Source organism: Bidens hawaiensis, unplaced genomic scaffold, assembly GCF_021521415.1.
Source record: "Bidens hawaiensis isolate Kalapana, Puna unplaced genomic scaffold, B.hawaiensis_p1.1 tig00032030_1, whole genome shotgun sequence".
NCBI lineage: Eukaryota > Viridiplantae > Streptophyta > Magnoliopsida > Asterales > Asteraceae > Bidens > Bidens hawaiensis.
This window is the reverse complement of record NW_027495415.1, coordinates 65,096-132,058: the sequence shown is the minus strand read 5'-3', so window position 1 is coordinate 132,058 and position 66,963 is coordinate 65,096. Positions and strand designations below refer to the sequence as shown.

The window sequence follows — 66,963 nt, the reverse complement described above, 5'->3', positions numbered from 1 at the left end:
AAACTGGGCTGACCATAAGGCCGTCGCGCCACACGACGGACCTGGCCACCCTGGCCGCGTGGCACTCCGGCAGGTGGGGGGGGGGGGGCTTGGCCGGCCTAGCCGGTCCGGTTCTCTCCTGGTTTGGTTCGGTTCGTTTCCTGATGCGTCGGTTCTCCGGTTCGGCTTGTTTTTGCTCGTTTTTCGCCATCTTTTCACCGGAATTAAAACCCGAAACCTACATTATTCAAATAAGTTAGTAGTGTAAAAATCCTAATAAAAATCGAACATAAACGATTAAAATATTAATTAAAATATACAAGGGATTAATATATATTTAGCCTTATATCAAATATCCACACACTTATCTCTTTTTCGTCCCTGAAAAAGTCTCATTGCAATGGGATCGGAATCGGAGAAATACAGTCTAACAAACATATAGATTATCTTAAAGCTTAGATAAACGTAAAAACCGCGATTGCCAATATTGTTGTCCACTTAAACCCAACCACCAGCCTATCAAGCCCCCACGCACATTAAGCATTTAAGTTCATGTGATATCAAAAACCTATGGGTCTCACGCCTTTGGAGTTAAGATCCACCTACACCATCTCAAGCATAGTAAAGACAATTAAAAATAATCAAGTTGAAGCAAACTGGTTCAACATATCACCGTAAGATAACAACCCCTTAATGGTAAGAAGAAAATGCACTTAGATGGAATTAATGGATGATAGGTCAAGTGAGGTCGTACGAGCATGCCCTAAATATTATTGGACTTTGTTCTATATATTCCTAAAAAAATATTTATTGACTAAAAACCTCGAGCCCCAATAGTGTATCCTCAGAGTCGCATCCCCTTGGTAACACGTAAACTCTCAATCTCGTCTAGTATGTGCCCTTTGGCCTCTTTTTCTATTTTTAAGAATGCTTCTTTGGCATTTTTCATTACTTTGCTCTTCTCATTTTTTTTCTTTTCAGATCAACTTTTTGGAATATTTATATTTAATTTTTTTTTTATTTTTTTTATTGTGCACTTAGGCATCTTTTACCTAAAAATATATAACTAAATTCTAAGCTCGTACAAAAATTGGACATTTGCGGGCGCCACCACTCTTTATTTATTTTCAAAAAACAGAGTGGCGTGCTAATTTTAAAGTGCATTAAATTCTCACCATTTTAGGGTAATCAGCTTATGGTAATACTCCCTATACCTTATCGAATTTCAGCTTCACTGTCCCCCCTTAGAATGAGAACCCACAAAATCTATGATTAATTAGATTTATTAAGAATATGCAATGGAAAACCTTTCAAGACTAGTTGGGCCTACCGACACATCCCAAGTTTAGTACGTCTTCTTTAATATTATCTCATATTATTAATAGTTTGAAAAACCGATTCCTGATAAATATCCTCATCTCCCATTTAAGTGCAAAAAGAAACAAAATCAAGGGACATTTTTCATTTTTTTTAGATAAGTTTTAACTACGACTCAAGTGTCCTATCCCCATACTTAAATGTTGTATTGTCCTCAATGAAGGATAAGGACGAAAAGATAAAATAAATCGGAATACAAAAAAGTAATAAGCTAAAAAATAAAAGCAAAAATAAAAAACAAACAAGCAAGATAAATAATGGAAAATACTTAGCTGGTAATATGCGAATGACGATATGATGCCAAAGTCTTTTTCCAAAGCTGTCCTCCATCTCCGAACGTGCTCCACAACCAGTATCAAAATTTTCTCTCGTACACGAGCGGAAATGGCGACAACACAAACAATATCTAAAACTCATCTTATCAACCTCGATAGATATTAACCATTCAAAGTATGGAACCGGACCAACCAAAAACAACATATAATATAAATAATAGTAGCAAATAGATAAATAAAAGTATACGGCTCCTGCTGCTCCATCCCGACACTTAAATTTTGCATTAAACTTCCATGGGGGTCAATTTTCTATCTCAAAACCTGCAAAACTTAAAAACGAAAACAAAGAAGAACTACAAAAATCTACGTTTGTGACGCGACAAGACTCAAAAATGGAATAATTATACAAACTCAACACTTGAGTTTTCACTCAAGACACTCTCCTATGTGATCTAATCAGCTGCCCAAGTGGAGCTTCCTCCACCTCGGTCAAACTCCATGGTCCTCCAAGAAACTGCATCACGATACGACCATTCATCTTCAATCATATTCCTCTTATCTCTAACTCCTCTAAACTCCACAAACTTCCGCTTTCCCACCGCTTCTCTCTCTCTATCAAACTCCATCGACTCTCGAGAACTCGTGACCTCTATCTCCTCCTCCAAACAAACTCTGACAGAACGGGGGTGCTCAAGACGTGGATCCATGTCGGGAATAACAGACTCAATTGCATAAACGGGATGACATGGATCAATGAGACCGTCTTGACCACTCAGGTGTCTCATGGATTTAGCAATATAAGTGACACTATTGTCGCCGGCTCTAAGGGTGATCTTACCATCAAATTCATCAACAAGTGCCCTAGAAGTACGCAAAAATGGATGACCTAAAATAATAGGAACTCTCTCATCGGCCTCCATATCTAAAACCACAAAATCTACGGGGAAGACTAAACCATCGACTTTCACTAGCAAGTTTTCTATGATTCCCCTAGGGTACTTCACCGAACGGTCAGCTAAAGACAAGGTCATGCGGGTGGGTGTAAGTTCTCCTACGCCTAACTTCTCAAACAATGAATATGGCATTAAGTTTATGCTAGCTCCTAGATCCGCTAATGCTTGACACGAGGTATCCCTACCAAACAAACATGGAACAATAAAAACACCGAGATCGGGTAACTTTTCGGGTACCTTATTGAGAACTACTGCTGAACACTTTCCGTTTAGTGGAACGGTCGAAAGCTCCTCCAGACTTTCCTTTCGCTTAAGAATATCTTTCAAGAACTTGGCATATTTCGGCATATGCTGGAGGACCTCGATAAACAGAAGATTAATCCTAAGCTGCCTAAACATATCTAGGAAGTTCCCGTATTCTCTATGAAATTTCTGATTCTTAGCACGGGCTGGATACGGAAAACGAGAATGATCTATAAGCGGTGAAGGCCTAACATCTCTCGGTTTCTTTTCCTCGCTTCCTATAGCTATGGGCTCACTGGTAGGTGCGGTACTTGCTGGGCTAACCTAGGTTGCACCCTCCCAGGAGTTTCCATCACTATCTCCTCATCCACTAAGTCATCACTCTCCTCTGCCTCAATCTCTCTTTCCGGACCTAAAACCCTACCACTACGAGTAGAAATGGCATTTATTTGAGAGGACGGATTCTGCTGAGTAGAGCCTGAAAACTGACCTGGGGTCTCTCATCGTCGGGCTATATCACCTACGGTTCTCTGAAGATCTAAGAGTACGGACTGATGATTCCTTAAAAGCAAATCATGATCGGCAATTTTTTTCTGAGTGTCCTGGTCTCTAACTAGGATTAGCTTCATCATCTCCTCTAACCTACCAATACCACTACTCAAGTCCTGCCCATTACTCCCACTTTGACTACTTTGATCCCCACTAAACAACTGATCTGGCCCCTGATTAAGATTTGAATTTGATTGGAAATTAGGGGGTGTACTGGAAGAACGCCAATTAGAGTTATAATTATTATTCTTATAGTTGTTCCAGTTTGAATTATTATTACCATTAAATGCATTAGGAACCCTACTCTGCCCTCCTATGAACTCTACCTGCTCTTGACTCATCAACGGACAATCTGAAGTCCCATGCCTTCCTCTACACAACTCGCACTTATCTATCTTAGCCTTAAGGTTTTTTATCTCACTGGCTAGACTCTCTAAGGCAGCAGCCACACTAGTATCCAGATTAACATGGTGCACAGCTCAGACGGATGAGGGTGTACTAGTGACGGGATTTGAATTCCCGCTACGTGGCTTTTTAGCAAACTCGGACTGGGTAAAACTTTCAAACAACTCATTACATTCTACTACATTTTTCTTATCTATTAAGTTACCTCCAGCAGCAGTGTCGAAACGAGCCTATGTCTCATATGTCAGCCCATTGTAAAACTTCTCGACCAGGGCCCACGGAGTAAGACCATGCTGTGAACAACGAGCCAGTAAACCTTGAAACGCTCCCAAGCTTGATAGTACGGCTCGTCCGGCTCCATATGGAAAGAATGATTTTGATCACGAAGACGAGATGCTTTGGCAGGCGAGAAATATTTCTTCAAGAAAACGGTACGCAACGCCTCCTAAGTAGTGAATGCTCCAGCAGGTTGTGAATCGAGCCAAGGTGGGCGGCACGACTCTTAAGTGAAAATAGGAATAAATGAGGAAAATGGCATCTTCATTGGCACCTTGCAAATTAAACGTCCTAAGCGCACGGGTGAGACGGTTGATGTGCGCTGGTGCATCCTCATCGTCACGGCCATGGAATAGATTACTCTGGATGAGATTGGTTATGACATAAGAAGGAATTTGCCAAGAATTGGGGTTATCGATTACGGGGGTGATGATGGGCGAGTGGTCTCCGGTGAAACCCTCGAAAGCTTGTTGGTAAACGGTTCGGTTGTTGGCCATTTGAATATCGGGAATGATTCAGGGGCTCGACGGCGGTAAACTGTGTGGTGATGACTTCGGTGAAGAATCTATGGTGATCGGTGAACTGACTTCTGATTTTAACGGATGCGGTCCTTGCGAACGAAGATGTGGCATAAACCTGAAAAGCGCACAAGACCAAATCAATAGACTCTATTCAAAAATAAAACTAAAAATAAATAAAATAAACTAAACTTAAAATTCAACTAAAATTAATTAGACTCCTATGACTCAAAATACAAAACAAGACAAAACAAAACAAAACAAGTAGCACGTATGTAGCAAGTAAGTCTAATCAAGCTAATAACACAATCGTCAAGAGTCCCCGGCAACGGCACCAAAAACTTGATGTGCTGAAAGTAGTTATATAAAAACACGCTAATCTAGACACTAAGTAATAAATTCTAGACTTTTAAACTTAACTAAACTACTAACCGGCAAGTAAACCGGTCGACTCTAGTACAGCTAAGTAAGTCCGGATATCTAACCCACGAGACTCTTTAAATTACGTTTACTAGCTAATTAGACTCGACTACAAAACATGACTTATTATTTATATTTGTTTAAGGGGGTTTTTATTTAAAATACTAAATTAATACTATAATTAAAACTAATTAATGAAACAAGTAAACTAAACGAAAACAAAGGTTGTTATGAAAATAAGATGATGATGAGAAAACTACCTAGGCTAGACTCCCCTAAATTTCGGTAATGAATTAACTCAGGAAAATATTTAGTTATGGAATGGGATCGTAAAATAGACACTTAAAAGAAAAACCAAATAGGACCCCTGACCCTTCTCAAGAGAAAACCTATGGATTTCAAACAAGTTTTAACGCACACCAGTATTAAAAATCAAGTTCGCTTACGGTCACCCAATTGTTTATAATTTAGTTCCTTTATATGAAATCCTACCTTACAGCACGGAAATCAAAGGCAGTTTAATATATCGAATGATTCAATAGACAATAATTAAATAACCAAACCTAGACGACTCCTTACGAAGAACTAAATCTAGCAAGATCAAAAAATAAAGATCTATCGATAACCTAGCACCTTACAGCTATTTAGGTTAGCAGCACACGTAGGTTTATTTAATTAATAATTATTATTCCTATGATCTTATTCGAAATCAATCATAAAATAATCATAAACACAAAGTAGATGACCTAATAGCAATCTATCATAATGACAAACAATAATCAAGGCAACTATGGAATAATAACAATTAATCAAACAATCCAATATATCCATACGCATCAATTTAATATAAGTAAACCTTTTACTAAATCATAAAAACCATAACGTAAATAAATCCGAAATCAAAACACGTCAAAGTAGGTCCGTCATAAGCCTAGGCAGTCTATAACGTTTAGCCTAGCATCTCAAAAACAAACAAAACAATAATAGACAAAATCATAGCAACAATAAATAAGAACGGAAGAATAAAGGCGATAAAACCCGGAGTCTTCATTCTTGAATATTAAGCACTTCGCCGGCTGATTCCTCGACTCCAAAGCTGCTGGAAACTCGCCTCGGAACTCTCCAAATTCGTCTGGGCTTCAAGGTATGATTAATGGTGAGTTTAGGGGTCTTTATATAGGCAACAGGGGTCCAAAAATAGGTTAAGTCGGTTAACAAACGAAGATTCTGGAAACTGGGCTGACCATAAGGCCGCCGCGCCGCGCGAAGGGCCTGGCCGCGCGGCGCTCTAGCAGGTGGGGGGGGGGGGGGGGCTTGGCCGGCCTAGCCGGTCCGGTTCTCTCCTGGTTCGGTCCGGTTCGTTTCCTGATGCGTCGGTTCTCCGGTTCGGCTAGTTTTTGCTCGTTTTTCGCCCTCTTTTCACCGGAATTAAAACCCGAAACCTACATTATTCAAATAAGTTAGTAGTATACAAATCCTAATAAAAAACGAACATAAACGATTAAAATATTAATTAAAATATCAAAGGGATTAATATATATTTAGCCTTATATCACAAACCCTGCACCCCTCTGATTCACTGGTCCATCTTCCTCTTCATCCAAACCATCATCAAAATTATTAACCGGTTCGAACTCATCATTATGTTTGATCCTCCAATCTGACCCATTATTACCATCTTGTCCCTGGTCTGAATCATTCCATTCCCATTCACCCTCTTCATCCTCGGTGTGAACACTTATATAATCTTCATCTGGGTGCACCGGAATTCTACGTTGATGGTTCGGTTTGGTGATTGTTTCGGTTTCTGGATTGGCGAGGTGAGTTGTTCGGGTTCGGAAGTTGACTGGTATTGATGGGTGGATTTGGGTTATTTTCGGGCTGGTCTTGGTTGTTATTGTTTAGGTGAAAATGTTGTCGTTAGGTAGTGGGTTCTAATTTTGGTTCTGGTTCTCGTTTTGCTTTTGGTCTAGCCTTCCATTTCTGACCCGCTGTGCTGAGCTTGGTCCTGCTAGGCTATTTTCTCGATTTCTGGCTCGAAGATAAGCGGAGACTGTCTTCCTGAGTGGTGAGCGTGCATAAACCTGTTACCTGCATAATTAACACACCCCGTGTGAAATGGGAAAAATAAAAACTAAAATAAACTAAAACTAAAAATAAAATATAACAAAGAAATCTAATCACACAAAAACACTAAGCGCACTAACTCCTCGGTAACGACGCCATTTTGTTAACCATCGTTCGAGTCATGCAAAAACCTAATTAACCTAAGCAGCTAGGGTAACCAGGTATCGTATCCACAAGGAGTATGTGGGCAGTGTAACATGCAATCAATTCCTAAATTATGAAGTAACTATTAGAGTGTTGACACACCAGCAAAGATTTGGTTTAAATTCAAATAAGCAACTTAAGATTCAAGCAGTTAACAAAGACAAACCACACCTCAGTTTAAAGCATGCAGTCAAAATTGTAATATCATGTTCATTTAATACATTAATTGTAAATGATCAAATTAGGTTGACTAACTAGTTAAACTGTATGCTTCATAGCTAACAATGGCAAAGTTCTTTAGGGACCCGGGGTGGCCCCGGTCATTGCCATTTTTCCATTAGTATGTTAAATTTCTCGATTTTTCCCGAAAATTTTATAAGTATTAAGCGCGGTCACCCCGATTTATTTTTCCAAAATGCTACCGGTCACTACTGATTTTTTTATATAATACCTCATCGTTTAATTTTTTTATAAACACTCGCAATTTTTATATACAAAAGTTATAAAATAGTAGTTGAATAGTAAAAACCTTTGTTTTTATAAAACTCAAAATTGAGGAGGCTCCTTTTAAAAATAAAAACTTGTTTAAACAAAACATAAAAAAAGAGCGAAAATTGATTAGGGGGCGGGAAATTACTCTTTTACAATATCAATTGCAGAATTTTAATTTTGAAATGCCAAAGAATACCAATCTAAGTGGTTTTTCAAGTATTTATGATTTATCCAAAAGTCTTGTGGAAACTTAGAAATGTGAGACGCACAATTTGGTTGATAAAGTGGTTCGGCTAATCTTGACACTTCCAGTTTCTACTGCAACAATAGAGAGGAGGTTTTCAGCAAAGAAAATATTCAAGAATCGACTTCGCAATAAGATGCCAGATGAGTATCTCGCGAATAGCTTGGTGGTTTACATAGAAAAAGAAATTGCTGAAACATTTGATTCGGAATCTACAATTGAGGAATTCAAAGATCTGAAACGTCGTCAAGCTGCTTTGTAATTCTTATTCTAACTTCCTCTCGGCTCTCGCATTATTATGAATATTTTAGGTCTCCGTTGGTTAAAAAATTATCTAGTTTTTTTAATTGTAAAAACAATCGTTTGAATGAATGAAAAAAAATAGATATATAGATGTCATGTTGTATCTGACCTGAACCGAACCACCGACACGAACCGAATCGTCAACCCAAAAATTTTTGGGTCCGTGACTTCGGTCACCGCCATGACGAAGCCCAAGCTTCGCCACTGATAGCTAACACATGGCACTTATTATCAAATAGTCCCTGCCAGTGTCACTCAACTAAGGGCAATTGTATGCTTCATCATATTCAAACTAATCAAACAACCCTATAAGCAAGTATTACATAACTGGCAAACTAATTCTTCTGATCGAAATAAACCTAAACCGACTGAATGCACAATAATGCCAAACATCAATACTCATATATTAATCATAAACAATTACAAATGGTTTGTTCTTAACACATGAGAAAACTGTAAAACAATACTCTACATCCCGGGTATGATTCGAGAAGATCAACTGCGCCTAGACATTGAAAGATCTTCAATTATGATTATATAAGCCACACGTATGATCTCTGGATGATTCAGAAGGACGGAAATGGTCTCTTTATCTCTCAAAACTGCTATGGAATGTAGAGAATATCTCTAGGGTCGTCAAACTGATATAATATATAAAACCCTAAATTTCTCGATTTTGCTAGCCATCGCGTATCGCGATGGAGCCCTCCCAGGTCCATCGCGTAGCGCGATGGACCAAAAGTCAACATATCAGTAAACTAAGTCCATCGCATATCACGATGGACTATCTTCCACCCCGTCGTATAGTGCGAGGGTCTTCTCACGAGCCAACTTTGATTTCCTGTCTCGTTTTGCGTGCTGGTCATCCTGGATCTTCATTTCATGTTCATACGGGCCAAAATAGCTACATTGATCACCTGTAACCTGAAAAAATATGCACACATATGAAGTATCGAAGCTCATGCATTAAACAATTAAAACTAATAAATTAACATGCTAAATATGTACAAAATAACCAACCATCATGGTATTACGGGGATAAGACGGGTGAAGCGGTGATCTTGTTGGGTTCTGGAGATAAAATTAAGTTTATTCGGGTTTTGGATTCGATGTGGTTGGTCAACCTATCTAAGTCTAATAACGACGTTTTATTCAAAAATCAGGTCAAATGGGCTAACAATAAAGACAACGAGCTCGCTATGCGATTCCAATGGGTCATACGTACGTGTTATGCATTTGGAATTCATAGTTGTGCTGACTGGACGACCACAAGATTCAAGATGTAAATACATACAAAGCTCGAGACAAGGGGGGTTTGTTGATACATCATTTGTCATCTCGCTCTTTGTTTATAGTTTTGGTATTTATATAAGTTTAGGGGCTAGTTCTGCAATTAATGTAAGTTCATTCGCTAGGAAATGTTAGTGAATGAACAAGTTTTGTTTAGCTCATTCTTTAGGGATGTTAGCGAATGAGATGTTAAAGTATAAGGCCATTTGCTAGGGGAATGTCTAGCGAATGTGACTCATTCGCTAAGCATGTTTAGTGAATGAGTCTGTCTCTATATATAGTCCTGTAAACTTATTCTAATTAACGATCTGATTATTTTATGAACCTCTGAGTCTTTACTCTGTCAATTTATCCTCTCAAAATACACACAAACACACATTGAGCCCTAATAACTCGTTGATTGATCATGTCAAATGCTAGATCCTGATAATGGATTAAATCATGAACATTTCGTGGTTCCTCAGTTAAACCCCCAAAATAAATTCTCGTTTAAACTTTTTCCGAATATACATATATATACATGTAATTTTATATATTTATATAAATCTATATATTTCTTGTTTTAACCTATTACATTATTATAAATAAATAAATAAGCTAAATAATTTTTCCTCGTCTAAACAAACCAATCATCAAGGCGAGTTCTCGTTTAATATATAAATGTATATATTATAGTAAAAGTAGCGTTTATTGATTTTAAATCTATATGTAGTAATACTAATTAAATTGTTTACATTTTTAACTCACGTTATAATATTTTGATTACATATAACTAATTAACGCTTGATCAATCCCAAATCCATCATAAACCCTTGTTATCGAGTCTTGTTCGTTTTTATGATTAGTTATTTATTTAGTTGTTCCGTTATAATTAGGATTTATAATTGAGACTCTTGGTGAAACTAACTAGTCCACCTTGACCGTTTTCGCCTTCACGCTACCGTCCACCTTATTTAAGGTGAGTAATCACATCTCCTTTTTCTCTATTTTGTTTTGGGGGCATTATACATACTAGAAACTATTATTATTACATTATTTCACTCAAATACAATTCCATTATTTGTGTGGTTGTAATGTTGCTCGATTAATTGTTGATTGCTATATGATTTATGTTTAATAATGCTTTTATGATTAGTTGGTATTCTTATCCTCATCCTCAAAGTATGATCATACGTCGTTCGAATAGACATGCCCAAATCTAGTGGCATGTTCAAAAAGACACACTTATTGGTTGCGAATCTATCTAAGTAAGCATGTCTGAAATATAGTGGCATGTTGAAAAGGCACATCTATTTGTTTATGTTAATTGATGTTATTCACTAACGCAATGAATTGTTTTATTCCTCATTATTATTATTATTATTATTATACAAGACCGTGGTTACTCGCTCAACATGTGCTGTTGACAAATTATATTTACACATAATGCAGGTTGATATATCAAGTGAATTGAAGTGGAGACTTAGTTTGGACTTTAGGATAATAATTAAATATAGAAGAATACATATTTAATGAATGAATAAATAAATTTAGATATTAATACTTGTCACACCCCGACCAAAAGGCGGAACATGCCGAGGTGTAACGATTGTCCATAAGCACATGACACTAATTAAAGTGACAGTATTTAATAAACTCATTTCATTTCACAACATCGAAAATGTCACATAACAATTATCCATAAAATAACCATAAACAAGATATCACAAAATATGGCAAATTTGATATTGTTCATTTTTTACTAATATCCTAAGGTCTTTGATGTCGTTTTCTTCACAATCATAAATGAACCAAGATGCAAACCTGCAACATTTCATAAAATAAAGTTTGTCAACACAAAGGTTGGTGAGCAATTCATAAGTTTAATCATATTAGTATATAATAAAGATAGCCACAAAACTTGCATACGAAACGATAAATAAAAGTGGTAATTTGGATAAATAGATATCGCTAAACACATTAGCGACACCTAGCTATAAGGGGATGCCAAATAGTCTAGGATTTTATAGTTATCGTTAATTGCATTACGTTAACGACACCTTGCTATAAGGGGATGCCAAATAGTCTAGGATTTTATAGTTCCACCAACCAAAAGCGATAAACACATAGGCATATAAGCATAGAACACCAAATCGAGCAATTATTTAGGTAAAGTATACAACTACGTTTGTGGTTTAAGATTCAAATATAAAGCATTTTGTTGAACAAGTATGAAATGTCACCCCCAAAATAAAAGATGGAAAATAGGGTATGAAGTACTCACCTTCAAGTAGTAAACTTGAAAGATGATAATTTGAATATTTGTCGAAACGACGAGTTTAACGCACAATGCCTAAAAAGAAAAGAAGTCTTGAATTTAGAAAGGTTGTCTTGAAGGTCTTTAAACAAAATAAATGTTGAGAAATGTAAATAATTAAAGTTCAAGGTTTTAAAATGTAACTATTTAAGAATTTATAATAATAACCCATTAAAAATGTAAGTTTGCTCGAAATCGGGTTAAAGTATCTAACCTTAATATTTACTCAACCTATGTTAAGTAATAAGGTGGATAAAATGCAAGAATGCAAATCCCTTTGGAATAAAGATACTAAAACGGGTTTTTTTTATCGAGTGTTCGGGTTGTCGGTTCGGGTCTTGATAATTGGTCAAACCCAAAGTCAACTTTTCAAAATATTGAATGTTATGAGATAACTCAATAAAATTTAAAAAGACTTAATCAAGTATGTAGTTCCATTGTTTTAGAACTAACAAAGCACGTTAAGCGAGTGTTCGGTTTTGTCGGTCCAAACTTTGTTATGAGATCAAGTTGGATCCAACATTTCCAAGTACTTAAGAAAATATTTAAAAATCAATTTGTAACTATTTTTAAAGAAATATACAAGTCTTGATGACTAAAAAAAACACACTTGTGTGTCTTAAGCGAGTAAGAATCGGTTTGGTTTTCACATGTCCAAACACTAAAGAACTTGTATAATAATGTACAAATAAAAAAAAATACTTTAAGTTTTACAACCAAAAGTTAACAATAAAGTCTTTAAACAAAAGTTCGGTTTTCGGTTCGGATCGTGTTTCGGGTTAAGACCGAGGTAAGATTCTACAAACCCATAACCATAGAATTTGTAAAAATGATTTTAGAAACTTAGATCTAATAATAAGTATGTTTAAACAATTATTTAACAAAACTAGTAACAAAGTTCGGTTTACGGTCTTGAGCTATTTACGATTAAACCGAAGCATAGACTCTTAAAAACCCATAACCATGGAACTTGTAAACATGACCAACTAAAATAAGCAAGATTAATATGTATGAACAAGTTATATAGATGTATATATATCAAGGACACGAAGTCCTCCATGAAGTCTTGCCTTATGAGGTCCGAAACCTCACCGACCGGAATCGGAGAAGTAACTACCAAAGGTAAACAAGGGGTGTATATTATATATATGTTTCACAACCATAAACAAGTATTAATAAGGCTACATAAACTAATTAAGATGAAAGACTAAAAACCTTCAAGAACACTTAAGAAGATAACCTTAAATCTTTGATATTTGAGAGAGTTTCTTTTTTTTTTTGGAGTTGTAGCAAGGGAAAATGAAGAGGAAAGGTGGTGTATATATAGGGTAATGTTGGTGGTCAAATATGGGTGTGAGACACAAGAGTTTTCATGCAAAATGGATCAAGACAAAAACACAAAACAACAAAAAATTAAAAAAATAAATAAATAAATAAAAATAAAAATAAAGGTAGAATGTTTTCAAGACCCAACAAGTGTGAAACAATATTGTAACATAAATCCATCATTTTGATTATAACAAAGCTTCGGTTTACAAATCGGGTCGGTTTACATAATAAACAAATACAAAAACGAATACAAACAAGACCCGAAATTGACGAATGTCACAATACTTATTGACAATTTAGTGTGATTGAGCTATGATACAAATATTATCGCGTCCCGGTGTGTTCTGTCGTTAGGTTGGGGTAGGGATGAGCAAAAATCGGTATGGTACCGAGGTACCGGTACCGATTTGGTACCGTCGGTACCGAATCGGTACCAAGGTTTTGAATTTTCGGGACCAGAACGGTACCGGTATTTCCTGAATTTTACCTTAAATACCGGTACCGAACCGAGCATTTCGGTACCGGTACCAAAAATTTGTGATTTTCGGGATCCGGATTTTCGGTACCAGTACAGTACCGAGCTCATCCCTAGGTTGGGATGTGACAAACAGGTTGCTAACCGCTTACTACCCGGTCCATAAAAAACCAGTTTATACCTTATTATACCCGTCAATATATAGCCAATTATACATTTTGACCCATAAACCGGTTACAAAACTAGTTTTTAGATTATTTTTTTTTTTAATTTTTTAAGTTGGTTTTTTTTTTTTGGTTAACCGGTTCGGTTATAACCGAAATCAGGCATACCGATTAGGGCTTTTTGGTTGAAAACCGGGTGGTGCCTGACCCGATTAACCGGTCTAATCAGTTAATTAACCATTGGCCACTAACCGGTTAGCCGGTTTGTGCAAGCCTACTAGGTTGGGTTGAAAACTAGTTCGCTGGTCCAAAAGCAGTTTTCTTTACATGTCTAGTGCCACTCCCTTGTGACTTGTGTTGTGTGTGTGGACTATGGACTAAATCAGGCAAATGGGCCTGACATGCTTAAAAGCAAGCCCTCTTGTAAGCCCATGCAACCCTATCCCAAATGCATAGATGGTATTTAACATGTCAGTCAACATATGTTATTTAACTACAAACTTAGGGACCAACTTGCAACTAGCCAATAGTGAGACTTCAGTTATATTAGTTTGGCTGGTTGTGTGCATGAGGATGTTATTGTTGTTCATATTACAATTTACACACACTCCACATCCACACATCATCAGATTTCCTTCTCCATCTCCTCCCCATATTATTATTATTATCATACTCTAATTCCAATATTTGATATCATTATGGCCACCCCCATGATGATTCAGTCAGCCGGAGTGATGAGTGGCAATCTGTCCTCTTCTTCCACTGCTTCCCAGATCTTCCGCCGGAATATTCTTCTAAAGAACACCAACGCCTCCAGTGTTCACCGGAAAACACCCCATTTCATCATTGCTGATGGAGAAACAAGAAGAACAAGAAGAAGAAGAAGAAGAAGACAGACTCCTAACGTTGTCTGTCCCAAAGCTGTTTCTGATTCTAGCTATTCTCAGACATGTCTTGATCCTGATGCCAGCAAGGTACTATACTATGCATCTAGTCTCACCCCTCTCTATATGTATACTATATTCATACATATACATATTAGATATGAAAACTGGTGGTTGTATATTGTTACACTTTTAGCAAATTCCACACCGGGTTCTAGGGGTCTGCCAAATAAAAACCGACTGTTTGGTTCTATGTTTTTGTAAAATCCGAAATTTGGTTTTGGTTTTGCATGCAGTTAAAACCAAAAAACCGAACAGAATTTATGCCTTATGGATTATTATTTTTAGTTTAGAATATTAGATATAAGAATTTATTATAAAAAGTGTAACCCAAATATTTTAACCCCAATGTATAATAGTCAATTAGTTATTAATTAACAAAAAGTTTTGTCAGAGTTTTAGATCCAAGTTCATTATTTTGGGTCAAATTTTTTCATCCAAAAAATTTTAATCCAAAATGGTAAAGAGAAAGAAAAACGAAACTGAAATGATCACAAACCAAAAACCGAAACCGGTTTTCAGTTTCTTTTGGTTTGCTTGAGCCAAGAGGGCATAAACCGACCCATGCACAACTTAATATGGAATACCATGCCTCAAATATAAGCAACGCGTTTTGGATGCAATGGCTGTGAATGAGAGAACGGATAAATGACCTCCTGGGAAGTCTCCACTTGGGCAACCAAAAGCAATCAATTAGCTCTTTATAGACAACGGTGACAAATCACAATATTAGCTGGTCTGAGTTTTGATGTTACATATATATATATATATATATATATATATATATATATATGTGTGTGATCTTGATTGTTGGTGTGAATGTGTAGAGTGTTCTTGGAATCATTCTTGGTGGTGGAGCAGGGACCAGATTATATCCTCTAACAAAGAAAAGAGCTAAACCTGCTGTTCCTTTGGGAGCTAATTACAGATTAATAGACATACCTGTCAGCAACTGTTTAAACAGCAATGTAAACAAGATATATGTTCTGACCCAATTCAATTCCGCATCACTTAACCGCCATTTATCGCGTGCATACGCAAGCAACATGGGCGGCTACAAGAATGAAGGTTTTGTTGAAGTTCTTGCAGCCCAACAAAGTCCCGAGAATCCCGACTGGTTCCAGGTAATTATTATTATTATTAACAATGATCGAACCGAGTGAGTAAGTGAGTTGGTTTGATTTATGCGTGTTTGTGAATGATGACTAGGGTACAGCTGATGCTGTAAGGCAGTATCTATGGTTGCTTGAAGAACAAAATGTGCTGGAATTTTTAGTTCTTGCTGGTGATCATTTGTACCGGATGGATTATGAGAAGTTTATCCAAGCACATAGGGAAAGTGATGCTGATATAACTGTGGCTGCGTTACCCATGGATGAGAAACGGGCCACTGCATTTGGTTTGATGAAAATTGACGAGGAAGGCAGGATAATCGAGTTTTCAGAAAAGCCGAAGGGGGACAAATTACAAGCAATGAAGGTATGAAGATAGTCAAATTTTATTAGAATGGTGGGCCCGTGAGTTTTCTTTAACGGGTTCTTATATATTTTTTGAGTTATCAAAGTTAATATTTAAAATATCTGCTTTAGGTTGATACTACCATTCTCGGGTTGGATGATAAGCGAGCAAAAGAACTGCCGTTTATTGCGAGTATGGGCATATATGTTTTCAGTAAGAATGTAATGTTGGATTTGCTCAGAGAGAAGTTTCCAAAGGCGAATGATTTTGGAAGTGAAGTAATTCCAGGCGCAACATCTATCGGCTCGCGGGTAAGTTAAGATCGTGTATGGTTTATTAGAATTTAGGGGTGTGCATTTCTAACATGACGCGAACCTTTTAAGGAATTTGAACAGATCAGGTCAGTTTACGCAGATCATACGCCTAAATGTTAAGCCGATTGTTTCGTTCATTGTATAGGTGCAAGCTTACCTTTATGATGGTTATTGGGAAGACATCGGTACCATTGAGGCTTTCTATCATGCAAATTTGGGGATCACCAAGAAGCCAGTTCCAGATTTCAGGTCAACTTGTCACTTTTTGTGTCTTACCAAAAACTTGTTAACTTTGCAGCATAACAAATTATAAACGTGTCATTCATCGCTTTGCAGTTTCTATGATCGGTCTGCTCCAATATATACACAACCGCGATACTTACCACCTTCAAAGATGTTGAATGCTGATGTCACAAACAGTGTCATTGGTGAGGGTTGTGTAATCAAGGTACTTAATATATCTTGAGTCTTACACACTTACTAGAATGTTTTGAAGGTTTATGATTTACGGTCTAGGGTGTAGATTTGTTCTGATCCGGTTGAATTATTTTTGCACTGTAGAATTGTAAGATTCATCATTCGGTAATTGGTCTCCGGTCGTGCATATCCGAGGGTGCGATTATTGAGGACACTTTGCTTATGGGAGCTGACTACTATGAGGTAGCTAACTTTTTATAGAAATATATATTGCTGTTTAACTTTTTATACTTTTTTGATGTAAATGAATGATGAGTTTTGTTTATGTGGAGCAGACTGATGCAGACAGAAGATTATTGGCGGCAAAGGGCGGTGTAGCTATTGGTATTGGAAAGAATACACACATCAAGAGAGCGATTATCGACAAAAATGCTCGAATTGGAGACAATGTGAAGGTAAATAATCAGTTAACATAGCTAATAAACACCATCATTATAATGCAGAACTGATATTCTATATTGTTGAACTTTCAGATTGTAAACATCGATGATGTTGAAGAAACAGCGCGAGAGACTGACGGTTACTTCATTAAGAGCGGTATCGTGACAGTGATCAAAGATGCCTTGATTCCAAGTGGCAGGATAATCTGAGACTGTCATGTCGTTTATCAAAGATGCCTTGATTCCAAGTGGCAGGATAATCTGAGACTATCATGTCGTTTACTCGTCGTTAGGTCTGTTATATTCGTTCGTGATGCTTCTTTCTTACACGTTATTTATTAAGATCCGGGTTTGAACCCGATTGTACAAAGGATTAAGCTCTCATGGGCTTCAGTTTTTTTTATTGAGCGTTTTCAGCCATTGATAGTATATACAAAATGCACACATCAAACACCAACTTGCATACCATGAATCTACTGCTCCTTTACAACAAAATCAACATAATGTGTGGCTAGAATCTAGATTATCTTTTAAGAGGAGACTAACCATCAACACTATGAACAATCAAAGAATATATACCGACTTATTAACCAGAGTTACTTCTTCTCTGTCTACTCAAGGACTCATATTGCAATCCCGCATATACGCCTGATCATAATCCACATACTTGTTCCAGTACCCTCTAAACTTAGGTATCCCTATCTCCAGCCATGGCTTCAAATTTCCGTTGTAGTGAATCACTGCTGCTCTTTCAATATCCCTCTGGCCCACACTCGGGTTGTACCCAAGCCCAAGCACATGCCATGACTTATTTAACGGGTATACACGATTCCAGAATGTTATCAAACCCGGTGGCAATGTCCCCAGCTTCCAAAGTTGCCTATCATGATTCTGCATCCAGAAACATAACAAATGATCACGAAACCCTAGATTGAAGTATTTTAGAAATTGATTATAATCATAAATGCGGTACTTACCAAATTTTGCCACGAGTGATAAACTTCTGTAATGTTTTGTCTCTTCCATTCTTCCAAATCAAATACATTCATTCCATACGCCCAACCACACGCGCGCGGGTCAAAGTTTTTAGCAATCAATTGATTTGAAAAATTGAGGTAACGGTCAAACCGATGGAAGTTTTCCCCACACGTCTCAACCGCACCATTCACCTTACCTTTCAGATCAATAGACCAAAGACCACTTAAATCCTTCTGAACCACTATATCATCATCCAAGAACACCACTTTTCTCAGCTTTGGAAATACTTCCGGAAGGTAAAATCGAAGATGATTCATCATTGACAGATACTTCGGGTTACGGAACTTCAGATTTGAATCAGACTCGGCCCCTTTATGAGTTTTGAAATAATAATCAATCATGTTCTGAGAAGCTAACTGTTTAAGAACCGGGCTGTAACTTGCATTCAGCCATGTGAATTCATCAATGTTCTGAACTTGTATCGTAGCCTTCCCGGGCGGGTTTGCAAGAAACCACATCCTCATTGCAGCATAATTCAGCTTGTCGGTTACAATGTGGAACACGTGTTTTGAAGGATGCTGCCATGTTTACACGTTAACAATCACAACTTATAAAATACAATCATAAGTTTATAAAAAAAAACCATAATCACTCACCTTGGAGTTTGTAACAGTTGAATTGACAACCACAGCTGTAGCTAACACGTTATCAGAAAACAACGCATAGTGAAACAGATTTGGGTCATCAAGATTTTCTTGATTTGGGAAGTGTTGTGATGAAGAATTTAACGAATAATATTCGGTTGTAAGGCGTAAATGAAGACAATGGAGGCCCTTGGGGATAGTTTTGGCAGTTAAGTGAGTTAAAAACAAGGCTTGTTTTTGATGCACACGTGCTTGTTCTTCTGTTGAGTGAATAATCGCACGCAGTTTCTTTACAACCGCTGTGCAATCATCCTGTAATTGTTTTCCTTTTGCCAGCGTTTGATCCATCGCCTTCAACTTGTCATAGGCACTGAATTTATAGCAACATAACTAAAGCATAAATAAAATATAACAGTTTATTTGTGGCGGAAATTAATAAAAATAAGGCATACTTTTTTGGTAAATCTGCATCCTTGTTTGCATCACCAAGCGCTCTTTGGACTTCTTTCATATGTAACCGAAGTTCCCTATTAAATTGAGTATTTGTTCTTGTTGCTGAAAGGGAAAGGTAAACTCTTGCCCTAATTAACTGATCCTTGAGATACCGAACACGATTATCTACTAAAACTTGTTCATTCGGTTTATCACTTTTCGTTTTCACGGGCTCCTTTTTAACAGCTTTATGAGCCTCGGGTTTAATTTCCTAAAAAAACAGACATTAACACAAGTTAACTCCACATGCGAAGAAAATCGTGAATTATTATAAATTATTATAATCTACATTAATGGAAACCAAATCTTGGTATTAAGATGCTGACATAAAGGTACTTTCAAATCAACCACAAATAGTTTTACTAAACATAATTATAATTTGATAACGAACATGCGAGCATGATCATAACAGTGTCAAACAGATCCAAGTCAATAAATTTTTATTAAATATATACAGCTAATGCAACAATTGACAGGTCACAAGAAGAGTCATGAATATGACAGCACAACAATATTTAAAAGAAAAAACTAAAAAACTTACAGGCTTAGTGGACAGCTCATCCACCTTCAACTTCTTCACATTCTCCTTGTTTTCAACTGATTCCACTCTGTTATCATCTTGAGTAACTTGCTTGATAGGGTTGTCTTCAACTTCAAGTCCCTTAGATTCTGATCAAATTTTACAGTCAAAATCGCCATATAAATTAGGGTTAATAATGATAATAATAATAAGGTTAAGAAAATGAACCTCCATTAAGCTGTCTGGTAATCCTGGAGCTTTCATTATCAGCAAGTTGAATCAAATTTTCCACATGAATATCACCTAATGGTTCTTTTAGGGTTACAGATGACTCCTAAAAATAATAATAATAATAATAATAATAATGAAAAAAAATAAAATAAATAATTGAATATATTCAATTAATAAATCAACATCTAGTAGTGACCTGAGGAAGCAAATTTAGGGGTCTAACATCTCGATTAACCGACTGCAGCCAAAAAAAACCCAAATTAAACAAATAAATGAAATCAATTGAAATAAAATAGAATGATTACAAGTGTGGAAGGGTCCTGGATGAATTCATAAGAAGCTGCAACAAGAATTAAATAAATTAGGTCAAATTCAGCAGATATAAAAGTAAGGTAAGATCTGGAAGTGGAAGTAATTACAGAAGGTAGTGAGCTTGTCAGTGTAGAGAACAATGGGGGCGACAACTGTGAGGAAGAGTAGCACCAGAACGGGCTTTCGCAGCCATAGCTTTATCTTCATTTTCTCAATAATAACAACGAAATTGAATTGAGTTTGATGGTAAATGCTATTCTATTATTATTATTATTAGATCGGCATGCTCGTGAGTTTGAATTTGAAGTAGAAAATAAAAGAGCAGGTGGAGGAGATTGAAAGATTTGGGGGAGAGAGAAGATGACGACGACGACACGAAGCACAAATTGTCGGCGATTGCCTTTGTTTCTTTGTATGACGGCTGGGTAAATACTCAATATTAACGCAATGAAAGAATAATGACTACGCGTTTAATTCAAGTAAGGTACATATAATTGAAGCTAGGCTAGGCTAGCCATGTCTTGTCTTCAAACGAAAGTTGTAGTTTATATTTATTTGTATTATTATTATAAAAGCATCTATCAAGAGTTAGTGGCTTCTCGAAAAGTAAAATAATTTAATGTATGTAATACGTATGTTGTGACTATTCACAATATATAAATAAATAATAGTGAACTTTTTATGGCATGATATATTATAAAACAATCAATAGGAAACAATCACAAGTGTAAACGAAAAGCTTCATCAAATTGGCGTATAGGGTGCAGGAGTGATGAGTCTTCGAGGGCTCAAAGAAGTTTTAGCGGATATTACCTCTTTCTTTTACTTTTTCTTTTTTAAAATTTATTTCTCTTGGTCTTTTCCTTCTAAAACAAAATATCAAGGTATTGTTTGAGATATGCATGAATGGTAAACGAAATGAAATGGACTATTGTTAAAAGCAGGAAAAAGAAAAGGTGTTAGGTTGATCAATTAAAAAATCACTTATTAAACAAGGAACCATATTTTCTTTAAAAACATCAAACTTATTAATCTACACACCCCTCTTTTCTCTCATTCAATTCCTTTTTTCACCCCCACCATCACCGTCATCCATGTGGTCGCCGCCACCACCATCGTCATTACCATTTTTTACTTTGCTTAATTTTTCTAATTTTGAGGCAGGAAATAGCCTTAACTCATGTAGTTGTGTCGAATGGTGTTTGGTAGTGAACTAGTGGTGTTACTCTATATTAAGAAAATGGAAAAACTAACCATTTACATGCTTAAGATTCTAATTAAGAAAATCATAAAGAAAGGTAAAAAACTTAATTGGTTGTGATTGGTTTTCATGTTTTTCTAACAAGCTAGTAGTTTTTATTTGATACCTCTATCATAACATCTCCAATGGTAAGTTTTTGTGTGATTTGAATCCTAGGTGGAAGAGAGAGAGAGAGAGAGAGAGAGAGAGAGAGAGAGTGAAAAGAGTTTGGAATTTCAATGGTTTTTAAATGAGATGTGAGAGGGTGAAGAATAGAGAATGTAAGTGGGTGATTAGGATGTTTGTATTTTAAACTTTCAAACCACCATTAGAGTTTGGAGATGCTATCATACATATAGTGACGAGTCACTTAGAGATCTCCAAGAGGTTTACACAACTTCTGGTCAAGAACATAATAAAATGACGCCGTCTTAGCCTAACTTCTGGTCAAGACTCCAGAAGAATAAAAAAAAGGTCTCAATTCATGGCATGATTTTATGCTACCCGCTTTATAAAATAAATAATTATTACGGAGTCCTTTTCATCATTTCTCAATATTAATCCTAAGTTTTTCAAAACACTAGTAACACAAGGGAACACTAATTTAAAAAAGTTAAACATGATAGTTTACAGTTAAGGTGTGTACAAGCCATAAAAAGGATTACATAAATATAAACTAAAGATAATGCAGCTAATTTACATAACAATAAACTAAAGATACTTCAGCTAATTTACATAACTATAAACTAACGATAATGCGGCAATATTGCGTACAATAAACAATAAAGTCTCATTCGATCCATCCCCGAGCTCATTACTCCTCTTTATCGCTTGTTAATGATTTACCTGAAAGTTTACACCACGACACATTAAACAAAATATGTGAAAGCATAGGCCGTGCCGACTCAGAATTTTGCAAAACATTTTCACAATTTACACGCAATACAATTTATAATGTATTATGCATATAGATTTGTTACTTAATCCAACAAACCATTAAAATTTGCATCTGCATAACAAACTGAAACTTGAGCCATAGAAACACATTTAATCTTAAAACAGGCAATTTGAGTGTATGCTAACTTAAAAAAAATAAATAAATAAACTCAAATGTATGCACATTAACAACTATTGGTATTCACCGGGTCATCTTTATATACCAAAAAGTAAATTTAAGCTTAAATTTGATCAATTCAACTCTACCTCATCTGTTTGGTTAAAAATAATCAAAACTGAGTTTAAACATGAATTGTTTTCAGCATATTATCATCATTATATGAATTATAAATCCTCATCACAGCATGCCAGAAAATGGGGATGTTACACGGGTTACACATGCTTGGTTTTGGTACATTATCTAGTACAGAATCATAAACAAAGAAAATGCGAATTATAATCCATCTGTAAATGTCACACTTTCTTGAAATCATAATTGGAAAGTTCAAGGCATGTTCGACTAATAATGCCACCAATATAACATTTAAAACATAAGCAAAAGTATGCTTCCTATATATAACACAACATAATAATCAAAAACTAACCTTGTTGCAGTTTAGATCCTTCATAAGAAAACAGCCTCACTGCATTTTTGTAGCTTACCTCAGCAACTTCTTCTTTAGACAAATCAAGCAAAGATGCAACATAAGACAGCACAAAGTGAATATTAGCCGGATGATTAATCATCTTTTTCGGGTCACCATTATTTTTATCCTCTTCCACCAAAAAAATCGATTCTGGCCCGTTCACTTTTGGGTACTGCATCTGGAGCATCCGTCTCCAATAATATCCTATTGAAAGGCATCGCTTTCAGCATCTTCTTCACCTTCGTTTCCTCCATTCCCATAAGATGCCCCGAGAACGAAAAATACGCTCCAAGTTTAACAAACTCAGGAACCATCTCTGCAGACCCTATATACGAGTGCAAGATTACACCCTCAGGAAACGGGCCAACAGATTTCATAATATCAATAAGTTCACCAAACGCGCATACACAGTGAACCGAAGCGGGCCGTTTAAGTTCTCTAGCGAGTTGAAGCTGCACACTAAATATTTGATCTTGATCTGCAAATTTGGTTTTCTTTCCATATGAGGCTTTGTCTAACCCAATCTCGCCTATTGCAGCTGAAGAGTTTGCGTCAAAGATTTCGCATAAGGTTGTTAGCCAGTTGGTGGTTCGGTCTGTGATGAACCACGGGTGGAGCCCAAACGATGGGATTATGCACGGGTAGGTGTCACTCATCTGCTTCACTATATGCCAGTCAGTTTCAGAGATACCATTGACTGCAAAATGATGTATGTTGTGTTCTAGAGCGGTTTCGATGAGCTTCGGGACTTTGTTGAAGATTCTCGGGTCTTGTAGGTGACAGTGAGCATCAAAGAGTTTAATCATGGCTCACTTTCTTGATGGTTGAGTGAGTATTTCCTGTCATATAAGCGTTTTGTTATAGCAACTAGTGTACAAAACGTATTGCGTTAACGCACATTTGGTAGGTATTGGTTACATTCGTAACGTTACCAGGATTTAATCCAAAACATTAATCTGTAAACGCTTAAAACAGTTTAGAACTAGTATAGCTTATGCTAAAAAGATTAACATCTTAAAAAAACAAACTAGTATAGCATGTTTCATTTAAGTTTAGGTTTAGAACTTTTAAGCTGCTTTTTCTACACTAAACTGAAAGCAAGCAGAATCAATCCAATCCGAAAAGGTTATAATCCTGTTTCTCAATTCCAAAATTATATCTTCCCCAAATTGAAAACAAAAAATGATGAATTAGAATTCAGGTCGAAACAAGCTCCAACTCGATTTCTAACATGATCCATCGGTTAAAGTATATATATACAAAAACACAATTGTGATACCTGTAAATCAAAAGTCAAAACGATCAGATGAATAGCTTACCGACACGCATAATCGAATAGAAAAATGAACGCCAATAGGATGTCTTAATCGTTCATATTATCTATCATACAAGGTTTTAAAGGATGTCTTAACCTTAGCTTAGGTAATTTGGTTTAAAAATCATATATAAATACAACTACAAACTCAAAAAATACCATATTAAAGAAAATAAATACAACTTATGATGGTTAAAACGACACGAAGTCAATTCGTATTAGTTAACTTTGTTACGGTATTGACGCCAAACCCAAAAGTTGAATTAGTAAATGCTCATAATACTAGCATAGTTTGTGATACATGTAAATAACATATTTAAAATAACGTTTATTTGACAGGTAAAACCCAAGCGTTACAACAACGAGTTGACGCTAATCCAGTAGGTCACGTTTGTTATTATACCGAAAATAGAACAAAAAATTTTACATATCAAATATTGGATAGTGTGACGCATGTTGATATCGCCACGTGACCCAACAAAGGCTTTGAGAAACCAAACATCAATATTTATCTTATATACAACAATATGTACGATTTTAATGGACAAATTGGGTTGTTAAGCTATTTGACCATATGCTTTTAGGCATATTTTGACAGCCGGAATGGACAATATATTTGGTTGCCTTTCTAGTTTACTGGTCTGAATAGTTTGATCGGTTGAAATGGATTTAAAAACCAAATGACGCCCTACACTATATAAAACTAAAATTGCAAACAAAATGTGAAAATACTTTATGTTTTGGTCTTAACATACATTTTTAATAAAATATTAAGACTTAAATAAATTAATAAAATATTAACATACATGCTAAATGGTTAGCTTGACTTACGATTATGTCTGGCAATTTTGACCTACTAGCTTAAAAACGGGTTAATATGGATCATTTCTCAAAAAAAATAGGTTGATATGTGTGGCTATTTCTCATCGAACGAGTTAGAGTGTGTTGATTGAGACAATTTTTTATAATAAAAGGGGTTAGAATGAGTTGGTTTTACTTTTTCAAACTGGTTAGAATGGGTTAATATAGGATGCACAATGTGTCACCGGCATGCCTGTAACTCGACATCGTTAGATGCACAACCTAGTTTCCGTACGCATATAGCGCAACATCGAACACGTAACGGCATCGGTACACGCTTAACGCATCATCAGATGTGTAACCGTTGACGGTACACACGTAGCTAGGCACCTGTTGGTACGCGCGTAACGTGGCATCGAACGCGGAAGCGGTGTCGGTACTTGCATAACACGATATCAGACGTTTGTCAAGTATCGGCACGCACATAGACCAACTTGGTGTCAAGACACACGTGACCCAACCCAACCCAACCCAGTCTTGGTACGCGTGTAACGTGGCATCGGCGAACCAAACCAAAAGAACCCTTTTATAGATCAAGCCGTTCTAACCCGTAACCTGAATCGCTCGGCCTGACCCGACCCGTTTGTGTGTCCTACTTACGAGGCACTAAACCGTTACAAGTTACTTTAAAAACCATGAGGCCAAACAGCTAGCAGATTTCCTGTCCCACTGACAACAAATTCATTCTTCCCCCATTGGAATACTTTGATTCATTCCATTTAATGGTCTAAACCCAGATTTAGAATAACTGGTATTCGGATTTCAATCATATAATTTGGAAGATGATGAGGATAATATTCAAGATCAGAATGCCAACCATTCTGTTACTGTTTCTCACCATTGCCCCATTTCTTCTTTTCACTTGCATAATCACCACCCCATCTTGTAACTCACCTCTTTGTCATCATCTGAAATTCATGATGTCACCATCAAAATCTTATCATTCTCATCTTCTTCTGCATGCACTCACAGATGATAAAGGTTTCTTTCATTACTCGGCTTTTCTTTTCTTTAATTTATTCATCATATCTTTTACGTGACGATTTCAATTATGATTTCAGAATCAAAGAGAGTTGACACCATAGCTATGTTTCAACATGATGATCCCATTAACCTGGCATCAGCTGTAAGTTGTTTTTACATCAGAATAACAGAACCGACGCAACCGAAATGTGAAATTGTTTTCTGTTGATACTATCAAATATGACATGTCTAAATTGTTTTAATGTATGATCTTTTAGGATACCAAACAAGAGGTTCATACAGTTGGTCAACGCAAACTTGCAAAAGCCAAAAGTGAGAAACCGGACGAACACTTTCTGACAGATAATCGTGTTCAGTATCTCAAGGATCAGCTGATTAGGGGACGACTTTACCTCTCCCTTTCGGGAACAAGATCCAACTCTCTTTTCATCAAAGAACTTGGAGCACGCATGAATAAAATCCAAAAGGCACTCGGTGATGCAACTAAGGATGATGATTTACCCAAAAAGTAAGGCTTAACTTTAACTTCTACAATAAATAACGCGTTATATTTTGGTATTTACTATTAAGTTATGTTTATATAAATTCAGTGCCTATGACAAGATGAAGGCGATGGATCAAACACTGGCAAAAGGAAAGCAAATACAGGATGATTGCACTGCGGTTGTAAGGAAACTCCGGGCTCTTATTCACACAACTGAAGAACAACTACGCGTCCACCAAAAACAAGCCTTGTTTTTAACACAGTTAACTGCCAAAACCGTTTCGAAGGGCCTGCATTGTCTTCCTTTATGCCTCTCAACCGAATATTATTCGTTAAATTTCTCTGCACAACAATTTCCAAATCAAGAAAATATTGATGACCCGAACCTGTTCCATTATGCATTGTTTTCTGATAACGTGTTAGCTACAGCAGTTGTCGTCAATTCAACTGTTACAAATGCCAATGTGAGTGATTATGTTTTTTTTTTTTCAAAATTTATGATAGTAATGTTAGAAGTTGTGATTGTTAATGTGTAAGCGTGGCAGGATCCATCAAAACATGTGTTCCACATTGTAACCGACAAGCTGAATTATGCTGCAATGAGGATGTGGTTCCTTGTAAACCCGCCCGGGGTGGCTACAATACAAGTTCAAAACATTGATGAATTCACATGGCTGAATGCAAGTTACAGCCCGGTTCTTAAACAGTTGGCATCTCAGGACACGATTGATTCACATATGAAGTTTCAGAACCCGAAGTATCTGTCAGTGCTGAATCGTCTTCGGTTTTACCTTCCGGAAGTATTTCCGAAGCTGAGAAAAGTGGTGTTCTTGGATGATGATATAGTTGTTCAGAAGGATTTAAGTGGTCTTTGGTCTATTGATCTGAAAGGTAAGGTGAATGGTGCGGTTGAGATGTGTGAAAATTTCCATCGATTTGACCGATACCTCAACTTTTCAAATCCGGTCATAGCTAAAAACTTTGACCCGCATGCGTGTGGATGGGCTTATGGAATGAATGTATTTGATTTGGAAGAATGGAAGAAACAAAACGTTACAGAAGTTTACCACTCATGGCAGAATTTGGTAACTTCCTCATTAATGATAATCAATCAATATCTATTATACCTAAAATGTTAACGGTCTTGTGATCGTTTGTTATATGTTGCAGAAACAGGACAGACAGCTTTGGAAGCTGGGGACGTTGCCAGCTGGTTTGATAACATTCTGGAAACGGGTGTACCCGTTAGATAAGTCATGGCATGTGCTTGGGCTCGGGTACAACCCAAGTGTGAGACAGAAGGAGATTGAAAATGCAGCAGTGGTTCACTACAGTGGGAACTTGAAACCGTGGCTGGAGATAGGTATACCCAGGTTTAGAGGGTACTGGAATAAATATGTGGACTATGATCAGGCGTATTTGCGGGATTGCAATATGAGTCCTTGAGTTGACAGAGAAGAAGATGTAAACCGGGCCAATAAGTGTGATATATTCTTTTATTGTTCACAGTGTTGATGGTTGGTTGTTTATGCATCAGCTTTTCTAAAAGACAAGCAAGCCATTTGCCAACACTATAGAAGATCAAGTTACACAACCATTTGCCAACACTAAAAGGAATTTTGTTACATCAGTCTATTAAAATTGATTTGAGATATAGATATCAGGATGGGAAAAATGATGTGTATTATTGATTTCTAATACAATATATGTCCATTATGGGTTTGTTATCAATCATCATGTTATTCAACTTGACAAGTGCTCTCACAACATTCATGGGTTTCATGAACAAAGGTTGGCGACCCATGAATCTTGATCAATATTGGGCTTGTGCTAATGCAAAACACACTATTCTTGAATGGTTTTTATTGAATGTGCCCCGGCCCTTGTCATATCATCTCTTAATTTGAATGCATTCAACATACATAAGAAGGTACGACGATTAGCCACATTAATTAAAATGATTGGAGAATTGGAAGTTAGAGCTGTTAAAATAAAATTTTTAGAAATGAAGAGTACGTTCAAAATAAAAAATTGATTAATGGCTTTAATTTGATTTTCTAAATTTTAACATATGTTTGAACTTTTCAAAACACTATTAAAAAGGTTGAGGCCAATGATCTTTTGCTTAGTTTGGCTCAGACGGCAAATGCTAGCTTTCTAGTTGGGTTGATTATGAGGCAAGGGGATGTATCAGGTTTGAACCATGTATGTGACAAATTATATGAGAATCTCTTGGGGTCTAGGCTTGATTCCAACAAAGAGGGTACACAATTGTTCTAGGTTCCAAACTCGAATAAGTTGGATTGTATACCGATGATAAGCATGTCTCGACCACCAATTGCACTAGAAATGTTAAAAAAACTAGAGTTTTACCCGGCGCGTTGCGCCGGGCAGGTAAAATCTAGTCGTTGTTAGTTCTAAGCGTTGACAGGCGTTGTTAGTTCTAAGCGTTGAGGCGGTAACTCGACAAGAATTCGGTCAGTTTTGCTTACGTACGTTGTTGTCCCGGAGCTAAAACAAAAAATAAAGGGTGGCGTCAGTTGGTAAAACTTGAGCGTTGGCAAAACCCGACTGTTGTCGATCCCGGGTATTGAGCCGGTGAGTCTACGCAAATTCGGCTGGTTTCCGTCACGTTCGTTATGGTACCGGAACTTGAAAAAAACAAAATCGGAATTCGGTCGGTTTCGTTACATTTGTTACGGTACCTAAACTAAAACAACACGGTGAGTCTACGCGAATTCGGGCAGTTTTGACACGTTTATTAAGGTACTGGAACTAAAACAAAACAATAAAATTATAAAATAAAAACAAAATTGGCATTCGGTTTGTTTCCTTTACGTTCGTTATAGGTTAAAACTAAAAAGGAAAACAAAAAAAATTCTTACATCAATAAGGTGCCGTCAAGTGACCCAATAACGTATTTACAACACCAAAAACTCTTTTTTATATTAACATTTTTAAACAAAAGACACAAATAAAATAACTAAACCAACACAAAAAAACAAAAAAAAATAAATATTTGTTCGAAGGAAGGAGTTAGTTCTCCATAAAAAATAAAAAAGAAAAAAAACACCCAAGAAGTTTAGCATCATATGAGCCAACAAAAAACAATATTTGTTCTATAAGAAAGGAGGTAGTTCTCCACACAAATAAGAAAAAAAAAACAAGAAATTTAGCAACATGTGAGCTTTGAACTTCCATACTTCTAAATTCTAAAGATTTTGCAAGATAACTAACACACCAAGGCATCTGAAATGATTATGCATCAAAATGAATTACATAAATACAAAACAAAGCAAATAAAATAATCAAAAAAATCTTTTATGGCACCAAACCTCTTAATTATACTATACTAGGGTGTTACCTGGCATATTGCGCTGACAGACCCGTAAAACCCGGACAGTAGTAAAACCCAAGCGTTGAGGCCGTAAGTAAATGCGAATTAAGTCAGTTTTGATTATGTGCGTTATTGTACCTGAACTAAAACCAAAATAAATCAAATATATAAATCTCCCCTATAAATATAAATTGAGATGAACCAATGGGGTGGCGTCGGTCGATAAAACTTGACCATTGGTAAAATCTGTCCGTTACCGATATCGGGTGTTGAGGTGGTGAGTCTACGCAAATTCGGTCAGTGGCCGTCATGTTCGTTACGGTAACGGAACAAAAATAAATCGGCATTCGGTCGGTTGAGGTTATAAAAGGTTTCTCCCACTGTTGCTAGTTCTTCCGTTGTTGGGTAGTTCCTCTTTGACATATAAAAAGGCTAACATATGAAAAAATTTAAAATATGTACGACAACCAAAGCATTGGTAAAACCTGAGCGTTAAAATCCATGACTTGGTAAAACCCAAGGGTTAAAAACCAAGAATTACGACACCAAATCTGGCCAATTTCAGTTACTTTCGTTACGCTACTGTATATACAACGTTGGTAAAGTCTGAACGTTAAAACTAAAATTAATCATCAAATTAATATATAAAAAATAAAATATTTAAAATAACGTTTATTCGGTCGGTAAAACCCAAGCATTGTCAGTCGGTTTCAATTAAATTTTTTACGGTACCGAAACTAAAACAAAAAAGGCAGGTAAAACCCTAGTGTTGCCGTTCCTAGATATTACGATAACGAGTCAACATATATAACCGTTTAGTTATCAAATTAAAAAAACAAAAAAAAAATGCTTAGTCCAATTGTACGGTGCCACATGGACCAATCATGGTCATGCAACACCAAACTTTTCATTTATTATGGCTTTAATTTGATTTTCTAAATTTTAACATATGTTTGAACTTTTCAAAACACTATTAAAAAGGTTGAGTTCAATGATCTTTGGCTTAGTTTGGCTCAGACGGCAAATGCTAGCTTTCTAGCTGGGTTAATTATGAGGCAAAGAGATGTATCAGGTTTGAACCATGCATGTGACAAATTATATGAGAATCTCTTGGGGTCTAGGCTTGATTCCAACAAAGAGGGTACACAATTGTTCTAGATTCCAAACTCGAATAAGTTGTATTGTATACCGATGATAAGCATGTCTCGACCACCAATTGCACTAGAAATGTTGAAAAAATTAATCGGTTACATTTAGTGTTCACTCATAACTTATACCACTATACTAATTTTTTAAGGGAAAATTCCCCATATAGTCTAGTTTGACCAACGCTTTCCATAAATAGCCTAAGTTTTCAAAAAATCCCTAAAATGGCCTAGCAATTCCGTTAGATCCGACGGAAACGAGAACTGATCCGACGGATTAATCTAGCCTATTAGATGTCGACACGTATTCAAAATTTTCATCAGATCCGATGTTTTTTATGTTATCTGACAGATTAATATAACCTATCAGTTGTTGACACGTATTCAAATTTTTCAGTGGATCCGACGTTTTTTTAGTTATCTGACGGATTCGTGTTCTAGACGACGTAATAATAAAGAGCCGGATCCGACAGTTCAGTTAATGCTTCCATCGGATTTGACTGTTTAATTTGTCCGTCGAAACATAGATTTTCAATTCAGGGGTTTTTGATTTTGAGTTCTAGAATGAAATCGAACACTATGGTTGTGTACTCCTCGAAAAACTAAGAGATTTCCACTATGGATTTACTTGATTTTGTGAAGAAATAAAAATGACGGATATGAAGGTTGGTTATGAAGGTTTAAGGTTGAGAGGTAGAAAGAATTCCGTCGAATCTATTAAAAATCTCGTCAAATCCGATGGTTCTTTAACGAATTCCGTCGGATCCATTAATACATTGACACATAATGCAATTTTAAAGGTCAACAAATTCCGTCAGACGGTCTTGAAATTCTGTCAAATCTAACGGAATTATTAGGCCATTTTAAGAATTTTTGAAAATCTAGTTATTTGAAAAATGTTGGTAAAACTATACTATTTGAGGAATTCTCTCTATATTTTTAACATACTATGAAACTAAATGTGAAAAAACATTTTGATTTAAGAACACAACTGGCCACGCGTCACACTGAGGACTCGCCACATATGTATCCACGTGTATGACATCATATAAAACCACGAGAAAACTTTGGACACATCTCACCTTCCGGCCACCACTCTCTTTCTCTTGCTTCATTCCATCACCGTCAACCACCATGACCACCCCACCACAACCCCACAACAACAACGACCACCACCTTCAAAACCTCAACCTCAACCTCAACCTCAACCTCGTACCCCTCCCTCACTTAACCGACCACCTTAACCTCAAACCACACACCACTACACTAGAACACAACCACTTCTACCGCCCCTCCAACGAGTTCTACCTCTCCCAGTCCGACATCATCATCCGCCGAACCATCTACGACCTCTCCGGAAGCCTCTCATACCCACACGTAGCCTACCACCGAGCTGGACCCGAAAACAAATACTTTTCGACCCCGAAAACGTTCGGGCCGCTATCGTTACGTGCGGGGGGTTGTGTCCCGGTCTTAACACGGTTATCCGGGAGCTGGTGGTGGGGCTGTGGGAGCAGTATGGGGTCCGGGAGATATTCGGGATTAAGGCGGGGTACCGCGGGTTTTATTCGATGGAGCCAGTGCGGCTTGATGTGAAAATGGTTGATAATTGGCATAAGAGAGGTGGCACTGTGCTTGAGACTTCTAGAGGTGGTTTTGATCTTCACAAGATTGTTGATGCTATTCAACATCGTGGTTATAATCAGGTTTTTTTTTTTTTTTTTTTTTGAATGATTATTGGTTTATGTTGTTTTGTTTAAATGCATGTGTTTGAATGGTTTGATTCTTTATAATCTTTGCTTCATTTGGTCTATAGTTGTAGATAGCTTGTTACCGACCCGAGCCGAGCCACCCGTTTTGTCACTTATACTAGAATTTGGTATTGGCTACAGATAATGCTTGTTAATTTGATATATTGACTAAAATATATATAACCATATACTCTGCTAACATGAGTTATCAATGCAGCAATTTGGATCCCTTTTATGTATAACATGATGATACATGCTATTTAATTATGATTAGCATAGTTTTATGCATAATAGTTATTGTTATATAAATATATAATTGATATATAAAAAATTTATATAAACGAAAGGCATGTTTGGGCTTGCAAGGTGGCTCAAGCTCATTTGCTAAATGAGCGTCAATAAAAGCTTAAGCTCGTTTAAGTTCGGCTGTAATCAAGTTTTAGAGGGCGTGTCGAGTACCTCACGAGCTCGTTTGTTAAATGAGCCTCGATAAAAGCTAAAGCTTGTTTAAGTCGGCTTGAAACAAATTTTAGCGAGAGCATGTCGAGTAGCTCACGAGCTCATTAAGGCTCAAGCTTGCCCTAACTTTATTTCTTTTCCGTTACTTCCTGCAATGGTATAGAGAACTTTTAATTATGCTCAAGTTTTTCAACTAAATCTTTAAGATACACAGGTGTACATAATCGGGGGAGACGGAACTCTACGTGGAGCAGTGAAAATATTTAACGAAGTCCAGCGTCGAAAGTTATACGTTGGTGTTGCTGCAATCCCCAAAACAGTAGACAACGACGTGGGAATCATCGACATGTCATTCGGGTTTCAAACAGCCGTGGAGAAGGCCCAGCAAGCAATCAGTGCGGCTCATGTGGAGGCCGAGAGTGCACCCAATGGCATAGGCCTGGTCAAACTTATGGGCCGAAGCACTGGCCACATCGCTCTTCACGCAACCCTAAGCAGCCGAGACGTCGACTGCTGTTTAATACCTGAAAATTCATTTTACCTACACGGTAAAGGCGGGCTCTTTGAGGTTCTTGATGACCGTTTGAAACAACACGGCCATGCTGTTATTGTGGTAGCCGAAGGGGCCGGTCAAGACATTATTCCAAGAACCGATGAGCAGAAACAAGAGAGAGATGAATCCGGGAATCCCGTGTTTTTAGATGTAGGGGTGTGGCTGAAAGCTGAGCTGAAGAAGTGGTGGAGTGTGAACCATGAGGGTGAGTTGTTTACGGTTAAGTATATTGATCCTACATATATGATCCGTGCAGTTACGGCCAATGCGACTGATAATCTTTATTGTACGCTTCTGGCGCACTCGGCTGTTCATGGTGTCATGGCTGGATACACCGGGTTTGTAGCGGGCCCGGTTAACGGAAACTATGCGTATATTCCGATGGGCGAGATTGCTGAGACCAAGAATCAAGTGGACATCAAAGATCATAAGTGGGCATGGGTTAGATCCGTCACTTCACAACCTGATTTCCAGAGGGATTGAATTGATAAAACAAGTTTCTTGGTGCTAACTGAATCATACCTATTATGATCCTTTGTTTTGAGTAACAGTTTTTAACTGTTTTTTTTCCCTTTATTTAGTGATTGCTGTTGGTTTACTTTTCTTAAAAGCACGAAACGTACCGGGTATAGCTCGGATCGTCTTCTACGGGATGATGTAACCAAATCTCGCTCTCCTCCGCTCAGATCTGCAATGGTTTTTGGGGGTGTGGAGGTGACTGCTAAGAAATCTCGAGGATCTCTTGTTTACAGACACAAAAATGGTTATGGTGGTGGCTCTTATTGAGAACCCCCTTTAATAAGGAGGTGGAGACCTCCTTATATAGGGAGCCTCATGGCCACCATCATGGTACCCTAATGGGCCTAGCCCAGTTAGGGTTACCTCCACAAAACCCCCTCAGCCCAATAATATTGTATTAGTCCATATAATAAAATAAGCCAAACATAATAAATTAAGGTCGTAAGCCGGGTTTAGTACCATACCCCTACAAGCCCCCCAAGTCCAGTGTTGCTCCTAGGCGTGCAAGCGTTTAGGTGGAGCGCTGGACTTCATAAGGTGTGTTAGGATATGAGGCGGTTTTTTCCCCTTTCTTCGGCCTTGTCTTTATTGTCTTTGAGTTTTGAGAGGTTTTCTCCATGATGGTGACATGTTGTGATCCTTATGATAATAATGGTGCACTGGCATGAAAAAGATATAGCACGCATCATAACAATAGTGGCGGGGGGCCTGATAAAAGATAGAGTGCGCATCTCGATAATAATGTAATGCAACTTGCGCGCGAGGCAGCTTACGAGCTATAAAAATAATGAAGCTTGCGCGCGAGGCGACTTACGAGCTATAAAATAATAAAGCATGCGCGAGTTGCGGCTTATGAGCTATAATATGATGATAATGACTGGCCCACAAGGGCCTCTTCTACGCAGGATGACTATCCCGGCTTGTCTTCAAAATAATAACGGAGGCACAAACGGCCAGATAATAATAATAATGTCATAGGTGCTTGTGCGACTCGTAGCCGAACCTGCAAAAACATATCAACTAAAAGTGGATGTATTACAAGGTTCCCATCCTCGGGAAAATTATGAGGTGTGCCCAACCTACGTTGGCGCGTGGCCGTTTGGGATATTATTAGGCTCCCGACCTTTATGTTTGGCGCGTGGCCATGTGGGATATTATTAGGCTCCCGACCTTTATGTTTGGCGCGTGGCAATGTTGGATATTATTAGGCTCCCGACCTTTATGTTTGGCGCGTGGCCGTTTGAGATATTATTAGGCTCCCGACCTTTATGTTTGGCGCGTGGCCATGTGGGATATTATTAGGCTCCCGACCTAAGATTCGGATGTCTTCCATCGCGATAATGTAGTGGTGGTATACCACGATAGTCCCCCAGTTCATTGCTGCTAAATAATGTTAAGAGCATTGAACTTGTAATAATAAACTTGTTAATAAAGTTTTAATCACATGAGCGGATGAGGGGCTGTTATGAAAAATTGGAAATAATTCCTTCCTCTTTTAAATCTTTTTGCCTCTGCACGTTCCTGCCACCATTTTGAACATTTGGGATGGTTGCATGGAGTTCGTAATTGCCGGAGTTAGCGTTGAACTTCAAGAAGGTCGCATGCGTTTCGTGACGGCGGAGTTTTACCCACCGGATCAAGTTGGTGGAATGTGATACGCGACTGTGCGCAAGCATCATGGCGGTACGCATGTAGAGTGGCGGAAGGGTTGATCTGCGACTGCGGTGGCAGAATGTTGATCCGCGGTGGCGCGTATGCAACGTGGCTTGTATTCCACCCTGCTATAGTGGCGCTGTTGCGTTACAGTGGCGCTGTTGGTATGCTAGTGTGTATGTGATCCGCGGTGGCGGGTGTTAATCCGCCGTGCCTGTTTTTGTCCGCCTACGCGCATGAGAAAGCGGTTGACACGCCGTGAACGGATTACAAATAACAAGCATGGTGGTCTCGTGATGGCGGCCTTCATGTCTTCCCACTTGAACAGTGATGCGGATGCAAGAAACCAAATTTTTGGAGGCGCCCATCCATAATGACGCGGTGTTGTTCCGCGACGGCGCCCACGCATGTGGCGCAGTGTTCTTTTGTGACGTGATTGCGTAGTGGTGATCCGCAAGTATGATGGCGGTGTGTTGTTTAGCGAAGCGCATGCACGGTGGCGAGGTGTTGGATCGCGGTGGTGCGGTGCTCGGCGCCAGCGCGCATGCGTGATGGCCCGCTGCTGCTTCATAGCGGTGGAACTCATGCATGGTGGCATGCACCATGGCAGCCAGATGGTTATCCGCGGTGGCGTGTTCGCGTGGTGGCGCAATGACATTACGCGGTGGCGAGGTTCACTTGTCGTGGCGCGCATGAATGTTGGCATTGTATTGAACCACAGCGAGCGCATGCGCGGTGGCGGAGCGTTGTGCCACGGTGATCATCACAACTTACGGCTTGCTTGCCGGAGCAGGAGGCGGCGTGGACTCTAATTGCCCGCCATGTTTTTTTTTTCCGGTGATAGGTTTTTCAATGAAATTCTTGGATGATGATAAGAAAATTGGAAACTGGACCCACCTGTGACATTAATATTAATTGTGACATCTGCCCCGATCCGACCCGACCCAGGTACCCGTTTCTCCGATCCGATCTCTTCCTTTTATGATTTAATATTTATTTATACTTATACTTTATTTTTAATAATAATGTTTTCCTTCCCGCCTCTTTCTCTCTCTTTCTTTCCGCCGTCCCGTCCCTCTCCTTCTCTCTTTCCGCCTTCTTTTCCCTCTTGTCGCCGTCCCGCCCTTACGCCTTGTTTCCCTCTTTTTCTTCTAACTCTTTGCTTGTCCTTTGTTCCTTCCCGCCTAAGGTTGTCTGCGCAGCTCCACCCGCCAGACCCCTTACAAGGAATCCTGCGTGAAGACCACCTGTTTCAGCGATACGCGAGACGAACTCTTCTCGCAGCGCGCTAAGAATCGTAGTTCATCCCTCGACGCGCGAAGAATTATAGTTCTTCCCGCGGCGCGCTAGGAATTTTAGTTCCTCCCGCGGCGCGCTAAGAAATGTGATTCTTCCCGCGGCGCGCTTAGAAATGTAGTTCTTTCCGCGACGCGTTAAGGTTGGTTCTGTCTGCCTTCGCGCTCGCGCTCTCTTGACCTTCTGTGTCTGCCTTCGCTCTCGCGCGTGCGCTCGAGCCTTCTCGCGCTAAACCCTTTGAGTTTTCTTCTGTTTAATCTAGCCGTTGCTTTTGTGTTGTCTTATCTTTTGTGCTGTTGACCTAATCTGCTTTATGTCTGAAAAGCCACTTTTGGCGCAGCATGCGCACCAACCCCATTGGTTGGCAGAAAAAGTGACTGACATTATCTTTTGAGATCTGCTTTTTCCATGCTTGACCAGTACCTTTTTCTGAACCGCCCATGCCTTTTTACTGTTAACCTGTCAGCTTTTTCTCTTTTTCCCTGCTGCCATATCTTTTGATATCTTTTGCTTTTGGAATCTTTTGCTTTTTGAGATCTTTTCCCCTTTTCTAGGGATTGTGTCTCCTAGGGTTTCCCTATAAATAATAGTATTATTTTTCCTAACACTACACACACAAAACACTTAATCTCTCCTGTTCTCCTTGCTCTCTCTGCCGCCTCCCTCTCTGCCTCCGTCTTCCTCCCTGTTCTGTCCTGCTTTTCCGGTAATATATATATTATATATAATAATTTACTTATTAATTATGCTAACTTATATCAAGACTTAAAACAAATCATTAAAACAATAATCTTATTTATAGGTTAACTTGTGCTTGTTTAAAGTTGGTTCTTGCTTTATCTTACACCGCATCGTTTATCATGTGAGTAATCTCGTACCTAATCCCTTTTTGCTTTTAATGTTTTGGGATGTTCATGTGTTCGTACAAACTTAGAGTCTTAAACTTGTTTATGAACTTTAGTCGCGCAGTATCCCATGTGTTGAGGACGTTTACTTGGCTGTTTATTTGTATGTGTGTATCATTAACCGCTTTGTTCGGCCTATTCCGCAGTTTTCATGGATCCATTAGATGAACACGGGAGACCTATCGTTTACGGTTTTCTTTGTTTACACTTGCACAGATGTTTTCTCGTTTTTGTGCTCAATTGGGAGCACGGATTGAACTATGAACTATGAGCTATGATCTATTTAGGCTTGATCACAATCTGATTGCACCCTTGTTAAACACCAGACATACACGTGTTGCGCGCAGATTTATTGTTATCTATTATTATCTATTAAACTTGATTTCTCACCAACACGCAAGTGTTTGACGTTTATTTTAACACATGTTCAGGTCTGCAGTAGCTGTTTTGGAGCTTGTGGACACGTAGGAAGTTTTCTTTATTTTGGACCTAGATTAAAATGTGTCAAGACAAGTTTTTGCTGTTCGAATATTATGATTTATAATATATTGATTTATGATGATTTATGTTATCTGTGTTTACTCTGCGCGTGCGCGAATGAATGTATTTATTAAATATTGACACCCAATAGTGTCACGAGTAATGAAACAATATGTGGCGCCCCGATGTATAATCCGCCTTTGGTCGGGGTGTTACAGATTGGTATCAGAGCTCGTTGACTTTAGGATAGGTGGTTAGACGTAACGGCCTAGAATACCTAAGAGTCCCTTCTCGCGCATGAGAGAAATCTCATGATTGCGCGCTTATTGTTAATTACTCGTTATTTATGAATATGCTCGCGCCTACGCAGTATATGATTTTATGTTTTATTTCGCGATATTTCGATTCTTGTTGAATTTCGATTTTTATTGATTTTACTTACATATTCGTTTGTTGGATTTGAAAATCCGAAAAGTCATGGTGATACATGAATAGTTGATTTTCAATTTCCATTTACGATTATGTTCTGAGATTGGAGACTTGAAAAGTCATGGTGATACATGAATTGTCAACCGCCAATACTCATTTTCTTGTATATTTTATATTGAAGATTGAAAAGTCATGGTGATACATGAATCGTCAATCTCCAATACTCGTTTACTCGTGTATTTTAAATTGGGAATTCGGAAAGTCATGGTGATACATGAATTGTCGATTCTTGATTCGAATTTGTTACCTTTATTAAGTCTGCATTTAGGGTCATTTATTTTACTTTAACTTTTGACAGTAACTAACTCCGCGAAACCAAGCTTTTCGAGGTTATACTTTGCGCTATAACCAAGATATTAACTAAAATTAAAATTTTTATAGAATGCCTCCGCTATCTCGTCGCCATCTCAAGAAGAAAGAAGCCGCGCGCAGACGCTCGCAGCAACGTTCCCAGGAAATGGCCGCCGCAATAGCCCAAGCTTTGAGCCAAAACAATACCAACACCTCTGGTTACAACATTAAATCCTTTAACGCGGGTAACCCTCCAAAGTTCACAGGTCTTGAAGGAGCCACCGTGATGCTCCAGTGGCTTGAGAAAATAGAAAACACTTTCCTCCACACCCAATGCCCCTCAGACAGACGAACCCTATATGCTTCTAGTGTCCTGGAATCTAGAGCGCTTACATGGTGGAATGGAGTAGCTCATGCGCGTGGCGCAGAAACTGCTTCCAACATGCTCTGGGAGGAATTTAAGGAAATTCTGACGCGAGAATTCTGCCCTCCCAACGAAGTTAAGCGCTTGGAGGAAGAATTTTGGAATCTTAAGCAATACAGTGGCGAAGCGCGCGAGTACGCGACGCGTTTCCATGAACTAAGTTTGCTGGTCCCTCACCTTGTTACCCCTTCCCGCCGAGCCATAGAGAAATTCCTTGGGGGTCTCCCCATGGAAATTCAAGATTCTGTATGGGCCAGAAACCCAGTAACCCTCTCTGACGCCATCGAGTTGGCCTCTGTGCTCAGCGACAACCATGTCAGAGCAGGAACCCTGTTCCTGCGGGGAACAGAAAAGACCAAACTCACCAAGACTGCCCCTGAACCAACAGAAACCAAACCTGAACCCTCAAACCGTAACAACCTCAAGCGCAGGCGCAAGGCCTATGCGCTTACCAACCCGCCCATTGTCCAGCAACCCATCTACCAACCTCCAGTTTACGCGCCTAACCCACTGACAGCCTACCCAACACCTCCTGTAGTCCATAACTATGCCTTAACCAATCCCGCACTCCCTGCCCCGCCACCTAAGAAACCTTACACATGAAATCAACCCTTTTGCCCAACCTGTAGACTTCACCACCCAACCCAAACCCCGTGTCGACAATGCAACCGATGTGGCCGCGTTGGTCACTCTGCCGAATACTGTAGAGTCCCTCCCGCCAATCCAATTGCGCCAGCACCACCAGTCTACCCGCAGAACCCACAACCAACCTACCAAAACCCACGACCCAGGTCGTGCTATAACTGCGGTGATCCCAGTCATTTCCGGAACGCGTGCCCAAGGCTACAAGTTCAGATTACGCAAGCGAATCCGGTGAACCAGATTTCAAACCAAGTGACGCGTGGACGAGCTTTTAACATAACCGCGCACCAAGCGCAAGCGAATAATGACGTAGTTAATGGTACATTTTTGCTTAACGGATTTTATGCTTCTATACTTTTTGATACTGGCGCCGATCGAAGTTTTATTTCTCGCGCCTTCGAGCAGAAGCTTGCGCGACCGCGCGATAACTTAAAAGAAGATTTTTCAGTTGAATTGGCTAACGGTGAAACTGTTTTAATTAACTCGGTGATTAAAGATTGCACGCTTAACCTTAACGAAAACGATTTTCTGATCGACCTCATCCCCATGCCTCTTGGAAGCTTTGATGTTATCATTGGTATGGACTGGCTCTCGAAGAATCGCGCCGAAGTTATTTGCGCCAAGAAGTTGATTCGCATACCTCGAGAAAATGGTGATCTTCACATCTACGGCGAAAAACCCTCCCGCGGTCTTAAACTTATGTCTTGCGCCGAAGCCCAAAGACTCATGCGGAAGAAGTGTATTGCATTCTTAGCCCATGTGGTTAAACCTGCTGAAGAAAAGAAGCTTCGCGATATCCCTGTTGTGCGTGATTTCCCTGAAGTTTTTCCTGATGATCTTCCTGGTATCCCTCCCGCTCGTGAAGTCGAGTTTCGTATTGATCTTGTCCCTGGTGCTTCCCCCGTAGCTAAATCTCCTTACCGTCTTGCGCCCGCTGAGATGCAAGAATTGGCAAGCCAACTTCAAGAGTTGACTGCTAAAGGATTCATTCGCCCTAGCTCTTCGCCCTGGGGTGCTCCGGTGTTGTTCGTTAAAAAGAAAGATGGATCGTTTCGCATGTCTATTGATTACCGCGAGTTGAACAAACTCACTATTAAAAACCGGTATCCCTTACCGCGTATTGACGACCTCTTTGATCAACTCCAAGGTGCCTCTTGTTTCTCCAAGATTGATCTCCGCTCTGGCTATCACCAGTTGCGCATCCGCGATGAAGATGTTCCAAAGACTGCTTTTCGAACTCGTTATGGCCATTTTGAATTCTTGGTCATGTCCTTCGGTCTAACCAACGCACCCGCCGTTTTCATGGATCTAATGAATCGGGTGTGTAGGCCTTTCTTGGATAAATTCGTGATTGTGTTTATCGATGATGTTCTGGTGTATTCTAAGACCAAGGCCGAGCATGAGCAACATCTTCGGTTGGTGTTGCAAAAGCTTCGAACCGAGCAGCTCTATGCTAAGCTTTCCAAGTGTGAATTCTGGTCTGATGAAGTACAGTTTCTTGGCCATGTTGTGAACAAGATGGGTATTCATGTCGACCCATCCAAAATTGAAGCAATCAAGAACTGGATTACGCCATCCTCTCCTTCCGAGATCCGTTCCTTTCTGGGCTTAGCTGGTTATTACCGGCGTTTCATTTCGAACTTCTCGAAAATCGCTTTGCCTTTAACAGCTCTAACGCATAAAGGTAAACCGTATATTTGGGGCTCGAAGCAAGAAGAAGCCTTTCTATCGCTCAAGCGATTGTTGTGTGAAGCTCCTGTTCTTGCGCTACCTGAGGGTAATGATGATTTTGTCGTGTACTGCGATGCCTCCAACCAAGGTCTCGGTTGTGTTCTTATGCAACGAGGCAAGGTTATCGCTTACGCATCAAGGCAACTTAAGGTTCATGAAAAGAATTATACAACTCACGACCTCGAACTTGGTGCAGTTGTTTTTGCCTTGAAGATCTGGAGACACTACCTTTATGGTACTAAGTGCATCCTCTACACTGACCATAAAAGCCTTCAGCATATCGTTGATCAAAAGGAACTCAACATGAGACAACGCCGATGGAACGAACTCATCAGCGATTACGATTGTGAGATCCGGTATCATCCTGGTAAGGCTAATGTGGTAGCCGATGCGCTCAGCCGAAAACCCTGCCAACTTAACTGTATCTTGCCGCGCACCCAGCTTCACTTCGCGCCGATTCAAAGCAACCTTGAATCGCGTATTCGTGACGCGCAGCGCGCATCCATCAGTAATGGTAACCTTCGCGCCGAGTTAGCGTGTGGCGCGGAAGCGCACTTTGTCCCTAATCTGAGTGGAATTCTCTGCTATCTTAATCGCATCTGGATTCCCTTTGATGAGAATCTTCGCGCTGATATCCTGAGTGAAGCGCACAAATCTCGGTATTCTATTCATCCCGGCGCTGATAAGATGTACAAGGATTTGCGCATTACTTATTGGTGGCCCGGTATGAAAAAGGATATTGCTGTGTTCGTAGCTAAATGCCTGACTTGTTCTAAGGTAAAAGCTGAACACCAACGCCCATCTGGTTTGCTCGAACAACCAGAGATTCCTACGTGGAAATGGGAATGTGTAGCGATGGACTTTATTACCAAGTTACCTTTGACAGCAAGCAAACATGATAGCATTTGGGTAATAGTGGATCGTTTGACTAAGTCTGCTCACTTCCTGCCCATTCGTGAAAACTACCATGTTGAGCAACTCGCGCAGCTTTATGTCAAGGAGATTGTCTGCCGCCATGGTACTCCTTTGAGCATCATATCCGATCGCGATGGCCGTTTTATATCTCGCTTTTGGAAATCTCTCCAATCTGCGCTAGGAACTCGCTTGGACATGAGTACGGCATATCATCCTCAGACTGACGGACAGTCTGAGCGAACTATTCAAACTCTTGAGGATATGCTCCGATCTTTTGTTCTTGATTTTGGAGGTAATTGGGATTCACACCTGCCTTTGACCGAGTTCTCTTATAATAACAGCTATCATTCCAGTATTGGTATGGCCCCATTTGAAGCACTTTACGGTCGTAAGTGCCGCTCCCCGATTTGTTGGAGCGAAGTGGGAGAAGCTCAAATCACAGGACCCGAACTTGTTCAAGAGACAACCGATAAAATCGCCAAGATCCGTGATCATCTGCTGACTGCCAGAAGCCGACAGAAGAGTTACGCAGATCGTAGGCGGAAGCCTCTCGAATTTCAAGTTGGTGATCTTGTTCTCCTCAAAGTGTCGCCCTGGAAGGGTGTTGTCCGCTTTGGGAAGAAAGGTAAGCTTGCTCCTCGTTATGTTGGTCCATTCAAGATTCTCGCGCGTGTAGGAAAAGTTGCCTACAGACTAGACCTGCCGCCCGCGCTCAGTAATGTGCATCCAACGTTCCATGTATCCAATCTCAAGAAGTGTTTAGCTGACGAGAACCTTCACATTCCACTTGATGAAGTTCAAGTTGATGAATCTATGCATTTCGTTGAGAAGCCTGTAGAGATTATGGATCTCGAGGTTAAGCAAACCAAGCGCAGTCGTATCCCTATCGTGAAAGTTCGCTGGGAGTCCAAGCGCGGAGCCGAGTTTACATGGGAAAGGGAAGATCAAATGAAGATCAAGTACCCGCACCTGTTCTCTGCGCAACCTACTTCGAGATAAATTTCGGGACGAAATTTCTTAAAGTAGGGGAGACTGTGACATCTGCCCCGATCCGACCCGACCCAGGTACCCGTTTCTCCGATCCGATCTCTTCCTTTTATGATTTAATATTTATTTATACTTATTCTTTATTTTTAATAATAATGATTTCCTTCCCGCCTCTTTCTCTCTCTTTCTTTCCGCCGTCCCGTCCCTCTCCTTCTCTCTTTCCGCCTTCTTTTCCCTCTTGTCGCCGTCCCGCCCTTACGCCTTGTTTCCCTCTTTTTCTTCTAACTCTTTGCTTGTCCTTTGTTCCTTCCCGCCTAAGGTTGTCTGCGCAGCTCCACGCGCCAGACCCCTTACAAGGAATCCTGCGTGAAGACCACCTGTTTCAGCGATACGCGAGACGAACTCTTCTCGCAGCGCGCTAAGAATCGTAGTTCATCCCTCGACGCGCGAAGAATTATAGTTCTTCCCGCGGCGCGCTAGGAATTTTAGTTCCTCCTGCGGCGCGCTAAGAAATGTGATTCTTCCCGCGGCGCGCTTAGAAATGTAGTTCTTTCCGCGACGCGTTAAGGTTGGTTCTGTCTGCCTTCGCGCTCGCGCTCTCTTGACCTTCTGTGTCTGCCTTCGCTCTCGCGCGTGCGCTCGAGCCTTCTCGCGCTAAACCCTTTGAGTTTTCTTCTGTTTAATCTAGCCGTTGCTTTTGTGTTGTCTTATCTTTTGTGCTGTTGACCTAATCTGCTTTATGTCTGAAAAGCCACTTTTGGCGCAGCATGCGCACCAACCCCATTGGTTGGCAGAAAAAGTGACTGACATTATCTTTTGAGATCTGCTTTTTCCATGCTTGACCAGTACCTTTTTCTGAACCGCCCATGCCTTTTTACTGTTAACCTGTCAGCTTTTTCTCTTTTTCCCTGCTGCCATATCTTTTGATATCTTTTGCTTTTGGAATCTTTTGCTTTTTGAGATCTTTTCCCCTTTTCTAGGGATTGTGTCTCCTAGGGTTTCCCTATAAATAATAGTATTATTTTTCCTAACACTACACACACAAAACACTTAATCTCTCCTGTTCTCCTTGCTCTCTCTGCCGCCTCCCTCTCTGCCTCCGTCTTCCTCCCTGTTCTGTCCTGCTTTTCCGGTAATATATATATTATATATAATAATTTACTTATTAATTATGCTAACTTATATCAAGACTTAAAACAAATCATTAAAACAATAATCTTATTTATAGGTTAACTTGTGCTTGTTTAAAGTTGGTTCTTGCTTTATCTTACACCGCATCGTTTATCATGTGAGTAATCTCGTACCTAATCCCTTTTTGCTTTTAATGTTTTGGGATGTTCATGTGTTCGTACAAACTTAGAGTCTTAAACTTGTTTATGAACTTTAGTCGCGCAGTATCCCATGTGTTGAGGACGTTTACTTGGCTGTTTATTTGTATGTGTGTATCATTAACCGCTTTGTTCGGCCTATTCCGCAGTTTTCATGGATCCATTAGATGAACACGGGAGACCTATCGTTTACGGTTTTCTTTGTTTACACTTGCACAGATGTTTTCTCGTTTTTGTGCTCAATTGGGAGCACGGATTGAACTATGAACTATGAGCTATGATCTATTTAGGCTTGATCACAATCTGATTGCACCCTTGTTAAACACCAGACATACACGTGTTGCGCGCAGATTTATTGTTATCTATTATTATCTATTAAACTTGATTTCTCACCAACACGCAAGTGTTTGACGTTTATTTTAACACATGTTCAGGTCTGCAGTAGCTGTTTTGGAGCTTGTGGACACGTAGGAAGTTTTCTTTATTTTGGACCTAGATTAAAATGTGTCAAGACAAGTTTTTGCTGTTCGAATATTATGATTTATAATATATTGATTTATGATGATTTATGTTATCTGTGTTTACTCTGCGCGTGCGCGAATGAATGTATTTATTAAATATTGACACCCAATAGTCTCACGAGTAATGAAACAATATGTGGCGCCCCGATGTATAATCCGCCTTTGGTCGGGGTGTTACATTAATGCCTCCTCATGCTGGACAAAAGACAATGTCATCATCTTCTATGTACTATTGTACACTGTCAAACGTGAACCACCCATTTTTTCATCAAAAATTTTTTTTTTATAAAAAACGTAGCAGATCTAAAAGCTTCGATTTTTTGCCGGATGAACTCTTATATGAAGATTTCTGAGCCGGATCTTGGCTGTATTGCCGGAAAAAATGCAGATCTCGCACCGTGAGAATTTTAGGACACCAAAATAAAGTAGATCTGGACGTTATTGTGAGATCTAGTTAAAACCGTCACAGATCTAGTTCAGAAAAACTACTAGATTCGGATGGTATCTGAAAAATTATCAGATCTGAAAAGGTTTTCAAATTTATTTCACCCTCTTGTTCTTCCAAAAACAGATCGGGTATACTTGTTACTGCGCATAAATGATCTCGGTACACAAATGTTACTCCTGTTGGTGTTGGGAACCCCAACGCGCCATGCGCTGGTGACGGTATGGCGTTGAATTGGGCAATCGTTCCTCTACCCAAGATCATACTATGGCATGAAGTGGTGGGCAAGACCAGGAAGTTGACAATTTCAGCTCTCTTATGCTTCTCATCCCCCATAGTTAGTTCGAATTGTATCTGACCTAGGGGTGAATAATTTCGTTTGAGACATCCGAGATTGGTGCATTCACAACTTCGAGCCTTGCTTGGTCTGCTGGATCCAACTTCCTGAAACATTGCTCATACATGATGTCTGATTCACTACCAGTGTCCACCAGGACTTTTGACACCTCATAATGAGTGATGTGTGCAGTGATGACTAGAGGACTGCTGATAGACGGGCCTCCCCTGATTCTTGGAAAGATTCCTTGTTGCTCGCGCCAATCCCCTTGGATTTGCGCGCTTCTCTTCCTCGATCCTTGCCCTTGCCTTCCTCCTTCAGCTACACAGATTCTTTTGAATTTTTTACTGGCTGAGGCTCCGTCTGGTTGTTCGTTCTCTGGTCTTGGATTTTTTACCAGGTGAGCCAACTTGCCTGATTTCACATCTTTTTCGATCGCATCCTTCAAATGATGGCATGCATCGGTGTTGTGCCCTGTGGATTTGTGAAACTCACAATATTTTCCACTGTTCGGTGGTCCCTTATAGAGTAATGGCCTGGGGTTTTTAAACTGGACATTCTCTGTGTTTAACACTTGCGAAGGCGTTTTGGTGAGGGGAGTCCATATTCTTGGTAGAGGTCTGTTAGGCTCTCTGCCGCCTTCCTTCTTGTCACCTTCTCCGCGATTAAGAATGTCTTTTTGGGGTTGGGGTGAACTTTGTTGCGCTTGCTTTTCTGCGGGAGAATAATTGGTTTGTTGCAACCTGGACCATACGGAGTTTTGTTTGCCCCTCATTTCATTGTTGCGTGGTGCTTCTGCTTGATGCCTTTTATCTCTTGCTCTGTCTTGGGCAATTTGTTTTTCATTTCGCGCGAAGACTCGCGATGCTTCCATAAGCTTAGCCCAAGTGGTTGGCATGCTTTCTCTGCTCACGAGAGCTCTGTGGAGTTGATCACTGCGCGCACCTTGTATAAAGGCTACGAGCAAGAGTTGCTCAGTGATGCCTCCAATTGCAAGAGATTCCTGATTGAAACGAGTTATGTAGTCTTCAACGGTTTCATCATTCCTGCGTACGCAGTGCATGATGTCATCAGGGTCGCACGTATGTCTGCGCTGCTGTACAAAGTGAGCCTGGAACTTTTCCAATAGCTCTTCGAACCCATCGATTTGTCCTGTCGGCAAGCTTTCGAACAGACACGCGCTGCACCCGTGAGGCAGCGAGCAAACATGTGACACCATGTTGGCATCGTCCAGCTTTCTAAGTTTCCAATGTTGTAAAAACCTTGTAAGAAATCATCTGGATTTGTTGTACCATCATACTTGCCTAAACCACTTGGCATCTTGGTTTTGTGTTGAATGGGAGCCTTCGCAATGCGCTCAGTGAATTTTGAATGTTTTACCAAGATGGCTGGCCTATATGGTGTGGTTACGTCCACTTGCCCCTTCGTTTGTGGGTTGTATGGTGTGTATAAATCCATATCAGCTTTGGCTCCAGGTGCTATGTGCATGCGTGCGAGAAGCTGTGAACCTCCTGCATGAGCATCTCGCGTCTTCTTCGTGCTGTGCACCTCTTCCTCATCACTAATATCAGCTTGTTTGGTGTGAACAGAATGACCGTCTTCCGGCGCGCGCGTCTTTTTTGTTGTTCCCTGAATAGTTTGTTTATCAAATGAGAGCCTTTGTGTTAAATCGGCTAACCTTTTGTGCTTTACCAACTCATTGTATTTGTCCATTAAACGCCGTTGTTCGTTTATGAGGCATTCTTTAGGGTCATTGGTTTCAACTTCCGGGCCCATTGGTCCTTTTTGTTTTGTACCAGTCAGATTTTGGAACGTGAGATCGTCTAGGGGGTTTCAGTTTGATTATGAGGTGTTGTGTTGAAGGGATGGTTACTGGTGGTGCGCGCAGTGTCACGCAGCGCCCTCAGAACCTGATGTCCCTCATTAACATCCTCAAGCTCATTATCCTCCAGAACTTGATCGTTGTTTCGAACACCGGAAACCATGGTGAAGATTTTCAGAGAGAAAATTGATGAATTAGTGGTTTTGTTGCCGTTGTAACAGGTGATGGCGCCAATGAAGAAACACGAAACGTACCGGGTATAGCTCGGATCGTCTTCTACGGGATGATGTAACCAAATCTCGCTCTCCTCCGCTCAGATCTGCAATGGTTTTTGGGGGTGTGGAGGTGACTGCTAAGAAATCTCGAGGATCTCTTGTTTACAGACACAAAAATGGTTATGGTGGTGGCTCTTATTGAGAACCCCCTTTAATAAGGAGGTGGAGACCTCCTTATATAGGGAGCCTCATGGCCACCATCATGGTACCCTAATGGGCCTAGCCCAGTTAGGGTTACCTCCACAAAACCCCCTCAGCCCAATAATATTGTATTAGTCCATATAATAAAATAAGCCAAACATAATAAATTAAGGTCGTAAGCCGGGTTTAGTACCATACCCCTATAGTTACTAAATGGGGTAATTACTAAATTTGGATCCATGGTTGGTTTGTTTTGTAATTACTTTTTTTGTGAAATCTTTTGTCTATCCTTGATATTAAAATTGTCTTTTGGTGGTTATGGTTGTATCTATATTTGTTTTTGGAGATGCTCAAAATTTGTGTTATTAAAGTGGAGAAAGTTTGTAGAAAAGTGATCGAATTTTGTGTAAATAAAATGGTGATTAACTTGGTATAAAATGGGTTAAAAGTCGTGTTTGGTAAAAGTTGTAGAAAGTGCCAACAAACTTTGCATAAAAAGTGCAAAAGAAATTATATTGGTGTGCAGGGAAATGTTTCATGGAAGTATATGTATTGTCTGTATAATGCAAGAATTATTAGGCTATGTTTGGTTTACTGAATCTGATGCAAATGGAAAGGGAATTGGAATTACTAAACTATTCCATCAAAATTCTTTTTCTTTTTTGAAAAGGTAAATTTCATTCAACTTTCCATCAAAATTCAAAATGATTGATAAGATTATTTATACTTTTTCAATTTATTTTAAGGATAACTCTATAAAATAGTAATTAAGCTTTAAAATTGTTTCAGGTAGGTCACTTATAAAATACTTTTTTTCAATTAGCCAATAAAGTTTTCTTTTCTAATTCTAGATATTTTATCTGGATAGCAGATTATCTAGGTTTTTTTTTTTAAATATGCAAAATATTTTTTTACAAATTGAAAAAATTAGTAAGAATTGAGAAAAATAATTTTTAAATTGCGAGAAATGGCAAAAAAAAAAGGTAGAAAAAATTAAGTTACGGTTTTTTATAAGAAACCACCAATTTTTAGAAAAATTTCAAAAAGCTAGTTAGGTGCTACTAAAAAGTAGAACAATTAATTGTTTCGATACAAAAAAAAATATAGGAACATATTAATTATCTTGTATTTTTTCACAATTTTTCAGATTTTTTTTTCTTTTTTGCAATTTGTTATTTTCTTTTTTTTTCTGTTTGGAAAATTTTCGCAATTCAAAAATTATTTTTCTTAATTTTTATTAATTTTTTCAATGTTTAAAAAAATATTATGCGATGGCAAACTATTTAATAAAAAAAACCCAGATAGCATTCTATACAGGTAAAATATTTGGGATTTGAACAAAAAGGAAACTTTAATGACTTGATTATAACAAAATATGTTATGAGTGACCTGATTGAAACAATTTCAAAACTTGATTACTATTCTATAGAGTAATCCCTTTATTTTATATAAACATGACAAATTCATGAGTCAAATAAAACATTCATGGTATGTGTTATCAGTTAAAATAAAATGATTAGTCATGATCAAAACCTCCGTACGTAATTAACGGAAAAAAACTTAAGTTTCATGTAATCTATGAGAGATGACATGATTTTGTTGCTGGAAACCAAAACGATCGTTTGATTTATGATAAAATTTGTTAGCGTTGGTCATAAAGATGCAAAAATTTCTAGAGTTACCTAAGTTTAGTAATATTTTTCAACTACTTGGCTACGAGCATTAGTATGTGATTCATTTAATTCTGTTTTAGATACGGTTTGATTTGTTGCTCGAAGGACTCACATAGTAGAAGACAAACCTGGAAATGATTATCTATATACAACATATATAAATACAATTATTTAAATCATAATTAGCTAACAATCCTCACATGAATACTGGAGATTGATTTAAACACCCAAATTTCTAAATGAAACCTCAATAGTTGAATCTTGCATAGGATTGGTAGTTGTTCATTTTGAAACGTCTCCTGTAAACATAAAAATGCATAGTTGGATAGTTGACTTGATACCTTGAACAGGCGGTTGTAATCAGAGACAATAATGCACGTTTAAACAAGACTCTTTCTAGCCAGACCATCCCCTCATAATCGTGATCACTATGGCCCTGTAACACTAAGACTATACGATATATACTAGTGGGCAACCCTCACTGGTCTGATGTTGCAGCCACATGGCACCCCTCTCTGGAACACCGCCCCTCTCATAAATGGTTCATGCGTGACCTGGGGTACTGACCACCATCACTAAGGTCATTCCCCTCTCATTTGAGGGTTTAACCAATCATTTTTTTTCTAGTTTTTTTCTTTTCTTTTTGAATTCTTTTTATTATTAAATAACGGAATGGTGGAAAATGATGGAGAGTGATATATTTTTTTGGTTGAAGGATGATGTTGAATGATGAGAGAAACACAGACGTGACGAATGAGATGAATTGTGTTAAGAGGTATATACCCCTTAGCCTAACCTAGTTCCGTTAAAGCTTAAGGATTTACACACCACATAATTCAGCGGCCCCACTTTTTATCACCATGATTTGTCCTCAACCCATTAAAAATCCATGTGTTTAGCCTCACATTTATCACCGGTTAAAAACCATGTATATAGATATAACTAGCTTTTGAATCCGTGTATTACACGAGATTTGTCAAATGATAAAAATTAATAAAGTTCGTTATTTGAAATAAAGACACAAAATTAAATGAAAAAAATAATGAAATATATTGTACAAACAATAAGAAGTCTAGAATCTTAATTTTACAAGTCAGAGAAAATCTTTTTATAATCTTTTTATATATAACATTTGTAGTTTTATCACAATTATGTATTATTTAGTATTATTAGGACTATAAACATAATCACCATTTTTTATTTTATGTTTTTACTTTGTATTTTTTTGTTTGTTACAAATAATTAATTTTATTAATTTAACCATTGACAAATCTCGTGTATGGCACAAGTTCTAGAGCTAGGTGAAATAAACAAATGATAAAATAAATTTATTTAAGTTTACATTCATAGCCTAATTTTCCTCCTATTTCTCTAAGTTATAACCTTTTTAGCAAATTAGTTTTACCCATGATCCGCGGATAGCTAGGATGAATGAGGTGAGAGATTAGAAAATTAGGAAAGAAATTTAGGCTAGGATTAAATATGGTTAGGACACCTAAGCATTAGTGTTTTTGTTTATTAGAAGAGTAAGATTAGATTTAAACTCCTAAATCAATTATTATTATGAAACAATGTTTATATTAATATTTTGATCAAACGATTTAGAATATTATTAACTAGCTTTTATCCTCCCGCATTACAGAAGTTGTTTTATATTTTTCGTTTGTAGTTTATATATATTTTTTTGGATTTTAATTTGTTTATTGTAAGGAAGTTAATAATATACTTACCGTTTGATAATAAAAGGGTTTCACAAATAAATGAGATGTTATAACTCATTTAAAAGCTATGTGGGTTTGGTGAGACCCATGACTTGCTTATTTTTCTTTTTACTATTAAATTGTTTCTTAATTATAAATAATATCTTTTTTTTATAAAAATCAAGGATATTAATTTTTAGTATATCCATATTTTATAGGATTTTCATATCACATATGTGATTTGATTAATTTTTAATTTAATGAGATGTTATAACCCGTTTAAGGACTATATGGTTTTGCCTAGACCCATACACGTGAATTCGAGTCAAATGCATAAGAAACCTCTATTTACAAAAAAAATAATTTGATGACTTGAGAGGAGGTAAAGAGCAACCAAAAAACATTTATTGGTTTCATTTATGTATATACAATGTAGACAACCTGTCTTTTCTTCTTTATACACATTATTTAGTATTCAAGTATGTATGTTGAGTCATGAGTCTACTAACATTCAAATAAAGCGTTTTAAAAGCTCTAAATTTAAAATTCTTCATCGAAATATTTTTCACCAATGATTAGTTTATAAAATTAATAATTTTCAAGTCGGTATCAGAGTGTTCATTTAAAAAGATTGAGTACCTAGACTTCCATGCTCTTTTAAGTGAATTAATCTGAACATTTATAAAAAGACATGTTAATTCATGGACTTAAAATAATTTGCTTTTTTATTTTTTATTCTTTATCAACTAGAATATTGAAATAAATATATTATCATCATACACAAAAGTCAAATTTGATTCTTAATTTGACGTGTATTCTTTTTTCTTATCTCTCTTTTTCTTTTTTCTTTTTTATAAAATGGAACACTTATGATCTCTGTTCCTTTTTTATGATAGATTGCCGTCTACACACCTCAAAATTTTCTTAATTAGGGAATTTTCTTTTTAAGGATGATTATCTCTCGCTAAATATTAAAAAACTTGATATGGGTTAGATCACAGATAACAAGTTTTACTAATCTAAAAATTAATCTTTTTAAGAAGTTTCAATTTTCAAGCTATCACACACAATTCAAATAATAAAACATTCAACTAAATGGTCAAGTAATAAATCAAATAATCTATTCCTTCAGTCAATAATAATCTAATAACTAATCTAGGGAATGATCAACTAATAGTGTAAAGTGTAGAAAAACTTCTTTATAAGAAATACATGAATAGTTAAATTGGGGATCTGGAAGCTGTTTAGAGTTGGTTCGTGAAAATGGAGTGGTGGCCGATGGACTAGAGTGGTGAACTGTGGAGGGGTAGACAGAATTTGGGCAAGGACAATGCGTTGGAGTGATTGTTCGACTACTCCTTATTTTAGCCTACGATGATCAGTGTGAATTGATTAAGTTTCAAATTAATGATAACTACTAATATTTAGTACCCGTGTGTTGCGCCTGGTAAGTGTTTAGGATTTTGGACCCCACACGTTGAGGAGTGGGAGGGGGTGTGAAACCTTAAAAATGTAACATTCGTCAATTTTCGGACCTGAAAACCGACCCGTTTAATTATTTTATTTTATTATTCTTGCTAATAATATTATTATTGTTATCTCTGTTATTAATGAAATGACGAGTGTTAATCATTTTATCCTAGTATGTTTTATCTACGTTATCTTGTAACACGATTTCTTTTATTCATTAAACAAATTGTTAAAACTATCAACCTTGTGCAAAAACTACCCCATAACTATGTTTTATCTTCACTTGATTAACCAATCACACAACAGGGACCTAATTGCGAAGCATTTAAATTTTATTTATTATTATTATTATTATTATTATTATTATTATTATTATTATCATCATCATCATCTTCCCTTTCCTTTCCCTCTTCCACCGTCGACTCCATACCCCCTGATATAATGCTAAATATATATAATTCCCGTGTATAGTTTGTATAAAGTTTTATTAGTTTTTGCTCGGTTTTTATTAGAATTTGTATACTACTAATATATTTGAGTAATGTAGGTTCCGGAGGTTAATCGTTGTTAAAAATAGTGAAAAACGAGCTAAAACGGAGAACTGGAAGGATCAGAATCGAACAGAACCGAACTAGGATTGAACCGGAACGGACCGGCCCCTATTTGTGACGCCACGCTACGCGACCACAAACCCTTTTGTGGCCACGCGACGCGAGGACAAGAAGATTCCAGAATCTTCTTTGTTGTTGATCAGTTTTAGGCATAGAAACCTATATAAACACTCCTAAACTTAACCCTAAATATATCCTGGGAACTCCAACTGTTTTGGACAAAAATTGGAGCTCAAGATAGGAGTTTTTGAAGGGTTTGAAGGCTTGAAATCATTCGGTGACGTGCTAATCAATCAAAACGAAGACCACGGGTTTTATCGCCTTTAATCTTTCATTTTTATTGTTTTTCACCATGAATTCGTTATTGATTGTTTTGTTTGATTTTATGATGGTTGGCTAGACATTATAGACTACTTACGCACGTGATGAACCTTTGCTGATGTTTGATTTTGATTCGGGATTTATTTTACGTTATGGTTTTATGAGTTAAGTAAAAGGTTTGATTATACTAAATTGATGCATATGCGTGCTTAGGGTTGTTAGAATGATTGTTATTATTCCATAGTTTCCTTGGTTATTGTTTGTCATAAGATAGGTTGCTATTAGGTTATCTACTTTGTGTTTTTGACTAGTTTGTGGTTGATGTGTATTAAAACCATAGGAACAATAATTATCAATCAAATAAACCTACGTGTGCTGCTAACCTAAATAACTGTAAGGTTCTAGACTATTGATAGTCTTTGTTGATCAAACTTGCTAGATTTAGTTCTTCGTAATGAATCTGTCTAGGTTTGGTTGGTTAATTTTGTCTATCGAGTCAATTGAATATATATTAGACCGCCTTTGATTTCCGCGCTGTAAGGTAGGATTTCGTATAAAGAAACTTGTTCATAACTAATTAGGTGACCGTAAGGAAACTTGATTTTCAAAACTTGTTTGCATTAAAACTTATTAGCAACCCATAGGTGCCTTCTTGAGAAGGGCCAGGGGTCCTGTTCGGGTTTTATTTTAAGCGTCTATTTTACGATCCCAGTTCCATAACTAAATATTTTCCCGGTTAATTAACAATTGAAACTTAGGGGATTCTAGCGTAGGTAGTTTTTCATTATCATCTGATTTAAAAGCAACTAAATTGTCTTTTGTTTAATTTACTAATCTTTTCTTAAATAGTTTTTAATAATTGTTTAAAATTTGTATTTTAATAAAAACCCCCTTTAAGCAAATATAAACAAATAAGTCAAGTCTGTAGTTGTGTCTAATTAGCTAGTTTACGTAATTAAAAGAGTCTCGTGGATTCGATATGCTTACTTAGCTGTACTAGAGTCGATAGGTTCACTTGCCGGTTAGTAGTTTTAGTTAAGTTAAGAGTCTAGAATTATTACTTATTGTCTAGATTAGCATTTATTTAGTTAATAATTTAATAACTACTTTTAGCTTATCAAGTTTTTGGCGCCGTTGCCAGGGAATCTTGGCGATTGCGTTATTAGCTTTGATTAGACTTACTTGCTACATACGTGCGACTTGTTTTGTTTTTAAGTCGTAGGAGTCTAATTAATTTTAGTTTAATTGTTGTGTTTTCGTAGAGTCTACTTATTTGGTCTTATGTGTTTTTTAGGTTTATGCCACATCTTCGTTCGCAAGGACCACCTGTGTTGCAGTCTGAGGCCAGTTCATCGATCAACATAGATTCTACACCGAAATCATCACCAAACAGTTCATCGCCGTCGAATCCCCGACCCATTCCGATTAATCAAATGGCCGATAACAACCGTACCATTTACCAGCAAGCCTTCGAGGGTTTCACCGAAAATCACTCGCCCATTATCATTGGCAAAATCGATAACCCTAACTCATGGCAGATCCCGTCCTATGTCATGGCCGCTGTCACCTTGAACGACCAATTTCATGGCCATGAAGATGAAGATGCACAAGCACACATCAACCGTCTTACCCGTGTTCTCAGAAGTTTCAATATGCAAGGTGCTAATGAAGATGCAATTTTCCTTCACTTATTCCCGTTTTCACTCGCGGGTCGTTCCGCCACTTGGCTCGATTAGCAACCAGCTAGAGCATTCACTACTTGGGAGGCACTGCGTACTCCGTTCATTAAGAAATATTTTCCTCCTGCAAAAGCTTCTCGACCTTTGTGTTCAAATCCACTCTTTCCACATGGAGCCGGATGAGCCATACTATCAAGCTTGGGAGCGTTTCCAGAACTTACTATTCCATTGTTCACAGCATGGTCTCACTACTTGGGCCCTTGTTGAGAAGTTTTATAATAGGCTGAGTTATGAAACTCAAGCTCGTTTCGACACAGCTACCGGAGGTTATTTAATGGATCGGAAAAATGTTACTAAATGTAATGAGATGTTTGAGAGTTTGCCCCAATCCAAGTTTGCGAAAAAGCCACGTAGCGGGAATTCCAATCCCTTCACCAATACACCTTCATCCGTCTGAGGTGTGCACCAGTTACTCTGGATGCTAGTGCTGCCTTAGAAAGCCTAACTTGTGAGATGAGAGAACTTAAGGCTAAGGTAGACAAGTGGAAGTTGTGTAGAGGGGGGCATGGTACTTTAGATTGTCCGTTGATGAGTCAGGAGCAGGTAGAGTTCATAGGAGGGCAGAATAGGGTTTCTAATGCATTTAATGGAAATAATTCAAACTGGAACAATTATAAAAATAATAATTACAACTCTAATTGGCGTTCCACCAGTGCACCCCCTGGTTTCCAGTCAAATCTAAATCCTAACCGGGGGAAAAATCGTTCATTTAGTGATTAGAATAGTCAAGGTATGAGTAATGGGTAGGATTTGAGTGGTGGAATAGGTAGTCTAGAGGAGATGATGAGACAGATACTTAGTAGAGATCAAGAAACTCAGAAAAAATTTGCCAATCATGATTTGCTTTTAAGAAATCACTAGTCCGCACTCTTAGATCTTTAGAGGTCTGTATGTGATATAGCCCGTCGTTTAGATGAGAGACTCACTGGTCAGTTTTCGGGTTCCACTCAGCAAAATCTGGCTGCTCAATTAAAAGCCATCTCCACTCGTAGTGGTAGGGTTTTAGGTCCGGAGAGAGAGGTTGAGGTAGAAAAGGTGGATGAATTAGTTGATGAGGAGATAGTGATGGAGACTCATGGGAGGGTGCAACCTAGGCTAGGCCCAGCAAGTACCGCACCAACCAGTGAGCCCGTAGTAGAAGGAAATGTAGAAAAGAAACCGAGAGAGGTTAGGCGTTCACCGCTTATAGATGATGCTCGTGTCTCATATCCAGCTCGTCTTAAGAATTAGAAATTCGCTAGAGAGTACGGGAACTTCTTAGATATGCTTAGGCAACTTAGGATTAATCTTCTATTTACAGAGGCTCTCTAGCATATGCCGAAATTTGCTAAGTTTTTGAAGGATCTTCTTAAACGTAAGGAAGGTCTGGAGGAGCTTTCGACCGTTCCACTGAACGGAGAGTGTTCTGAGGTGGTTCTCAATAAGCTACCGGAAAAATTACCTGATCCCGACGCTTTCATTGTTCCGTGTTTATTAGGTAGGGACACCTTGTGCCAAGCTTTAGCAGACCTAGTAGGTAGTATAAACCTGATGCCGTATTCATTGTGTGAGAAGCTAGGCATAGTAGAACTCACCCCGACCCGTATGTCGGTGTCTTTAGCTGACTGCTCGATGAAGTACCCTAGGGGAATCGTAGAAAACTTACTCGTTAAAGTCGATAATTTGGTTTTCCCTGTAGATTTTGTGGTTCTGGATATGGAGGCTGATGAGAGAGTTCTTATCATTTTAGGTCGTCCATTCTTGCGTACTTCTAGGGCACTCACAGATGTTTTTTTAAGGAAAGATCACTCTTAGAGCCGACGATGATAGTGTCACTTATGTTTCTAAATTCATGAGACATCCGAGTGGTCAAGACGGTCGCATTGATCCATGTCACCCTGTTTACTTGATTGATTCTTTTGTTCCAGGCATGGATCCACGTCTTGATCAGTTCTGTTCCGTCGGAGTTAATTTGGAGGATGAGAGAGAGGCCGCGAGTTCTGAAGAGAAGATGGAGTGTGATAGAGAGAGTGGTGGTGGTAAGCGAAAGTTTGCGGAGATCGGAGGAGTTAGAGAGAAGAGAAACAGGATTGGTGAGTGTTCGGATCGTGATGTGGTATCTTGGAGGGCACTAGAGTTTTATCGAGGTTGAGGAAGCTCTACTCGGACAACCGAGTGGTCGGATCGTGATGCGGTATCTTGGAGGGCACTGGATTTTTACCGAGGTTGAGGAAGCTCCACTCTGATGGCCGAGTAGATCACATAGCAGAGTGTCTTGAGTGAAAACTCAAGTGTATAGTTTGTATATTTATCCCATTTTTATTTTTGTGTCTTATCGAGTCACTAACGTAGTTTTTGTAGTTCTTTGTTTTTGTTTTTTTAAGTTTTGCAGGATTGAGTAAGCTAGAAAGACGGATCCCCACGAAGAGCATAATGAAAATGACAAGTGTGGGGATGGAGCAGTGGAGCCATATACTTTTTGTTTATTTATTTGCTGCTATTATTTAGGTTATATATATATATATTGGTTAAGTTGGTTGGTTTGGTGAAAGACTTTGAATACTTAATATCTATCAAATTGATAAGATATATTATTAGATATTGTTTGCTATGTTTTTCCGCTTCCGTTCGTGTGTGAGAGAAGGAGACACTGGCTGCTGAGCACGTTCGGAGATGGAGGGCATCATGAAAGAAGACTTTAGCGTCATATTTCATGTGCATTCTACCAGCTAAGTCTTTTCCATTATCTAGCTTGTTTATTCATTATTTTTATTTTTATTTTTTGGTTTTTAGTTTTTGTATTCCGACTTTACTTTTATTTTTCATCCTTATCATTGCATTGAGGACAATGCAAAATTTAAGTGTGAGGATAGGATATTTGAGTCATAGTTAAACTTTATTTAAAAAAAATTAAAAAAGTTTTGAAAAATGTCATTTGAAATATGGTTTTTTGCATTTAAATGGGAGATGATGATATTTATTCGGGATTGTTTTTCAAAACTATTATATATATGAGACAATAAAAATATGAACACACTTAATTTGGGATGTGTAGGTACGCCCAGCTGATAGTGAAAGGCTTTTGAGAATGTAATAAATATACTTATAATTAAATCATTAAGTGTTGGTGCATGATGTCAGTAGTTCAGTGTCAAGTGTCTGTAATCGTGTTAGTTGGATTTGTGTTATGTATGTAAGCGAAGTTCTCACAAGTTCGCTTGATATAGGCGAACTTATGGAACAAGCGAAGTTAGGGACAACTTCGCCTGAACATGCTAGGCGAAGTTGTCGCCTATATAATCAGCTAAGTTAATCAGTTAATTCGTTGTTAATCGAGTTGTAACGAGTTAGAGAGTTTGTGTAATCGGTGATTGATATCACGTGTTTCCAGTTGCAATACAACGTGTCTTTGTTCATTGTAACGTGTGTTTAATCGTGTTAGCTCGTATCGTCTTCTACACTCGTAACGTCTTACGTAGGGATTCCGCACCTACGTAGAACGAGATATTCCGTGTAGATCCGGCTGGGAACCTACAATTGGTATCAGAGCTTTTGCTCGTGATTGTATGGTTCGGGATTATCACGCGGGTGTAGAAATCGTTCCGTTTGACTATTCGCGGGACGAGTTTACCGAGTTTTTGTGTCCTACTCACCTCCCACCATCAAAAACAACCCATAACACCTTCACATACCTCGCAAAATCCAGAAATCAAACCTGCAAAATCATCGTGTTCATCAGGCGAAGTTGCCGTCACTGTTTGTAGGGTTTAGGCGAAGATATAAAGTTAAGCGAAGTTATCCACAACTTCGCCTACCTCTCAAGTTCGCTTATCTCAAGCGAAGTTATCCAGAACTTCACCTACTTCACAAGTTCGCTTATCTCAAGCGAAGTTATCTACAACTTCGCCGAATCAGGCGAATTTAAAAAGGGGAGCGAAGTTAAGAATCAGCGAAGTTAAGACTTAAGCGAAGTTATCCACAACTTCGCCTACAGTACTGTTAAGAATAAAATTTTTATTTTTCGAGTTTCTTTGTGTTTCGTGAAAGATGACTTCAATAAATATTACGGAACTGGTGAAGATGGAAGTGGAAGCGGGTTCAGCTACTAAGGCACCGAAGATGCTTAAGGGTACCGATTTCGTGGCTTGGAAGGATCGGTTTGAGAAATATGTCAAGTACCAAGATGCTAAAATGTGGGTGTGCATACAAGATGGATACATTCCACCAACTGCTGAGTATGAGGGTCGTGATCAGATTAAGAAATACAACAAGATGGAAGAAGAAGAAAAGAAAATGTATGAGGCTGAAAGCAAAGCTCATGCAGCGATAACAATGGCTCTTCCACAAGAGATTCTTCACACCTTTAGGAAGTATAAAACTGCCAGAGAGCATTGGGAAGCGCTTGAAAACCGATTTGAGGGTAATGTGGGGATTCGTGCATCAAAGATTAAACTACTTAAAACCCAATTCTCGGTGTTCAAGTACTTGAAGAATGAATCACTTGATGATATCATCACTAGATATTATCATCTGATGACAGAACTATGAGATCGTGGAAAAGCTTCTTGATGCTCTCTAACCGAAATGGGAGATGTACACTGTCTTGATGAGAGAAGACAAAGAGTTTGCCGACTATGACTTGGAAACAGCAGTCAACAAATTACGAACTTTTGAACTTAACATGGTTCGAAAAGAGACACCTACTGATCAGGTTCAGGATCCAGGAATGTATGGTGCAAAAGTTAACTCAAGTTCAAGTTCGAAGTCTGAATCATCTGCTTACTACTCTAAGGGAGACTCGGGCGCTAACTCAACACATGAAGGTCATGTATCTCTCAACATGAATGGTGATGTGTGTTTTGTAGCTAGTGGATCAAATGCTTCTAAACCTCAAGCAACCAAGAGTAGTTTTTCCTCAAGTGTTCCTAACAACAACTACTCTAAGATGCCCATGAGTGTTAAATCTGCTGAACAGCAGTTTGCTCTCTATGCATCTTTCATTGCTTCGTATGAAAATTACATTCAAGGCAAGATTGTTGATCCTGCAACGTTAGACGAAGACTATGATCAGATCGACGCTGATGATCTGGAAGAGATGGATCTGCAGTGGCAGATGGCGATGATTGTGAGAAGGGTTAAACGGTTCATGAAGAAGACTGGTAGGAAGTTTGTGAGTGAAAGACCAGGGTTTGATAAGTCGAAGGTTAGGTGTTACAACTGTCAACAGAATGGCCACTTTGCGAAGGAGTGCACAAATGAACGTGTAGAACACAGTCAGACCAGGTCTACACAACAGAGTGGTGGAAGTAATGAGAATAGAGCCATGATATCCAGACAAAACGGGGAGTACAACTGGAATCTGCATGTTGAGGAAGTGTTCGAACATGCCAATTTAGCGAACATCAAAACTGCCAGAAGTGAGAAAGTAACTGGAGAAAATGAAGCTTACATGGCAGAAGTGGCAGACCAGCTCACCGAGGTAAGTACTAAACTCCCTTGTACGAAATGTGAAAATCTGTCTGAACAATTGACAACTATAACTGATCAGTTTGTTAGTTTGGATGCTCAATTTAAAACATTAAAAGAAGATCATCATTTCACTAAAGCTAGAGAAAATAGTTACAAGGTAAAAATAAAAGCTAGTGAGTAAGATATCAGAAGTCTTAAAGCAAGTCTAGCTGAAAAATACAAGTAATTGATCTTAGCTATGAAGTGTTAGAAGAGAAAACCAAACTAATAGCTGAAAGGGATAAACAGATAGCTGATCACCAGGTGAAAGTGGTGGAACTAAACAGAAAACTTGAGCAATTTAGAAATTCCTCCGCTATACTTGATCACCTCGTTAGTGATCAAGGTTCCCCAGTTAAAAGGGGAGGAATTGGATATCATGAAGTTCCACCACCTTACAATCATAATTATACTTATGATCCCAGTAATCAGAAATCTGTTGATGTTGATTTTGGTCAGACAGTTCCGGTTAAGGTTACTATTAAAGAACCAGAAGTTAGTAAAGGCGAAACAAGTAAGCCTGTTTCGAGTGTTAAGATATCTGCTCCTAGTCCTGTCTCATCAAATTCGGACAAGTCATCCGAGTCTAGTGAGACAAATCAAGAGGCAGTGTTACCAAAATGTGGAGAGAAAAATAAAACAACTGAAAAGAATTCTCCACTAAACCCGTATGTCCCACCATATGTGAGACAAACGGGAAGTAATGCAGCCTCAACATCTAAAACAACTATTGAAAAGAAAGTTGAACACAAGAGTTGTTTCAGATGTAATCAATTAGGACACCTAATTGCTGATTGCCCTCTGAAGCAGAGATTCAGAGGTATGAGGCCTTCAAAAACTGAGAACAGAACTAATAGTAAGTACAATAATGGTAAAAATGAAAACTCATCAAAGTTCAGAAATTGGACTAATCCAGGTTTTCAAAGAAAACGATCTCAGTTTTTCACTGCTAACAACCAAACCATAAGTAATAATTCATTTAATTCACGAAGGTTTGGATGGCCTCATAGTCAATCTACAAGAAGGTATCCTTTTAGGACTTATAGAAATTATTCTGATACTAACTTTGGACAGCCAAAGTACGGGATGTATCGACCCAAGACCAATAGGTCTTGGGTCCCCAGATTTTAATCCTCTGCTTTAGTCGTGCAGGAACAGTTGAACAGGGCTGCAAACAATCTATGGGTTGTGGATAGCGGCTGTTCCCGGCACATGACGGGTAACAAGAATTTGTTACACGACTGGAAACCTGTTCAGGGAGGAAGAGTGAGTTTTGCTGGAGAGAGCGGTGGAAGGATTACAGGAATTGGGACGGTGACTAATGGAAAAATGACTTTAGAGAAAGTGAATTTCGTTGAAGAACTAAAGCATAATCTGCTGAGTGTATCGCAGATCTGTGACAAAGACTACACAGTGCACTTTACCAAGAATGAGGCGATTGTACTGTATCTTGGTTTCAAGATACCAGAGGATTGGATTGTAATGAAGGCTCCAAGAGAAAAGAATACGTATATTATGGACATGAGGTCGACTGAGATGGCAACAGAAGAATCTGGTCTTCTGTCAGATGCAATTAGAATCGAAAGTCAACAACAGGTGAATGTCAGTTTCTTGGAGGCAGATTAGTGTAATGGCAATGCAAGAAGCAGACCTCAGTCGCCATTTCAACCTGTGAAGCAGAATACATGGCAGCATCGAACTGCTGCTCCCAGGTTCTTTGGATACAACAGCAATTGCGCGATTATGGTCTGAATTTCACTCATACTCCTATTTGCATAGATAACACTGCTGCTATCTCAGTAACTAACAATCCCGTAAAGCATAGCAAAACTAAGCACATTGACATCCGTCATCATTTTATACGGGATTGTGCTGAGAAGAAACTGATTGTGCTTGAAAAGGTTGATACATTAGATAATTTCGCTGACTTGTTTACTAAAGCGTTTGACAAAAATCGTTTTCAAAACCTTGTTGAGCTAAATGGGATGATCAATCCCGAGTAACCGTGTTTTGTGTTTTTGTTTAAAAAAAAAAAAAAAAAAAACGTCACTATCGCTTAGAATTATGTCGGTTGCCTCAGTTTGAATGACATGATATGTTTGGTCCTCATTTCTACGTGTAGACTATGAGGATAGCCATTAACCAGATGACTGAAAGTGACCGGGGCGGTTTATGATGTGTTTTTATTCTTTCGCTGAAAATTAGTCGATCATACTTAGTTAGAAGGACACATATTTGTATGTGGTCGGTCCAGCTGATCCATTGGATCTTCAGGATAGCTGTTTACCTGAAGACTTCGACTTGATCGGGGCGATAGAAGTTATAAAATTTTTTTCGGGAGATGAAATTATTTTTCAAGTCTACTACTTCGTAAGAAGTTCCTTTACTATGTTTAACAGAAAATTGATCCAACCATGGAAAGTGATAGATATACTGATTCTGTGTGCTTAACTAGTGAAGTTATTAGGCCTAAAAGACTTTAGAACAGTCATTGTATGTCATGGTAGTTTTTTTATGGTGCGTAAAAGTAGAAGTGATACTAACTAAATCTACTCGATTTTACGTGGAAACTCCTTAACAGTTGTGCATGTCTCCATATATATCTTTCTGAATGATAGGCAGAAAAGCGATTACCCAGTCATACACGAGCCCGTGAGTGTTCTGATTCCCGTGAAGATAGCGTGTCAAGAAACTGCAGTGATCCAGATTCGGGACTTGCAGTTGTTTACTACTCTGAAGTTGTGTAAATACTTAAAAAAAAAGGTGTGTTATTGAGACATTCTAGAGTTCATAATGTTAACTCTTCTCAATCAAGATGTTAGAAAGAGAACGGGAAGAAGAGTCTGAAGATCGAAGAGTAATTACTATTTCATCAGACACTACGGGTCGAGGTCAACTCGGGGTGACTTGGGGAAAGCCAAATACGCTTTGAGAATAGATAGAAGGCATCATAATCTCTGAGTTGTTGCCCATTTAAGTTTTGAGCTTAATTGAACCTAAACCGTATCACAGAAGCGATGAAAACCATTTTAAGTTATTTACCTGCTTACAACCTGTTTCTTTATGTCATAATACAGCTGAACACGGATCTGTGTGACAGTCACGTAGTTAGTATGATTCCTGTTCGGATCTTTTCTAAAACATGGTAGTCCCTGTTGAGACTGAAATTTGATCCCGTGTACTTTATTGTTAAAATTCTTTTTTACTTATGTAGTTGTATGATTTTATACCTGGTTACTTGGTCTTGATCGTATCATTTAACTTTTTAAAGGATGTTTTAAAACTTAAGTGCAAATTGTTCAAATTATGGGGTTTGTTTTGTAAAGTTCAATATATCGGCGAAGTTATCCCTAACTTCGCCTGCAACAGGCGAAGTTATCCATAACTCTGACCCTATATAAAGAAGTTTTAAGGTCAAACTGTTCATAATTTTCATAAACCAGCGAACTTATTTCCTAAACCCTAAGCGAAGTTATCTATCGATCTCATCTGTGTTTATTTTTCCTTCGTTCTAATCCGATTTAAGGTGTGTAGTGTCGATACATCGTATATTCACTGACAATTGATGTTATTCAGAGGTCGTATCAACCCGATTAGCGACCTCGTTAGTTCGAAACTTCAATACCCGATTTTCAAATGTGTTTTCACGTGGTCGTAATCATAGTGTTCATCTAGATCTTCAAAATATCATGTGTTTATCTCCGAACATTCTCCAAATTGATTCAAATCAGTTCGTTTGAAAGTCTAATCTGTCGCCGTTTCATATTCGGCGAAGTTACAGTTTAGGCGAAGTTATCCGTAACTTCTCCTGAGGTTTAACTTCGCCTGATAATTAATTATGCAACAGTATATGAGGCGAAGTTGTGGATAGGCGAAGTTATCATTAACTTCGCCTGGCTTTTTTAATTTTAATTAACTGTTAACATGCGAAGTTCAAGTTGAGGCGAAGTTGTTCCCAACTTCGCCCCACCTCTAACTTCGCCTATACAGAATAAATCACAACTTCGCTCATGGTAAGAGGCGAACTTGTGATTTGTCTTGACGTTTATCTAACTTAGTCTGTTTGTTGCAGAAATGGCTGCTGTAGCTGGAGCAGGCGGTGCTGGTGGTGATGATGGAGGAGACAACCAAAGACAGTTTTTCCCAGGTCATAACATGTACATAACATTAGACCCGGACGCGAGTGGTGTTGATGATTTCCGCGAGATCATCACGTTCTTACTACGCTCGCGTATATTCCACGCGATTACCACAACACTGCCGATATCCTTGCCAAACATTGAGGATTTTTGGCAGACCGTGGAATATGACTGTCGCGTCGAGCCCCCGGTTATGCGAGCAACGGTCAACAATCAGATTGTTCAGTTCTCATCTAAACAGATCCGGGCGGCTTTGCGGTTTGGAGACGAAACGAGAGACGATCCGACAAACTTTGTAGCT

General features: G+C 38.5%; 3 protein-coding genes and 2 pseudogenes across 5 annotated transcripts; 3 read left to right on the top strand and 2 right to left on the bottom strand.

Annotated features, from left to right (window-relative positions):
• The first annotated feature begins 14,557 nt into the window (after positions 1 to 14,557).
• LOC143582840 (glucose-1-phosphate adenylyltransferase small subunit 2, chloroplastic-like) lies at positions 14,558 to 17,642 on the top strand. Its single transcript, XM_077065319.1, has 9 exons — positions 14,558 to 14,833; positions 15,631 to 15,927; positions 16,013 to 16,282; positions 16,393 to 16,572; positions 16,721 to 16,824; positions 16,912 to 17,023; positions 17,137 to 17,235; positions 17,328 to 17,447; positions 17,526 to 17,642. Exons 1-9 carry the CDS (start codon positions 14,558 to 14,560, stop codon positions 17,640 to 17,642), a joined length of 1,575 nt encoding a protein of 524 aa, XP_076921434.1.
• A 228-nt stretch (positions 17,643 to 17,870) lies between these two features.
• Positions 17,871 to 20,824, bottom strand: LOC143582837 (putative galacturonosyltransferase 4). Its single transcript, XM_077065317.1, has 9 exons — positions 20,717 to 20,824; positions 20,603 to 20,637; positions 20,494 to 20,535; positions 20,295 to 20,400; positions 20,088 to 20,215; positions 19,507 to 19,757; positions 19,067 to 19,424; positions 18,410 to 18,988; positions 17,871 to 18,323 (listed from the first exon to the last, which is right to left on the bottom strand). The coding sequence occupies exons 1-9, from the start codon at positions 20,814 to 20,816 to the stop codon at positions 18,048 to 18,050; spliced, it is 1,875 nt and encodes a 624-aa protein (XP_076921432.1). The 5' UTR covers positions 20,817 to 20,824; the 3' UTR covers positions 17,871 to 18,047.
• A 1,797-nt stretch (positions 20,825 to 22,621) lies between these two features.
• Positions 22,622 to 24,248, bottom strand: LOC143582836 (uncharacterized; annotated as a pseudogene). Its single transcript, XR_013144052.1, has 2 exons — positions 23,391 to 24,248; positions 22,622 to 22,695 (listed from the first exon to the last, which is right to left on the bottom strand). The product of XR_013144052.1 is annotated as an uncharacterized LOC143582836 (transcript).
• A 2,411-nt stretch (positions 24,249 to 26,659) lies between these two features.
• On the top strand, positions 26,660 to 28,522 carry LOC143582838 (putative galacturonosyltransferase 4). The gene is made up of 5 exons (XM_077065318.1): positions 26,660 to 26,734; positions 26,850 to 27,100; positions 27,183 to 27,540; positions 27,622 to 28,161; positions 28,247 to 28,522. The coding sequence occupies exons 1-5, from the start codon at positions 26,660 to 26,662 to the stop codon at positions 28,520 to 28,522; spliced, it is 1,500 nt and encodes a 499-aa protein (XP_076921433.1).
• Positions 28,523 to 32,684: 4,162 nt separating this feature from the next.
• On the top strand, positions 32,685 to 34,871 carry LOC143582839 (ATP-dependent 6-phosphofructokinase 2-like; annotated as a pseudogene). The gene is made up of 2 exons (XR_013144053.1): positions 32,685 to 33,264; positions 33,983 to 34,871. The product of XR_013144053.1 is annotated as an ATP-dependent 6-phosphofructokinase 2-like (transcript).
• Positions 34,872 to 66,963: the final 32,092 nt, after the last annotated feature.

Excerpts from the sequence above, each read along its gene's own strand:
- LOC143582840 (XM_077065319.1), top strand. The coding sequence starts at position 14,558 with ATGGCCACCCCCATGATGATTCAGTCAGCCGGAGTGATGAGTGGCAAT. Across the intron at positions 16,573-16,720 it reads CAACATCTATCGGCTCGCGG|GTGCAAGCTTACCTTTATGA; the intron begins GTAAGTTAAGAT and ends TTCATTGTATAG. Across the intron at positions 17,448-17,525 it reads GAATTGGAGACAATGTGAAG|ATTGTAAACATCGATGATGT; the intron begins GTAAATAATCAG and ends TTGAACTTTCAG.
- LOC143582837 (XM_077065317.1), bottom strand. The coding sequence starts at position 20,816 with ATGAAGATAAAGCTATGGCTGCGAAAGCCCGTTCTGGTGCTACTCTTC. Across the intron at positions 20,638-20,716 it reads TGACAAGCTCACTACCTTCT|CTTCTTATGAATTCATCCAG; the intron begins GTAATTACTTCC and ends TTCTTGTTGCAG. Across the intron at positions 20,216-20,294 it reads TACCAGACAGCTTAATGGAG|AATCTAAGGGACTTGAAGTT; the intron begins GTTCATTTTCTT and ends AAATTTGATCAG.
- LOC143582838 (XM_077065318.1), top strand. The coding sequence starts at position 26,660 with ATGATTTCAGAATCAAAGAGAGTTGACACCATAGCTATGTTTCAACAT. Across the intron at positions 26,735-26,849 it reads CCATTAACCTGGCATCAGCT|GATACCAAACAAGAGGTTCA; the intron begins GTAAGTTGTTTT and ends ATGATCTTTTAG. Across the intron at positions 27,101-27,182 it reads GATGATGATTTACCCAAAAA|TGCCTATGACAAGATGAAGG; the intron begins GTAAGGCTTAAC and ends ATATAAATTCAG.